This window comes from Poromitra crassiceps (genome assembly GCF_964638095.1).
Source record: "Poromitra crassiceps genome assembly, chromosome: 5".
Lineage (NCBI taxonomy): Eukaryota > Metazoa > Chordata > Actinopteri > Beryciformes > Melamphaidae > Poromitra > Poromitra crassiceps.
The window spans coordinates 37186533-37253621 of NC_139642.1; the positions used below are offsets into that span (position 1 = coordinate 37186533).

General features: G+C 43.7%; 2 protein-coding genes across 2 annotated transcripts; one reads left to right on the forward strand and one right to left on the reverse strand.

Moving 5' to 3' along the window:
- Positions 1-3138: 3138 nt before the first annotated feature.
- zc3h4 (zinc finger CCCH-type containing 4) lies at positions 3139-27051 on the reverse strand. The gene is made up of 14 exons (XM_083636646.1): positions 26878-27051; positions 19682-20033; positions 18986-19093; positions 16348-16447; positions 15466-15617; positions 13834-13954; positions 13426-13553; positions 13030-13134; positions 12620-12731; positions 11804-11913; positions 10903-11378; positions 10197-10453; positions 9500-9748; positions 3139-7502 (listed from the first exon to the last, which is right to left on the reverse strand). The coding sequence occupies exons 1-14, from the start codon at positions 26955-26957 to the stop codon at positions 5839-5841; spliced, it is 4014 nt and encodes a 1337-aa protein (XP_083492772.1). The 5' UTR covers positions 26958-27051; the 3' UTR covers positions 3139-5838.
- Positions 27052-30965: 3914 nt separating this feature from the next.
- sae1 (SUMO1 activating enzyme subunit 1) lies at positions 30966-60528 on the forward strand. Its single transcript, XM_083637476.1, has 9 exons — positions 30966-31148; positions 32717-32828; positions 34113-34286; positions 43224-43369; positions 45322-45421; positions 47260-47365; positions 52878-53022; positions 54284-54353; positions 60194-60528. The coding sequence occupies exons 1-9, from the start codon at positions 31048-31050 to the stop codon at positions 60284-60286; spliced, it is 1047 nt and encodes a 348-aa protein (XP_083493602.1). The 5' UTR covers positions 30966-31047; the 3' UTR covers positions 60287-60528.
- The last annotated feature ends 6561 nt before the right edge of the window (positions 60529-67089 follow it).

Below are 67089 nucleotides of genomic sequence, written 5' to 3' on the forward strand. Positions count from 1 at the left end.
TAGCTGCACCTCACATTGTTGGCCCACATGGCTATAGTGAACATTTCAGCTACAAACAGGATGTCAATTATATCTTTTGAAGACAACTTTGCCTCTCAGGGCTTGGGGAGACTTGGATTACGTCAGTTGCGCAGTATGGAAGCTTTTCTTTTATTCGTTTCTTTTAACATTTGAAAGCTGGTCACCATCACTTCAACTAGAAATATTGCATGCTTCTTTCTAGCATCCCTTGCTCGCCTGCTGTGCGTGCTCACCCGCTCAACTGGCAGCGGTCATTTTCTACCATGCCTCATTGGTTTGCCCTCGAGCTCTCGCCCGCTTCGCAGGCTCACAGACACAGCTAGCATGTTCTCACAAACACAGCTGCAACACAAATGTTTTGTGGATTGAACAATGACTGAACTTTCGTTTTTGGGTGAACTTATCCTTTAAACACCACAAAGACCAAAGAGATTATTGTGGAATTTAGGACTACCAGGAAGATCACACACACAGTCCTGTCCACATCAACACAGAGACTGTCCACATCAACACAGAGACTGTCCACATCAACACAGAGACTGTCCACATCAACACAGAGACTGTCCACATCAACACAGAGACTGTCCACATCAACACAGAGACTGTCCACATCAACACAGAGACTGTGGAGAGAGTTCCCAGCCGGTTCCTGGGAAATAATCATATTTCTGGTGGGAATTTTGATGCTGAGTCGTGTGTCAGAGCATCAACTCGTGAAATTGAGCTAACACTTAGTCACCTGTGGCGGCCGCCTACACACACCTGTGGCGCCTACACACAGCCAATGGTTACACAGCTCTGTAAGTTATTCATGAGTAAGAAGGGTGTGTGTGTGTGTGTGTGTGTGTGTGTGTGTGTGTGTGTGTGTGTGTGCGTGTGCGTGTGTGTGTGTGTGTGTGTGTGTGTGTGTGTGTGTGTGTGTGTGTGTGTGCACGTGTGTGTGTGTGTGTGGGGGGGGGGGGTGATAGGAAACCATTGAGGTCCTGGATGAATGGCTGGTTTCCCTGGAGCCAGTGTGGGCGCGGAGCAGGAAGTGAATCACAGAGGGATCATAGTGAAACAGGAAACGGGCTGTGTGTGTGTGTGGACACGGGAGTCTTCATCCTTCATCCCAACCCGCCAAGAGTTGCGTCACAAACACTGAAGACCTGAACAGCTTAGAGACAGCATAGTACAATGATTCTTAACCTTTTTCATATCAACGACCTACAGTATGTAGTCCTCATTAGAGCCACGGACCCCCATTTGATGAGATTTTAGTTTTCTGTCCCAAATCTAAAAATATGTGTATTATCACTTATCAGATATGATTGTGTCCAGAATCCCATGATTCTCTGTATTGTAGGTAGAGAGATAAACGCTAAACTTTAACACTTCATGAATTTGCCTGGGGACCCCCTGGAACCCCCTTGATAACCCCTGGTGGTCCGCATACCCCACATTGAGAAACACTGGCATAGTTCATTATGTAGTAATCCCATAGTGGTAACACTTTACAATAAGGGTTAAATAATGTGTCGAGTAATCATTTGCTAATGGTGTTCATGTCAACTAAGTAAAAAATTACATTATTTAATTGTTAGGGTTAGGTTAAGTACTGCAACATTGCCCTACTCAGGAGCCACATTGACCCCAAAACAAACGTTGCAAGAGCCGCAGGCGAGGCCATGCAGCAGCCGAGCTGCGGGCAAGACCGCGCAGTGGCCGAGCTGCGCATGCAAGCCCGCGTGGTGGGCGAGGCCACGCAGCGGGTGAGCCTAGGAATCGGGCACGCGTAGCGCGCGAGATTTCTAGTGTTATAAATGTTTGGTTATGTGTATAATAGGCTTCATTTTTATTACAAATTATTGTACTGCTCCAATTCCAATGCCTAACAAAGCAATAAAATGTAATTGATTGCAAAACAACAACAGCAACAGCCTGCTTCTGAGGAATTAAGGATTTTCACTGTCCAACCTCTTATATTTAATGATTGTAGGTCAGATTTGAGTCAAACAGAATTGGAAGTAATTTTTAGTCCTACATGCATTAGCAGGTGGGCGGGACTTGCCTCATACAGCAATATAATGACGGGCAGAAAACTTAAATAGTCACAGGAAGGTACTGTACTTGAAAGTGGGTTCAGTAAGCATTCCTGTGATTGACGTGCTGAACTCCACCCGGCTGCTTCTCCCTCACAGTCCAGGAAGTGTTTTTAACCTTGCTTTAAATACACACAGAGGGGCGGGGCTAGGCAGGAAAACACACACAGCAGATTCCCATCCAAACTTAGATCATCGGTGAACCAGATCTAAATGTGTTTTTCTTAGTCTGTCATGATGAAAGACGTCCACTTTTACATTCTGCCATGTGTTGTGTTTTGGTGTTGAATATGACGTAAAACATTATTCTTCACAATGAAACATAAACTATGTGAATTCTATGTGAATCTAACTGCGTCTAAAACTACATAAAATGTGCAGTTAATTCGTATCAGCAGTGGAAAACACTTTTTGTTTTTCATACTTGAAACAGCACCTTTAAACAACTTTCATATTATGCTCACTTAATATGTGAACTTTGCTTTGAGCCATGTTTACACCTTAAGTGCATAGACCAAGAACATTCAACTTAAAGTAACATCTTCCAAATCTCATAGAAATCACTGACAAAATAACTTACTAACGTCTGGTAGAAGGTGCTCACTGCTCACGTCTTATTACACTAACACATCTCCTTTAAGTGCTCCAACTACAATTATCATTGATTGTTCATTCTTGTTCATATGACCAACATAATCGATTATATTTGTCTGTATGAACAATCATGAATATTCAACACTATTAAACTCTGTAATCATAGATTTTAAGTTATTGGCTCTCACCATGCAAATTAAATAACCTGTCAAACTGCCACTCTCTCATCCAGAGTTTTATTACAGTCTCACATGGTTTTATATAAAATTCCCCAATAAAATGGCAACTTTTCACCCTGAAAGGACTGGAGAAACACACCAGAGGGTCCAGAACTTTCTACCTGAGGTTTACTTGCATTCATGGTTGACCAATTGGTCACATGAATAACCATAACTAATTTGAGTTAATAAAAGAACAGAAGACAAGAGTTTTAACCGGTTGATCATGTATCGCCTTTATTTAAATACTTTCACAACCTCACCTACAGTGTACACTGTTAGAAAACGCCACCCCTCCAAAGACAGGATACAGGTCGAATTTACAAAGCAGGAAGAAAACCATAAAACAAATTTACAAAAACAACAAAACCATAAAACAAAGGAAAGAACAAACGATACATTTCACTCTTGAATATATCAGAGACTCGCCGCCTTTCTCCTGGCCTATAGTGGATCTAGTTAGTTTGAAGTTGAACCTTTATACACGAAACCAAATAAAAAAATACACCTCTTTCTCCTCTCTCTGCACCGTCACAGGCTGCCAGCGGTAATAACAACATATTCCTGTCATATAAAACCATTCAGTTCAAAATAGGTCAAAGTGAGGAGGTATAATTTCTTAGCCAAGTATAAAAAAATAAATTAAAATGATCAACATTTTCACAGGAGACGGACAGAGAAAACGACGACGGATCCTAACAGTTTGCTTGTGTCTCAGTTGTACAATCTTAACCTCTGTGATGCGCCGGAGACCAACACAAAGCCCCAGCGCTCCCATAAAGAACGTTACAGAACGATTTTCAAACAAAGCTTCGCAAAGCAAATCGCCGGCTGATAAGGCAAAAACAAACGAGCGCAGCTCTTCATCCTCGGCACGATTCGCTTGCTGCAATTTGGATCCACACTTTGATATTTGGACTTGGGCTGGTGGAGGGAGTCACACTTTTCACACGGATTTGTTGTCAGAAAAGCTTAGAAATTGGGAAAACTTTTAAAGGCTTTAAACTCAACATCCTGACTGGTGGTGATCCATCCCAAACTCCTTCTAACTCCTCCTCCTAAAGTGTGCGTACGTTCAACTTAACACGCAAGACAGAGAACCTTGTACGTCCATTTTGCAATTTCTTAACAGCCAAACTAACAGCCAAACTATTTGCAATCGTAAAACGAGTCCAAGCGATCTAGAATACGAGTGTTGCATATCACCTGATGGTACATAACCTCTACTTTCTTCTTTACATAATGAGATTTGAAAGCATTGCTCATCTGAATATTTGATATGTGAATATTTGGGAATTATCCGGTTGTTTTCAGACAAGATGGAACTTCAGAGGGAGATTCATGGAGGGTCATTAATGGTCTGTGTTTATGATTGTCAAACCCGGAGTGGGATGCCACAACATCCACTAGCCAAACTTAATATTACATTTAAGCCGCGGTGTGCAACTTTTTCCCTCTGACAGATCTCCTGTAGGTTGCTTCCATTCAAACAAAAAACAACAACAAAAATGCATTTGTCTAATAAAATAGTAAAAGTGTGCCATGAATTCTGAAGCTCATCAGTCACTGTGGTCAGTAGAACACAATCTTGTTGTGAATTTGATGAAGGAATCAGCAGCCGCCTGTCACTGCAAACATCAGCCAGCTCATAAGCTGCAACACGGCCATGTGGGTGCTATAAGTCTGATCACAGAGTAAGTGCGCAGTTCTCTCTTCTATAGAAACTTAGTTCCACCTGTTCCACATTCGCTAAAGAAGCCGTTGTTGAACGGTGGATGTTCAACATCTTCAGACTGATAAAACATGAAGTTCGCTTACGATCTCCGCTCAAACGTTCACTTGCTGTACGTGCCTTTCCTCCCATTCAAACGGTTGAGAGCACATTCAAGGGTGAGGGAGGGGGTGAACTGGGAGATATGAACGGGGGGAAAGGGGGGGGGGGGGTAGTGGTTAGAGAGGCAGTCCCACAACCGAGAGGTCACGGGCCAAATACATGAACAAAGATACAGTATGAACAGCTGGAGGCAGCACAGATGCTAAAACGTGAATTAAACCAGATATAGTCCTCACAGGACACAGACTGATGGTGCAAAGTAAAAAGTAGAAAAAAATAAAAAATAAATCAAGCGCAACAGAAATTGTACTTTTAACGATATTTGTAATTGTTGCTTCTACAGGCAGTGAGCGCATATGAGTATATGTATGCAGCAGGACAAAAGCGTAAAATGTTGATTCAGGGATTAAATGGGACAATGAATGCAAAGGTAGTGATACAGAGGGCAATTTGTGGGCAACAGTGTCAATTCTGCCAAAAAGTTGCATTGATGTTGTTGCTTTAATCGCAAAAAGAAACCAGAGCTGTGCACAGTTTGTGAACAGTTTCCCAGGAAATATCAGGATAAATCTTGGAATTTGTGTCCTACTTTTTCGCCTGTTGAGTGTTGCCTGTTTTCATTGCCCAAATATATTGACAAGTATATCAAAGGAGATGGAGTACAGGAAGTGATGAAACTGAGGAACTAATGAGATGACAAAAAGAGAAGCTAAAATGTTCACTCCATATAAATGCATTTCTGCCGATGTCTGTATAATTATTTTCATCAAGCGTGGACATGAAGAGGATACATTTATTTATATATCATTGTTTACTTTAAAATAGAGATTTAACTTCCAACCCACCCCAAAACCCAAGAGTCTCTTATAGAATCTGATCTGCAACACTGCGGTAAGGTGTGTGTGTGTGTGAGGCATGAGTGACGTCATCAAAACGTCCGCAAAGGTCTGTCTTAACCAGTCTTACAGACAGTTGCCTCAGTGCGCTCCTCACTCTCCTCTTCTTCACTGATCTGCTCAGTGTTCAAACATTTTAAAACAACGAGCCAGTGGCCGACAACCATGGACGGGGTTAAGGGTGAGAGTCAGGGTCACTGGCAGAAGGGCGAGGCTGTGGGGTCGAAGCCTTTGAAAACCTCCTTCAGCGAGGCATTGTCCTGCTCCGTGGCGTCCTGCTGCTCCGTCTGGGCCGGGCTGTTCCCTCCAAACGGGCTGCCCGTGCCGCTGGGCTTGGCCGCCTGCTTCACCATACTGAACAGAGATGACACTGGCAGGTTGTGGACGCCTGCGGGTGCCTGGTCAGCGGCTGCTCCGGCGGGACCCTGGCCTCCGGGGGCGGCAGCGGGCCCTCCCTGGGCCGTGGTGTTAGGCGAGGGTGCGGGTTTGGGCCGCGGCCGGTTGTAGGCATTGTATCGATCGGTCGCCGGCTCCCCGCTCTTCTCTGGCTCCGGTTGGTCCAGCGCCGACTTCCGGACAAAGAGGGGCTCCTTGGACTTGGGTTTACCCGCCGTGGGCTCACTGGGCTTGGGCTCTGTGCTGGCTGAACTGGGGGAGCCAGAGCCGTTACTGGTACCAGGGCTGGCTGGTTTGCTAGTCCGAGGGTCATACAGACTGATACCGCTCAGCACGCTGGCGCCCCCTGGTGCTCCTGCCCCCACACCGCGGCCCGCACCGCCTGAGGAGAGCAGCCGGGGGTCGTAGGGGGCGATGGTGGGGGAGGAGGAGCCGGGAGAAGGAGCCGGGGGGGCAGAGGGGGCCGGGGGAGGCACCGGATCTGACGGCTGCTTCAGGGAAGACTTCTGAGGCTGCAGACGGGGGTCGGCGAGAGCCTTGCGGGCCGTCCGGGGGTCAATTGGCTTCTCTACGGGGACGGGTGGTATGATGGGAGGAGGAGGACCTAGTAACGACACGGGAGCAGGGGGGGTGGGCAGCAGAGGAGGGGAGGGGGTCTGGGACGGGCTGGAGTTGACCGTCTTCAGGATGCGAGAGAGCAGCTCGAAGTCCGGCATGGAGGAGGACGAGGAGGGAGCCGGGGCCGGGGTGTCCAGGGAAGGCGGGGGCAGGGAGGGGGGAGGCTGGGCGTGAGGGAGCGCTGTGTGGAGCTGCTGCTGGGCGCGGGACAGCCGGGGGTCCAGGGAGGAGACGGGGGGGATGCCCGGTGGCAGGGGCAGCAGGTCCTGCTTGGGAAGGGGGAGCGGGAGCAGGTCCTCTGGCGACCAGGCCACCATTTTCGCAAAGGGCGGGACGTGGAGCACAATGTCCTTTTTGATGTGGCTGAACTGCTGCAGCTGGGAGCGTGGGTCCCTCAGGGCCATGCCCATCAGCGGGTCTAGAGGGATGGGCACCGGCTTGTCCCTGAGAACGCGCTCCGGCTCCTCCTCCTCCACCGCGGGGGTTGTGAGCGGTGGCGGCTTGTAGACCAGGGGAGCATCTTGTTTAGGTGCAGGGGCAGAAGCGGCAGAAGCGGCTGAGGCGGCGACCATTCGGGCGAGCCGGGGGTCCGCCGGGGGCCCGGAGGAAGACTGGGCGGGGGCGGAGTCCAATTCTGCGCGGGACAGGCGCGGGTCCCGGGCCAGGCGGGGGTCGGCAGGCCGGGGGGGAGGGTGGGAGGGGGGAGCCTTCTGGAGGCGAGGGTCGTGCGACGGGCCGTCGGGTTTGGGAGGAGCCTGGGTCTGCTGGCGGAGCGTCTTCAGAATGGAGGTCACACTGCCACCGCCGTCCTCGTCCTCACTGGAGTACCAGTTCCCTGAGTCACCTGGAGAGAGAGAGAGAGAGAGAGAGAGACGACAACATGTTAGTTCAGCTCAAGAGGTCACAACTTTGGTCAAAGAACGAACCCCAAATAGAGAAACCACAGACCGCCATCGAGATGCAACGACGATTAGTTGATTAATCGATAGCCGATCGACAGAAAATTAATCTGCAACTATTTTATGATCGATTAATGTTTAGACACATTTTTAATACAAATAAAAATTAAATTATCTTGTTCCAGTTTTTTTATGTGAATATTTTCTGGTTTCTTTAGTCTTCAATGACCGTAAACTGATTATCTTTGGGTTGTGGACTGTTCGTCAGGACAAAAGATAAGGGTTTGAGGATGTCATCTTGTGCTTTGGGGAAAAAGTGATCACATTCTTCGCCTCTATGTCATATACTATCCCTTAAGCCCTTAACAATTGTTCTGATAGGACCTATCAGAACGGTCTTTAAACTAAAACATAATTATAAATATGCACCCAGGGTTGAAACACATTTTCAGTTTCAACATTTCCTACTTTTTGCAGATCTCAAATTATTGATATTGAACACTGGGGTCAGTATGTTGATCAGTCAATATAATGTACGACGAATGACAGGTCTTTGGACAATATGACTGTCGACTAGGCCATATAATTCTTAACTGAGGATTATTATTCACAGCATGTCACATGACACTAAGTTTAGAACTACATACGTGTATGGACATGCATGAATGGGATGCATAAGGACAAGAGTATTTTTCATAACTTTCCCATACTTTTTGTTTTCAAGGCTTGGAAAGGCTCGACTTAACTTTGCATACTTTCCAAGACTTCCCAGACCTGCGTGGGAACACATCAAGTACATTCATGTTTGTGGACATTTACGACAAACAAGCCGAACTAGAAATAAAACTACAAACGTTGTTGGGGCTGCTCGTTCCTCTGTGTTCCTTCTCTTCCTGCTCAGCTGTAAACTCTTTGGTGATTTGTTAGGAACCAGCTCTGTGATGTCTGGAGTTACACAACCACAAGATGTTTACACTGAGCCAGTTCAGAGCCGGGGTCGCAACCCCGTTACAGACACATTTCCTGCTGCCAAAGCGTATGTATGACATTTAAAGTAGAACTGCATGCTCTACACACTGCTTATAGGGGTGGGGGAAAAAATCGATTCACCTAAGTATCGCGATTTTTAATGTCACGATTTTTTGGATCGATCTTTTATTCCAGAATCGATAATCGCAAATTAAAAAAAAAAAAAAAAAAAAAAAATTTTTTTTTTTTTTTTTTTTTTTTTTTTGGGTGCTTGCAGTCAGGCCACTCACTGAACAGCAGGCCAGGCGCCGCCTACTGGTTTACTAGTGGTTTTATTACTTTATTAGTTAGTCTGAAGTAATAATTACACTTCAGGGTTAAAGTGGGTGCATCTCATTGTAAAATTGGACCCAAATCTGGCTTCAAATGGCCCAAATTTCACGCGCGTTGGCCCATATCGGCCTGGCCTGCTTGGTATCTAATGCCCGGCCTGAATTATGATCCCAGTCCGCCCCTGTTTTTAACTATATCGCCCAGCCCTACTCATGATATATAATATACAGTCTCTAGTGTATGATTCAACTTTTCCCATGTTCTAATCTAGTGTAAAAAAGCAAACAAACTGAAAAAATAAAAGAAAAAAATAAACAAAAATCGCAATAAATCGTAATATCGAATCGCAATAATCGTAGAATCGCAATAATCGTGAATCGCAATATATATCGAATCGGCACCAAAGTATCGTGATAGTATCGAATCGGGAGATAAGTGAATCGGCACAGCCCTAACTGCTTATATTCTGTCAATGACTCATTGCTTTAACCATTTCAGTCACGAAAAAGATACAGATGAAGAGGGAGAGACACTGATTTTTAAACCGGGAGATAAATGAGACTTAGATTATGTAAAGAGGGGGCTCAACTCACTTGAAAAGCAATATCAGTATTTGTGTGCAGGTATGTTTTCTCTGTACCTTCAGCATCTCTGCTCTTCTCCGCTCCTCCCTCGGCCAGTCGGCGTGCCCTCTCCTCCTCCTCCTGCTGTTTCTGCTGGATCCTCATGAACAGGACGCGCTGGGCCGGAGGCAGGAAGTCAGGCACTGACCTCCCTCCCTGATTGGCCGACGGTCCGTTGGCAGAGCCGTCTTGGCCAGCTGATCGGTCATCAAATTTCCCTCCTCCTCCTCTCTCCTCCATCCCACCAAAGCCCTGGTAGTTGTCACCTGGGAGGGAGTGCAGAGTGTTTCGCCTCAGTGAAACATGTGACTTTGCAATCACCACTTCAAAAATATTCTTTTCACAGCTACTTACTGTAAAAGACTATCATTAGTAACTGGTTTACCCCTGATGTTCGCATGAAAACTATGGATGCATAGAAATGTATTACATGATTTACATCTAATAATTCTGACATGATTCTATCTTCTAGGCAATAGCATAGAAATAGAACATCTGTGATCTGTAACTACCTGCTGTACCCCCCAGCCCCTCCCTTCTCCTATTGTAACAGTGCAGTTGTATGTTTTGTACTGCAGACTGATTTTTGTGAAATGTTGGTCACAAAACATAAATATTCAGTTCAATTTAGCTCTACAAGAGAAGTTGCCCAATACAAGACTTTTTCTTTCATTCATTCCTTGTTCAGTTTCATCAATTGAGAGGCGCCCTCACCTTCTTCCACCACTCCTTCCATCTTCATTCCCTCCTGATTGAAGAAGTTGTCGAAAAAGTTTCCTGCACCTTGCGGAGCTCCAGGCGGCACGTCACCGGACCCAAAGCCTCCGGGGCCCATGTTAGGAGGCATGCCCATGTTCTGCATGTCGGGGGGCATCATGTCGGGGCCGGGAAAGCGAGGTGGAGGGCCACCGGGGGCCCCTTGGGGTGCGGGCGCTCCAGTCTGGCCCTGGGTCCCGCTGGGAGTCTGACTCCTTGATATTAGGAGGGAGAATGGAGGTTAGGTTTTAATGAGTCTGGGTCCCTCCCAGGTAGGGCTGGAAGATACCGACACAAAATATAATTGCAATGCAATTATCTGTACAAAATACTGCAATTTAAAGTTTTTTCTTGTCATACATTTTTTAGAACTTTAAAATGTTACTGTTTTTATAATATAATTAAAAAATAAATACAATCCATCATTCTTGAGAGGCAATTAATCATCACACAAGACAAGTGTGCAATAGAAAATTAAGACACTTTCGAGCATTACACTTGTTTACAGTGTAAATAACTATATCTGGGGAGCCCTGCACTTTATTAATTTGTTATGCTGGTGATTATTTTAATGTAGAAATTGAAGTTTGCTCTATTGTTGCGCACACTGGGTCAGTACAACCAAATACAGAAACATTTTTGTTATATATGTGTGTATTTTCACCTGACGGCCAGTTTCTGAGCCAGCTGTCCTGTCGGCTGAACTTTAATCTCAAACAGCGAGGGGATCTTCTTCCCCCCGCCGCCTCCCCCTCCGCCACAGGGAGGTGGGGGGCCCATGGGGGGAGAGGGAGCACTGGGGTTTGGGGGGCCTGCTTGGTAGGGCCCCATTTCAGGGCAAGGGGGAGGGGGACCGGCACAGGGGATCGCCCCCGGAATAGGCACCAGTACCGGCGGGCCTTTGTTGGCCATCGGCCCCTGGTTGGGACCCGAGGGACCCCCAAAATCCCCAAAGTCACCGCCCATAGGTCCGCTGAAGTCCACTGGGCCGGGGGTGGCGTCTGGGGGGCAGAGTCGAGGAGGGGTGGGGAGGAGGCCGACTCCGGGAGGGGGTTTAGGGAGGGGGTTGATCCCCTGCTTCTTCAGCTCCTCCACCTCCTTCTCATCCTCTGCTCCTGCCTCTGCATCCTCCGCCAACATCTGGATGAACAGGGAGAGGGGAGAGACGAGAGGTCAGAGGGGGAGGGAGTCCTGTAACTGACATGCTGAACAGAGGCTTTCTGTCAGTCTCAGCAAGTCACATTTAAGACTTTCTTAGATCTATTTACTGCCGGTTGGAATATAAAGACCAACCTCGCCACAAAAAGCAACACGAAAAGTGAAAACACAGCACTGGAATACAGGTTGCCAAGAACGGGATGATGTAGTTCATTGAGAAAATGATTTTGTTTTTAGTGCTGAAGCTGTTTTCAAGATTTAAAAAGCAATATTTCACTGCTCTGAAGGCCTGTAATATTCTCAATTCTCAACTCAATTGAAGACATTTATAGACCTTTGAAGGAGCTGCAGAGTTCAAGGGCAAACAGAGGAGTTGAAGAAGGGTGTGTGTGCTGAGAGGATGCTACCTTGTTGAGCAGCTCCTGTGTGTCGTCAGTGAGGCTATCATGGGAGAACATGCACTCGTCTCCATTGACGCAGTTCCCTGTGGTGTGGAACAGCTTACAGGGGAAGTCACGTGACACAGGGGGCGGGGTCAAGGAGCAACACTCACAACAAACTGGCTGCAAAGCTGAAAGTCATCCTGAGTTTGTTGAACAGAACTGATTTTCAGTCATGTGAATAACATTACACTATATTACCAGGTAAGGGATCTAGAGCTGCATCCACCCCCCCCCACCAAGGTGCACTAGTATTACTTACCAATATTGGCCTATTACAGATTACTGTGGGACCAATTTTGTCAGTCACTTCTGATTAGTTTTACATTTACAATCCAACTTGGAAAATTAATTAATTGTGCCTTTCTAGGTACTCAAAGTGCTTCAGATATCAGTGGGGTGGGAGGGGGGGGACTCAACTCATCCACCATTGATGTGTAGCACCCACCTGGGTGATGCATGGCAGACAGTTTGCGCCAGAACGCTCACCACACATCAGCTATCACGGTGGAGAGTAAAGGACTGAATGTGCCAATTAAGTAACAAGGGATGATTAGAAAATTATATATATATATAGAACAAATACAACGATTCAATACAAGATTCTACATTCATAAACATATTTCTGAGTGCTACTTCGGTCTTCAGTGTGTTCTGCCTTATTAATGACCTATCTCTGTAAGGTAATTATGACCATTTTCATTCATCTGAATCGACAGGTAATCCATCTCAGTGGCCTGACGAAGGCTCTACACTGGGTGAGTGGACTGCAGTAAAGGATATCATGCATGTAGGGGCAGTGCTCGGCCCGGGCACAGAAGCCGGTGATGTAGAACTTGCACAGCTCCTTCTTCTTGGGAAGCTCGATGTCATGGCTGAAGTTGCAGTGATCCCCCTGGTGGTCAGAGAAGGTAGTGACAGAAATGAGAACGAAGCCTCGGACTAATTGGAGACAACTGCCATTCAACCCTTATTTTAGTGAGGAATTCTACCACCAAGTGTGGTCTGTCCTAGAAAAACAGATTATAAAGGCTTCAGAACCAGATCTGAAGAATGGAACAAGTGTCAACATCACACAACTTCCAGTGTCACACAGTCCTAACTGTGACTGCGGTCAGTGGACACCCGTCCCTACACCATGGTCTATCCTCAAGGTTCAAAGCAGATAATGGTTCTGAGCTGTGCTGTCTCACCCAGGTGCATCTTCCCTCGATGTAGTACTTGCAGATGGCCTTTCCTTTCTTATCGTGGGGCTTCTGATTCCTCCCAGGTCCTGGTCGCTCATCTCCACCTCCATCCTAAAACACACAGACAGAGAGGGGAAGAGCAAAAGTGTTGAGCGATGTAGGAAAGAGTGAATAGTTTAGGACAGTGTAAGTCCGTTTTGGTTCAGTTTATGTCCGTTTTGGTTCAGTTTATGTCCGTGCGGGACACACCGTAAATACTAGAGCGACAGACGCCCAGACATGGCTGACGGCCGACTATTGGCTTGGTGTGTCTGGAGCTTTAGGACAGATAGTGTCAGTTGCTTGTCATTAACTTCCCAATAATCTACTATGATTACATGCAAATATGACCCTAGTCCTCACCCCGTTGTCCATGTCTCCGTTGTCATCGTCGTTCCCATGGTCTCCTCTTCCTCTCCCTCGGTTGCGACCCCTCCCTCGGCTCATGCCCCGCCCTCTACCTCGGCCACGCCCCCGGCCACCTTTACCACCTGATGGGAAGATAAAGACAGAAAGACGGGAGATAGGAGGAGGAAGAGGATGAGAGAGAGTGAGATTTTGGGCAGAGTAAACAAATGACACTCAGCCACTCAAGTTAAGACATGGGGTCAAAAGTCAATTCAAATCTGTTCTGGTTATAAGATACTCATTCAATAAACGAATAAATAAATATGTGATTAAAGTAACAATACTGAGGCAACTCCTCAGCTGCTGTTGCCCATCAAAATTGTCTAAAAATGGAGAATGCAACGCTCTCAGGTCCAGACTCACCTCTGCCCCTGTCCTTGGACTTCCTGTACTGGTTGTAGTCGTCGTAGTCGTCATCCCCCATGTTGTCGTAGTCATCATCACCTCCACCTCCTCCTCCACCTCCACCACCACCACCACCGTACTGTGAAGACAGAGTTAACGAGATGCAGTGTCACTTCCTGCTTCAACACAATGTTCGACACGTGAGCACCAGACTGCAGGAAATACTGCAGTGAAACGTAAATGCATCTTATTTACCTGTCAGCATATGATGCGGAAATAGTCAAATATCTCCACATTTGTTTGGCAGGTCTAAATATTTCTAAGTGTTGTGGCTACAGAGAATTTAGTTGCTGATTAGTGTTGTAAAGGGTTGTTTGCTTTACTTTACAGGGACAGTGCACATCAATCAACATACATCAATCTGTATTATGTGTCGGATTTAGCTTACTAGCCAGTTTTCATCTGTAGTACCAGGGGCATGAAATGTTAAAAGCACATGGAAAGGGCGTTTTCACACCTGGTTTGTTTACAGCAATTATTTCAAACCCTGGAGCGGTTTTTGGTTTGTTTGAGCATTGGAGGACAAAGAAACCTCCCTGGGGTGCGGACCAAGACAAGCTGACCATTTTTTACTCTTGGTACATTTCTAAATGAGCCCTGGAGCCTTTTGTATGGAGAACATGAGAACGTGATCCGGCAGTGATCTAACCCAAATACAGTACTATGATAGAAACAAACGGTTCATGGTTCAAAATGCTAAACTGCTACAAACATTTATTTGTGCCAGTAGCCATTAAAGCCTTGATGGATGTCTGCATCAGTTTGTTTGGTTTGTTATGTAACCTGTCTGTCTACCTCTGTTAGAGCCTGTTTTGATGTTTCACTCAGTCCAAGACAAATCCGCCCTCAAGGGACAATAACGTTTTATCCTATCGTGTTTAATAAGAAAATAGAAGTATCATGCCAAGAATCCACACATTGCTCACCACCAACAACATTGGAAGTCATTGGGAAAATATATTTGCAATTGTCCATGTTCTTCAAAATGTAAAGTGCAGAGTGCTCAAGTGACCAGTGACGTATAAAGTCTGCATCAAATGTTTCAGTCGCATCTTTGTCAGTGACACAATCTAATGTGGAAAGTAGAAAATGCTCACAGCAGAATCCTGTTTCTAAAAGCTGTGCAAAAACGGAGACATTAAGTACAAAGGTACCAATAACTTAGTGAGAATATCATTGTATAAACAACAGGATAATCCTTTGTTAAACACGAGGGCGACAACAGGCTCCATTCCCAGGGTTTGACAGAAAAGGCGATAAATCACAAATGTCTGTCTGCCCCAAAATAAACTCCTTTCTCGCACCAAATTCCTGACCAATGAAGGACATGGCTGATCCCATGTGGCTTTTGTTGGATAAATCTTCGTGCATTTGATATTTTGCTTTGTGAAACGTAACCGAACCGACGTGAATATACAACAGTAGGAACTAATCCTCTGATTTGGACCAGGACAAATGGACTACCAGAACTTTGGTTCCAGGATTCCAGAATCGACCTTTATGTCTCAGTTTAGAAGAAAACACAAAATGTGGAACGGACGGCCCACTTTCGCTTTGGAGGAAAAACAAAAAATGAAGTGTCCCACTAACCTCCATGTCTTCTCCTCCGTAGCCGTCTCCATCGTCGTCTCCTCCCATCTTTCCACCTCCACCTCGACCCCCTCTTCCTCTCCCTCCTCTTCCTCTCCTCCCTCCCCTCATCCCTCCACGGCCTCTCTGGTTCTTCATGCGACCTTTGCCCCCTACAGAGACAGAGGGAGAAAGAGGAGTAACAGTCAGTAATTCATCTATGGAAAATGGTATTGACCAGGATTCCCTGACTATCAACCTACAACTGTTGCGCAGGAAGGATTGGTGCACTGTAGCATATCATAGTGAGCTGCACATAGGTGAAACTGCTACCAATCTTTTTCTAAGTAATGGTGCCTTCAATAAACAGCTTATTTGCCAAAAAGTCTTCTTCAATACAGCATGATCTTCATTTAGTCAATTATGGTCCCATTTAGAGTCAAATAGACGATAAAACAAGACTATGCTTTTATGGCGTGATTGACAGGTCGCCTGTCCGGTGATCGCCGATCACAGAGCAATAGCAGGCGGCGCTGCGGCTCTGTCTGAGTCAAAAACAACAACAAGATGGCGATATAAAACGGTGGCTACGTCACATGTTTTTATACAGTCTATGGTGCAGAACTGTATCGCACAACAAGGCCATTTCCAACGTCAAGGCCCGTCAGCCAGCCTGTCCTGTCCTGCACCCACCTCGGCCGCGGCCCCCAGGCCCGCCTCCTCCCTCCTTGGCCTTGCGGTACTGGTTGAGCTCCTTGGCGAAGTCGTCCCCGTAATCTTCGTCCCCCATCTCCTCCTCCTCCTCGGCCTCGAAGTTCTCCTCTTCTCCTCCTCCTCCTCCTCCTCCTCCTCCTCCTCCTCCTCCTCCTCCTCCTCCACCTCCTCCTCCTCCTCCTCCTCCTCCTCCTCCTCCTCCTCCTCCGTAGTCATCATAGCCTCCGTAGCTCTGCTTGTCCATCTTCATGTAGCTGCCCTTCTTCGAGCCTCCGTAGCCCCCGTGAGACTACAGACAGACAGAGAGAGAGAGGGAGCGCGGAGGAATGGAGCAAACATTAGGGTTGTACAATCAGAATCAGAAAGACTTTTATTGCCACAGTATGCAAGTTACATACGAGGAATTTCTCTTAGTGTCTGTATGCAGCGTAGCGGTCACATCAATATACAGAGATAAGAAGTAGGAAGATAACTAAAGACAATCACAAAGTTGTAAGTGCAATCAAATCGAGTAAATATATACAATATGTACATGAGTGGTGAAGTGTTCTGTGGATAATAAATATGAATTTACGTTGAATTTACATGAGATTTACAGACTTAGTTAAATAGTTAAAGTCCCTGGAAACCAAAATCCACAAAAACGTTCTAACTATGTTATTTAGGGTCTTATGTTAGTAATTTTGTGCCTCCGAAATTATTATACATTACTTTCAACCCAAAGCCTTAAAATCGCCACTTTTCTACAAGATTCTAAAAAGTACTTCCTCATTGAAGACAGCAGTGCGCGAGGTGCTAAAACGCAGGAGCTTATGACGTCATAAGCTCTATATAACCTTTGTACACGCGCGCAATCCGCACCCACCTATGGCAAGTCCGTTCTTTGCCCCCAGTGACAGCGCTCCCTCGCTGCCCGTCTCCTCTGTGTGCGGTCTGCCAAGCACTATGCTTGTGAGATTAGCAAGGTGTCGGGTTTCAGGCCATTCTCTCTCTCTCTCTCTCTCTCTCTCTCTCTCTCTCTCTCTCTCTCTATAGAGAGAGAGAGAGAGAGAGAGCCGCGGAGCAACGCGCGAACACACACACACACACACACACACACGCACACACCGACACTCATCTCTCTTTCTTTCTTTCTCCGTTTCCCTCCCCCCCTCTCTCTCGCGCTCTCCGAGAGACAGAAATTTCCCTGCTGTAGACTGGACACGCCCACACAGTCCGCGGGAGAAAGTACACTCTAAAAAATAATGAAATCTCATGAGTTTTGCCATGGCTGTCAAACCTAAATTTATATACTTTGCGACGTTCATCATCGTTCAAATTCGGCTGGTGGCTTATTAACATAGGATCCTGTGATGTGATGAACTCAAAATGCTAAATAATAAAGAAATATTTCTGGTTTCCAGGGACTTTAACACATTGAGTGCCACAGCGCTTCAGTAAAATTGTCTGGAGCCTGTGCCAGATTCACTTCCATTCAGTTGAAAACAGCTATAGAATTTTTTCTATTATGGCTATATTAACGGGGCTGGACTTTAATGAAACATTGAACACTCCTGCTTCTTCCAAAGAAGAAATTTTGTTTCTAGACAGTTCCATTATGAAATTACAGCCTCTCAAAAAAGTGCACTTTCAAGGGTTTTCTGTCGTTTTTTTTTACTTTCCAAGATATAGTCCCTTTTATGAATACCTTTTGCACTCTAATTTCGAGCACATTCACTGACTCTGGCTGGTGTTTTCTGATGTGGTGGCGTGTGGTGTGGTTTCTGTGCAGCCACACACCCCTCTCCCCCCCCCCCCCCCTCTCCACCTCTGAGCTGCGGGCTCCTCCCACACGCACAGAGTTTGCTTTCTCGACTCCGTTTTTGCCCCGGACAGATCCCAGCGCCCATCAAGGAAATGATGCGCGCTGGCAAACGCGACTGAACGAAAAGGCTTGGCCCGTTCGGCTTCGGATGCTGGCTTTCTAGGAAATCGTGTGGAGATAGATAGAAGCATAAGAGCTCAGTTGTGAGCGCGGATGCAGCCGAGCCCACTCTCGCTGTAGACAGAGCAATATATACAGCTCTGGCAGAAAGCATGCATCGGTTTCCACTTTCATCACGGCTTTCTCCGCTGTCTCCTGTACAAAGTAAAGGATCTGAGGTGGGTGGAGCAGCTCCTGTGACGATGTTTAAGGTGGCGCCGTGTGATCCCTTGAAGGGATTCATGCTCACTGGCTAGGTACGACCTTAAACAGCAGAATTATGGAATAATATGAATTATGATTTTAGGACGTCCACAGACGTCCTTGGCACTCCTCGTTACTTTTTTTTAGGACGTCCACAGACGTCCTTGGCACTCAATGTGTTAAATAGGCGTTAAATAGGGAGTGGATTTACATGATCAATCAATCAATCATTAGCAGTATAATAATTAGTTTACACAATTAAAGGTTTGGTAAGTGGTATTAAAATAAAATTGAAATAAAATAAAGAATAAAGTGTTAATAGCTCTACCTTCTGACAGCATAGAGTGTTTGGTCAGTAACATGGGTCCTCCACTTTGCAGTATACAGAAAATGCATTTTCTGGGATCCTATCAGGAAGATCCAATCAGGAGAGAGGATTCCACAAATGTATTTTCCGTTTACTGCAGAGGACTGTGAGACCCACGTTACTGACCAAACACTCTATAACAGTGATGGCTGTCAAATTGTAGAGCTACTTATTTGAACAAAAACATACTTACAGCACCAACAACTTACAGCACCTTTTAATAATGGAACTATTGGTATAATACTGATTTGCTGTACATTCAGATGTGCTGTATATTTTGCTGTGACACTTACAGTAGGGGGATATGGAGGAGTGTACTCTCTGTACTTCCTCTTCTCACTGGGACTGTAGTCTGAGTCATCGCTGTAGTCCGAGTGGTCGTCATCAGAGGACGGATGTCGCTGTGAGAGAGAGAGACACAGAGAAAAAGAGGTAGAGATAGAAAGAAAGAGGCAGAGGGAGAGACACAGAGAAAAAGAGGTAGAGATAGAAAGAACGAGGCAGAGGGAGAGACACAGAGAAAAAGAGGTAGAGATAGAAAGAAAGAGGCAGAGGGAGAGACACAGAGAAAAAGAGGTAGAGATAGAAAGAAAGAGGCAGAGGGAGAGACACAGAGAAAAAGAGGTAGAGATAGAAAGAAAGAGGCAGAGGGAGAGACACAGCAGAGGTTTATATCTTTTTGGGTGGAGACGGATAACATGGACAGACAGGCAGACACAATGTCGACCCCCACGAGTAAATTTGGGTTTCATCAGCAGCACAAAGTAACATTTTCATCTACTTTTCTTTACTATATATTTTTTATTTACAAAAGTCTAATTTTCCATAAAAATATTACGGTAATATAAAATTCACTAAGCACTAAAATCAACACATATTAGAGCTATGTTACATCAACAGCTACAGAAAATAAAGTTGACGCTATGTTACATTACATGGAAGGCTATCAACAGAAGATTACAGTAACAAAACCCTTTAACAATGCTTACTTTATGTTTGGATTTGCGTCTCTTCTTGGACCTCCTCTTCTCCTTCTCTCGCTCCCTCTCTTTCTTCCTCTTCCTCTTGCGGCGGTGGGCCCTCTCGTCGTCGGAGCCCGTGCTGGCGTGGCGCTCTCTGCTTCGCGTGGGCCGCTCCGCGGGCGCCACTTCCCCCCCTGCCTCTCCCCCTCCCCCTCCCCCTCCCGCTCCCGCTGCGCCCACTCCACCACCACCTCCTTCTGCAGCCTCTGCTCCCTCAGCACCTCCTGCTGTCACGGCTGCAGCTCCGCCCGCCTCCTCCTCTTCGACCTCCCCCCCGTCATCCTCCAGCTCGCCCTCCTCCAGTTCTCCATCCTCTCGCCTGTAGGTGGAGAGAACACATGGTTACATATCGCCTGCTCTCGCTCTGCCAACTGACTCAAAGGTTTTTGGTGAATAGAAGACTAAATCTAAATCCTTATTATTATTATTATATTATCATTATTATTTACAAGAAGTTAAGACAGTTGAAGAATGTAGAAGAATGACTGTTTTGATCAAAGTTTCACTGGTTACTCTCCACCTACAATACAGATGGTCATGGAATTCTGACAAAATATCTCAAACAATAAAAATATTCTCAGATTTGCATCTGAAATACAAAATTTGATCAAATTGGGGGTCTGTGGACTAAATTAGGAGTCATTCATATGAAAAAGGTTGAGAATCACTCTCCTAGACATCACTTTGACCCAGACTTCTTTTTACAAAATTTAGTTAGCATGACTAAGAGAGACAAGGCTTGTCAGCACTATTACATTACAATTACTATAGTAACAGTCATTTTGAAAAATTATAAACATAATTTGTATAACACATTTCAAAATAAAGTTGCATAACAAACAATGAAATAATAGATATAAAAAAAATAAAAGAGAAAAATAAAAATGTACTTTTAGCAGTTCATTTTCAGTGTTTGGTGTTGAACCGTTCAGGAAAACAGTACAGAGGCTTGATGTGATTCGCTAAAATTTGACATAATCTAGAGATGAGAATGCATTAACAATTTACGCAGGGGTAATACTGTCACATGCAATCAACTGTCTAAATCAATGCTCGTTTTTATGTAATTTTTTTTATCTTAATGACATGTGGACAAAGATTACAGAGCCATCATTCAAGTTGCTCGTAGCAGTTTTTAACATTTTCCGGCCTATCTATCTATATACAAGGGAGCTAGGGCTCTGTCTGTTTGTTTGTCTGTCTGTCCAACTGATGACATCATCAGTGATGTCATAAATTCACTCACACACACGAGACAGACACGCACACACACAAAGTCCCAGTGATGATGTCATCAGTGATGTCATAAATTGTGACATCATCAGTGATGTCAGAGGTATTGTGACATCATCAGTGATGTCATAAAAGTCCCACTAATGATGTCATCAGTGATGTCATAAGAGCAAGGAGTGTAGTAATAAAAGAAAGAAGACTCGGACCATCATGAAGGCTCCTTAGAGCTGAAACCCAAGGTCAGTTTAATTATTCCAATTACCAATATGAAATGAAAGCTATCAGCTTGTGTGCCTTGGTTCAGACCCTATTTGATGTTTAGTTTAGCTTTGTGCCACCGACAGCACTCCTACTCTTTGTTTTTTGTATTACTAGTGGACCTGTGGGAGTTAGCTCACTCACAGAAACTTCTCATTCTTATTATATTATAGGATAAAACATTGGCACTCTGTTGGAAGGACAACAGTTAGTTTCATTCTTTAAGAGACATGTACTCAGTCATGTGCTCAGTGATTCCATCTCAGGAGAGCAGAAAAATGGGAGCTTGTGTGTGAATCTGTCAGCTGTGTTTGCACAATGCCCCTGCTTTTTCCACAGATGTGCCCCTGTTTAAGCCACTGGTCAAAAATGTACAACAGATCCTACTACTTCACATAATGCATCCCCTTTCACAACACAAACATGTGAAGATATTCTCTACTTTAAAATGAGGAATCATCCAAACCTGTGACTCACGAGTCACCACATAATCCAGGCCTAAACTACAGATTTGGATTAAGTTGCCATGTGCAGTCACAAATAAAGGGCAAATCATCAAACCATCACATTGCCCAGTGCTTTGTTACTTCAGCTTTTGAGGGGCGGACAGCAAGACGGGGAATTACTAACGCGTTATTAACTGAGGTCGAGTAGCGGGGCAGAGGACTCACATGAGGCGACATGAGCCAAACCATACCATGCACATGCAGGCCGAGCCCTGCACCGCAGCAGCATGGGGGGGGGGGGCGCGGGGGGCCTGGCGGTGTTTTTACAGACACACAGCAAGGGGGGGAGGGGGAGCAGGGGCACATAGGAGAGAGAGGCCAACAGTTTAAAAAGAAGCATGACAGTACTGAAACATGCTCAATTTAGACCTGGAAAAGATAGCATATAGCAAAACTATAAAACATAAGACATGTTGGGGTTTATTCCATATTATATATAGTGTGTATCAATTTTGGAAAAAGGCTGCTACCTGTCATCAGGCAAAATTCCCTGTTCCCATACAGATGATTCTACCGTCAAAAGCATAACTATTTTATAAGAGGCCTTAAGATGAGTCATAAAGTTGAATAGTAACTCATCATGTGCTTTACTTTCATGCCAGGCATGATTTTGGGTGAATGGGTGCCAGCTTTGGCTTGGCCAAGGCCAACAGCCAAAGCAGGCTTACAGGTTCTGTCTGCAAAAGGCCAAGAGTGAGGCATGAGGACAGGGATAAGAGCAACTGACACTTGATTTATGATCAGCATTCCTTTCGTTGGCTGGCATATCTATAACCGGACAATATCAGATTATTCAAAAACACACTGGCTTTATATTCTGAGCTGGAGCGCACACGGAACTGCAGCCAATGTACACAAGCCCTCTCCTTGGCTGGCCTGTGGGGTGACACAAAATGTCAGCTGTGTGTTGTTCACTCCACAGCACAGCCTCAGCATACCAACTTCCACTGGGAGCTGAATAATCAGGTTCATCTGTTCTATAAACTATCTCTGTCATAGAGCAAATCAGCATCTGCAGAGCAAAGAGACAGAGACAACTCGTTCTTACAAATAAAACTCATGTTGTACAATATTGATTCTAGAGCTGCAACGACTAGTCGATTAATCGATCTGAAGAAACTTAATCGCCAAACGATTTTTATGGATGATTAATCCATAATTTTAGACTCATTTTTACATTTTTTTTTAATTAAAATTCTCTCGTTCCAGCTTCTTAATGTGAACAATTTTGTTTCTTTAGTCTTCAATGACAGCAAACTAATTATCTACTTATCAAATGTCTTCTTTTGTCCAACAGTGTGTGGACTGTTGGTCAGGACAAAAGAAGACATTTGATGATGTCATCTTGGGCTTTGGGGAAAAAGTGATCAACATTTTTCACCATTTTATAGACCAAACAACGGGGAAAAAATCTACAGTTTAATCGATAATGAAAATAATCAGTAATCACTGTTAAATATCTGCCAATACAGAATTGGTGTTTCTGTATATATTTTTTCCTCTTTACACAAGTGAACATTGCTCAAAGAATTGATTATATCCCCATGCTTTAGTAAAGTCCAATCAATATGTGAACATCTGAAAGCACAACTGAGACTCAACTTCAGGTATAGGGTCTGGAGTTGCTCCATTAGACAATGAGCCGAAGAATAATCTTTTGTGCCTTCACAGTTTGAGTTGAACACCCAACTAGGTTTTACCCTGTAGTAGTGGTTCATTCTGGATAAGAAAGTGTAGTCTTATTGCCAGAAAATCTCATTCAACTTCATGTTTCCTGGGTCATTCTGGAATACCTTCAGATATACAAGTATGATCCAGTGTTACAGGACAAAATTGGACCAATACCAATGCTCAGGATCAGATCGGAGCATCCCTAGTGCACTCACTATAGGGCTGCAACTAATGATTGTTATTTTCTCAACTCATCGATTAGACATTTGGTCAATAAAATGTCACAAAATTGTGAAAGATTAGATCACTTTTTCCCCCAAAGCCCAAGAAGACATCAAATGTATTTTGATGTCATCAGTGACCAACACACCACAAACCCAAAGATAGTCAGTTTACTGTCACAAAAGACTAAAGAAACCAGAAAATATTCACATTTAAGAAGCTGGAACGATGCCCCCTTAAAAATGAGCCTAAACGATTAGTCGGTTATAAACAAGGGAAACTTTGGCCCAGGACCACGTGTCATGTAGCAACCAGGCTACCTCATGCAACAAGCCCATTCGAGTAAACTACATTTGGCACTGAGCGACATCACTGATGACATCATCACTGATGGCACCATTTCAACAGCCCAAGTTTGGCACTTATGACATCACTGATGACATCATCACTGATGACATCATCACCGTTATCCATTCCTGACTGACTGAATGCCTGACTCTCCTCAAAACGCCTTCTCTTGACCACTCTTGTGCAGGCAGTGCACGTGGTAAATATAGCTGGCGATTAATTTTCTGACGATCGACTAATCATTGCAGCACTGGTAGCCTACACTAGTCCCGAAAGAAACTTAATGTTGGCTGTCTTCACCACCCCGCACACACACTTTACTAAACTTTAACTTGTTCTTGGGTTCGACCATTGGTTCGACCTTACCCTCAGGCTCTTTCTATGTTCGTCTCAGGACTGCACGGTAGTAAGAGCCCTCTCATGGACCATGCTTTTTTCGTTAGACAATCTGTGTTGGGCATTAAACGCACCTTATTTCTGTACTATTTCGGTAGGGCAAACTAATTATATCGGAAGCCTAGTTGCGGGAAAAAGTGAGCGGTGGTGGTCTGTCTAAATGCATTGCAGAATGTATGTATAAGACAAAATGATGCCAGTGCGCATGCGCCTGGACTCTGTTTCCAGGCAACTCTGTGATTCTTGTCAAACTTTGTCTTTAAAAAAAGAACCGCTCACTTTTTCCCGCAAGTTGCCGCAACTAGGCTTCCGATATAATTAGTTTGCGCCACCCGACCCTACCTGTGACTTCAAAGTGCAGAAATAAGGGGAGTTTAATGCCCAACACAGATTGTCTAACGAAAAAAGCATGGTCCATGAGAGGGCTCTTACTACCGTGAAGTCCTGAGACGAACATAGAAAGAGCCTGAGGGTAAGGTTCGACCCACTATCAGCCGTCAAACCAAACGACAAAGTAAAGATTATCACCTCAACGGCCAAGTCACTCCACTAACTCAATGTTAGCGCATATGGCCTGTTAATCAAGACCTGTCAAGGCAAGGGCACACACACACTGGCCTGTCCTTCACTAGAAACAAGGAATTCTCTGTTGATAAGGATGAGAGCGGTATATCCCAGCTCTGTGGTGAATGGGGGGTGGGACTCGCTATGGACACAAGCTGCTGGCCAAGCCACACACATCACACACATAACCTATGGACTTGCAATATGCCAATTATGTGAAAAACTGACCATGTATAAACTCAGGTCAGTATACACTTGGCAAAGAAATGGCATCAATTCAGATTAGGTGGAAGGGCTCACAATGCTACCATCCCAAACAGGCCTATGAAGAGGAAAAATTGTTATTCGCTTCAGAAGTTACTTAGGGGGCCAACCCAACAACTATAGATGCACTGCTAACAGCTGAATGCTGAAAAAGCCTGTGAGATATTTGAAATCATCCATGTAAAAATATGCCAAACAAGTTTTCCATTTAGATCCATAAACATTATCCCAAAGCGATGGTAAATTCTCTACATTCCTGAACACACCCTACTATAGCAGTCAGCTTTCAACGCTTCGAAGGCTCAAAAGAATAAAGATCACTCTCCCCTATTATCCAGTACCAATATTTACCATGCATTATTGTATGGAAATATGGAAGAGTCCATATTTAGTTAACCTTTAAGCAAATGGGCCACGATTAAAATGATGGGGAATACTTACTGTGAGAGGTTTTCTTCATATTTTGCACTGAAAACATTTGACAAAGGTATTTTCCTTACGTTTTAGGGACATTGATGGGGTTTGGGGGGATTTGACAGTGGGCTGTTACAGGGGGGTAACAATTTGCCAACTGGGGACTGTGGAAAGGGAAACTTTGTGTTTGATATTAAACAACACTTCTGGGATGCTTTGCAAACGTTTTACACATTTTGGGGACGTTGGTGTGTGTTTGGGACTAGTCGAGTGTGGGCACGACTGTGAACAAAAACAAAATGTTAGACATAGCCATGGCCAACAAACAGCACAAAGTCCTTTCGAAAGCTAGCTAGGTTAGCTACTAAAAGTGACTGATTAGTCAATACTTTTCAATATTCCGACAATTATCCGTTAGAATTAGATTGCAAAAAAATCTCAATCATTACGGGGGTTGGTGGAGTTAAAAGCAAACTATTTTCTGTTAGGTCAGAATGGCGACGGCAAAATGTAAATTCTTGGTGCGTATTTAGTGGGGGCTAGGAGAGATGCTAGCTTCGGCAATGTTTAGCTAACGTTAAACTATCGTTAACTATTATAATTTGGTATTGTTTTTCGATTTAATAAATCGTATCGATAAAATAACACTACCCGAGCTTCTCTGACGATGATTACACTTAATTGAGAATTTTGAAATGTGTTCCACGAATATTGGCGAATAACTATTAGCCATTAGCCTAGCTTTTCTCTTGCCAGCTGGAGTTGTTTGGTAGCCAACAAGCTAAGCTTGCTAAGTTAGCTAGAAAATAGGCCCACAGTTAGCAAAATACAATCACTGCGATTTCACAGGTGTGGTATTAGCTTAATTGTCACCACTCACACAATTCGTTAAATTTGTTAGCTAATTAGTTAGCTACTCGTACAAACGGACAAGCAATTAACGATGGCTTTATAGTCGTTGTATTGGCTAACGTTAAATGTGAAAGTTTGCTTGATCAGTTTCGACCTCGTCCATTTCCTTCATCAGACAAGTTCGCCTGGGTCGATTGATCGTTGATTGTGGTAACGTTAATAAAATAACGTTACAGGGAATATCACAGGCTCTATTTGACTTCCCAGTTGGCGTTGTTGTGTCAACATGGCGTTCGTTACCTCTGTACTTGTTTTCCAGAAAAGGCGAGTTTAATCCCTTTGAAAGAAAAAATGAAAAATAAACCCCGGGCTTTTGTCTAAAAGCACAGGACAAATCAATAATTTCATTTAAATATGATTGTAGAATTACTCGACCTTTCGTCAGTCAGGAGACTGTTGTGTTCGTGGTTGGTAGTTGGGGAGTTTGGATGGACAGTCATGCTTTCCACAGCCATTTCCTCTAGCTACATTGAGGTGCAAAAAATTACAACTCGACACTGCACTGGATTCTACTGGCTTATGCGTCACTTCACTTAGGTTTTGGCTTTAGGAAGCGTTTCAGTTCATAGTAGGCAATTCTCCATTAACAGTTGTAAGAGAAATATGATGAAATTTGGTCCTGACGTTCTCCGTCCTACAGTAGCGATGTGAAATGACGACTCATTAACTTAAAATGGCTGATCGTCTTCCCCAAAGAGAAAAGGCGGACTTCCCCGACAGTGACGTCATGACGCATTACGTTCTTGCACGCCTCTCACGGAAATTACCGAATGGGGCTTAGCAATAGGGTAACTTCTGCCCTCGGAATTGACTCGCAGGTGCACTGACACGGGCCAGTTAAAGCTGCAGTTTGTGCAGCTAAAACACTTTTTATAAGGATTTTACTCAACGTCAATGGAAAAATGGATGGCTGCTGGCTCAGCTCGCTTTCCATCATAATGGCGCTCCCGCTGGGAATTGTGTTACCTCAGAGTTATAATCGAATGCAGCTCTCCATTCGATTATAACTCGAACACAAATTCCCACTTGCTACTAGTGTAGATAAAATCAAATAAAACGAAAACTGCATGTCAACTCGGAGTTATACTGTAGTCACAAACTTGTTCAGGTATAATTTCTCCACGCTTAGTTGCACCCAGCTCGTCATTGATGTCATTTCAGCATGGCCACCCACATCGTATATAGTGGGGGGAATAAGAATAAGAAAAAAATAAGATAGGTTAGAAATGTTAATGATGGTAAATAGACAGTTTGTGTTGTACTCTGAAAGGGTTTCCCCCCCTTGAATCAAATTGTACATTATCAGCTTTATTTTAGCATGCAAAAGTAGTGGGGGCACGGTGGCTCAGTGGTAGAGCTGTCGCCTCGCAGACCTTCGTAAGGGCCTTTCTGTCTGTGTGGAGTTTGCATGTTCTCCCCGTGCTCCCCCAGGGGGGTTCCTCCGTATATAACCCCCCCCCCACTAAAAACATGCAGAAGATCAGATCGTCATCGTCATCCGACCAGTGACGACAACATCCGAAGTCGGTCCCCGGGCGCTGTACGAGAAAGCGACCACTGCTCCTGGCCTGCCCCAGGAGGAAAGGACAAAGCCAGGATGGGTTAAATGCAGAGGACAAATTTCACGGCCACCGTCAGCATGTGTGTGTTGTGGCCCTCCGTGCATGTGTTGTAGTGTGTTGTGTGACAATAAAGACGGGCTGCCGTCTGAAATCGTTTTTCGTTTAATCGTTTAGTGCGAGACCCATTCCTGGCTGTTCATTGGCTAACGAGTCTCCTCCGCTGACGCCACTCTCTCTCTAGAGGACACTAGTTAAACCCATAGGCCCCAATTCAATCTGAATGTTATTAGCTGTTATCTGTCTAATAGCTGATGCTATTAGCATCCATGGTTTTGCGACTTGAAGCTTGAACGCACGTAGGTCGGAGATGACGCATTCCCACTTGCCACTTCCCGCACCTCCAACCATAAACAAATGCAATGTAAGTCAATATGTAGCCTAACTTGCTAGGCCCTATCTGGATAATGGTTGGATGTTTAAGATCTGAACACAATGTGAGCGCCAGACTACCTCCAGATGTGGTCAGGCAGATCACAATGCATTTACACCTTGCTTGCAGTGGTGCCGGTGTATTTTGGCTCGGCTACAAGTTTGGCTTGGGCATGCATTGTGATTGGCTGTACGTCAGACACAGACAGCTAGCTAACAAGCTAGCAAACAAGATTAGCTAACAAGATATGCTGATGTTATCAGACATGATAGACATTGAAATATGAATCAGGCCAGGGTTAGGGTTAGAGTTTAACTTCATCTGTAGTTAGTTGTGGACCCCGAGCCAAGCACATCCGGTAGGCTATAGACCTTATTCGATTGACGTCACTCACGTACAGGCACGCCCACTGCCGCCATGTTGTTGACATAGCGCAGCAGTTTTAAGTGACAGCCTATGTAAGAGCAACCCCACCCCTTTCCCCTGAGGACGCGGAAGTCTTTATTTAAGATGTAATTCCTCAAATGGCCACTTGAGGCAGGGCTCAGTAGTCCCGTTTTTATTGCTGTCATCACTATCGCTATTTTGTAATGGAACAGAAACGACAATAAGGCCGTTACTATAGTTGTCAGCTGCAGGACGGTATGTCAACAATATGGCGCTGTCCGGGGTTAGCGAATAAGGTCTATAGGGCGAGCCAAATCTGTAGGCCGATTAGATCCTATGGTACCACCTACACCGGCAGGACCCTATTTCACTATGCACAAGCACCCTGTTTGAAACATCTGAACCAGGCTACTAGGCAGGCAGAGTGCTGTTAAACTACTCGTGCGTTCCTTTATCGCAAAATAACTGGGATGTGGAGGCAAATGACGTCACATCCGTTTTGTTAGCATTCCATTTGCAGAAAAGTTGAGCTGGGAAGTTCACTGTTCACTGGTCAGATCCACTCGCTAGCCAGGCTAGCCATTGTTAGCAATAACAGTTGATAACAAGGCATTTCGTGGCATTTTGCGCATACAAACACTGCAGCCTCATGTCCACACAGATAGAAGTAGGCCGTGCTGTGTGTACAGCTGGTTTAACGAGACACAAACAAGACAGAAGTGCTAAATTAGCATTTATACGATTATAACTACTGTTGTTGCGCGGATCAGCCATCTTGGATTTTTGAGGTTGGGGCTGCTGATCGTGCATTCCTTTATAACTGGGAACTGGTAATCTTACCGGTTCAAAGTTCATGAGCTGGGACGTGACGTCACTAGAGCTGGTATTTCCCATTCCAAACTCGTAGGAGTCTCAGCAGCCCCGACCTAAAAAAATCCAAGATGGCTGCTCCGCGCAACAACAGTAGTTATAATCATATAAATGCTATTTAGCACTTCTGTCTTGTTTGTGTCTCGTTAAATCAACTGTACACACAGCACGGCCTACTTCTATCTGTGTGGACATGAGGCTGCAGTGTTTGTATGCGCAAAATGCCACTAAATGTTATATCAACTGTTATTGCTAACAATGGCTAGCCTGGCTAGCGAGTGGATCTGACCAGTGAACAGTGAACTTCCCAGCTCAACTTTTCTGCAAATGGAACGCTAACAAAACGGATGTGACGTCATTTAGCCTCCACCTCCCAGTTCTTTTGCGATAAAGGAACGCACGATGAGGCTCCTACGAGTTTGGAATGGGAAATACCAGCTCTAGTGATGTCACGTCCCAGCTCATGAACTTTGAACCGGTAAGATTACCAGTTCCCAGTTATAAAGGAATGCACGACAAAACCCTGCGTGCAGCTAAAGTGTCTGGCAGTGGTGCTGCGACAGTGCAGGAATGGTTGCATCAACATGTGTTTTTCCTTATCCAGATAGATAATTTATCCAGATACAGATCTAATTGTAATGCCAGGTGTAAATGGGGTGTGACTGAAAGGCTTTCCATGCATTCCTACAAGTCGATACTCAGGGCAGTGTACCCACATGCAGTGTCTCAAATTAAAACACTGAGATTACAAATTACATTAGGCAATACAATCAGAGGGGTTAGAAAGTTACACTATCTGAAGGTCGATGTGTAAAGTATTAATGCCATGTTGAATATTACGTTTTTCTTAGTTTTGTTTTAAAGACAAATGCAGTTAATTCAGAAACATGAAAATCAAGGTCAGGGCAAAGAGAAGGAGACTGGAGTAATCAATTAATTCCTTAAACAAAAATGCACAGCATTATAAAAAATATAAACCAAAAATAAAATAAAATAAAATATAATACTGTACTTCAATAAAACGAACACAATAATAAAATAACGAAACAAATTGTGAGGGGAAAATAAAAGTTTGTAGCTATTTATTTATTGTTTTACTTGGAGATTTTGAATAAATAAATGAATAAATAAATAAATAAATAATTCGCCCCCCCCCACACCCCCCCCACCGGTCACGTCATCATTCCGCGCCTGTGCACAGCGGGACTGTCGCGGCGTTTTGAAACGACTGACACCCCCATAGCTGCATAAAACTGCTACATTGCACCCCGAATCCCGTCCGTGAAGTCGACTGAGATGATCGATATGATCGAGAAGGAGGACCCGATCATCAGCGAGGAGGAGGCGGCGCAGTACGACCGGCAGATCCGGCTGTGGGGGCTGGATGCGCAGAAGAGGTGGGCTAGCCAGCACGCTAAGCTAATTAGCATAGCAACAAGAGGCTGGCTGCATTGTCTGCTTCTGCATGCACAGTGATTCAGATAATCTGTTGCATGCACGTATCCGTCTCTCACTCTCACATAACTTCTGTGATGAATGTACAGGGTGATGTACAGACTATAATGATGAACTGTTATCTTGATAAAGTAAATGCATTAGTCCTCCATAATATTAAATTGCTGCTTGTACTATTATGCGCATTATCATTAGTGATTATTTTATTTATTTATTTAACCTTTATTTAACCAGGAAGTCACATTGAGGTTGAAACCTCTTTTACAAGTGAGACCTAGCCAAGACAGGGTCAGCAACGTGAAAAAACGTAACATGACAACATCAAGTTACAGACACACAGCAACATAGATGGGACTAAAACAAAACATTAACACAGGAGTTTGTTTTGGTGACATTACTAAGTGAGTGACGACTAACGAGGACATTGGGACCTCACATACAGCACTAAGAGGCATTACAAAGCTATGAAAAGTAAACTGTACATGTCACCCTGCTAGGGCTGCCCTAGTCTCTCCCCAGACTCAAATATTACGTTGAATCGCTGCGCTCCGCATACTACATAAGAGATACCCAGAGAGAGATCTGCAGCATGCAGTAACGTAGTCTATCAAGAACTCTCATGGGTCTGGCGTGCTGCCCTAGCCGTGACACACAACTAAATTAACTTTATAGTTGTGTGTCACGGCTAGGCTGCCCTAGACCAAAGATGTTCTTAGTCGACTAATATACCCCCCTTGTTTTCGGCGATCATATTGCAATCTGATAGTGCTTGACCACATGAAAGTACAGGTGTAACTGCACCCAAGACGCATTGAGGGCGCATTGGGATCCGATTGGCCAAACCACCTTTGGAGCTGGTCAGGGACGCATTGTGACCACATGAACACAACGTGTAAATGGAAAGTGTTCTCAATCCACATAGAACAGCACCGCAGTCACCGCTGTTTTTCTGCTGCTCTACTACGCTATGGAGCTTGCCTGATGCGATCGCAATCGGATCTCAATGTGGACACTGGAGACACATATTAATTCCATGTGTAAATGGAATCAGGTTAATGTGGTCAAGCACTATCAGATTGCAATCTGATCACCCAAAAAACATTTTAATGCCAAGTGTAAATGGGGTCATTAGTTCAAGCGATTAATCTATTAGTTGATTAGTCACCACATGTCCTTGGTTCCCCAGCAATACACCCGCCAACTGTGAAGTAGATCGGACAAACGGTTTTCAAATTGTACACACACACACACACACACACACACACACACACACACACACACACACACACACACACACACACATAGATCTTGCTTTATAGTTTGATGTATCAAAATCTCACTCCTGCCAGCAGGTACCCACAATTGGTAACCCTGGTCTAATAACTTTTTAACAGCAAGAACAAGGCACACCTTCCAAATGGAGTTTGAGTGTTTTTTCTTCTTCTTCCTGCTACTAACCGACTAATGAAAACTTGGTTGACGAAGACTCTTCTTGCTTGTTTGGGTCCAGGTTACGAGGCTCCCGAGTGCTGCTGGTGGGGTTAGGGGGTCTGGGGGCTGAAGTGGCCAAGAACCTGATCCTGGCTGGAGTCAAGGGACTCACTCTGCTGGATCATGAACAGGTACACAAACATACAACACATGCACATGCAAAAACAATCAACAGCACTTGGGTGTTAGCTTTCATAATGACACAGCAAACTCATTGTAGACCAAAGGCTTACCTACAGAGACAGTTTGAAAGGTAGAACTTCAGAATACTGCGCCATATTCAAACAATTCAGTGGACGGTAATTTACATAGCCCTTTTTATACCAAGCATGATGTAACTCAAGGTTCATTGATTCATTAAACAAATCCCTTGGATAGAAAATTAGGCATTACAGAAAAAAGAAAAACAGCATAAGAACAGAAACACATAAATACACTAATAAAAAATAATACTTTCTTGAGCATTCTCTTTTTGTTTGTGCTTGAATTTCAAGCTGTAAGGGTTTGTTTTAAGCTATTTACTAAAAATGACCTGAATCCCCAGACTGTGCAATCTGATATCTCCAGTAGATTGCCTTCGGTGAATATCAGTCTTTTTTTATTATTTTTTTTAAACAAAAAACAACAACATAACAATCACAAAAAGGGACAACAATATGACAATCACAAAAAGGGACAATCACAATGAAATACAAATATCACACACACACACACACACACACACACACACACACACACACACACACACACACACACACACACACACACACAGCCACCACACAGACACACGTTATGCTGAGCAATACAAAAACAAAATAAACACATGCATAATCACAACATATTACCAGCCTTCTGTTTCAATAAAGCAGTCTCATCTTTCAAGATATTCTTTGAACATTAGCCTTTGCAGCACTAGCTGTGGCCACTTGATGGTGACGTTGTCCAAGTAACTAGTCTACTGCTTCAGTGTTTTGCTCTACACTGAGAGGGAACAGTACAGCTATTTTGCATTCATTTTACTGTGGTTGGGCTGCAATAACGGCATCATTTAAGCTTCAGATCATTTTGCAACCAAATGTAATCTGGAGAGGTGGCAGGCAGCTTGGATAGAAATGTGCTGCCAGCAAATGATCATGGTCAGGATACTCTTGGATTGTGGAACAAGCATGACGAGCCGTTCAGTCAGTGTCAGTTTAAAAATATGTAAACTGAAAAACTCGTATCTTGGCTCTACCCAGTTCTTCCAACTCCACTGTAGTTCAATTTGTGTTCTACACATTTTATTTTATGTTGTGTGTGTCTATGCTTTGTGTGGAATGGAATCCAGCACTGACTGTATGTTTAATGTGCTCTTCTACTGTATTCATCTGCAAATCAATAACCCCCCGGCCCCTGCCTGTCCCGTGTCTCTCCAGGTGACGGAGGAGTCATGTCGAGCCCAGTTCCTGGTGCCGGTGACGGCTCAGGGTCAGAACCGAGCCCAGGCCTCTCTGGAGCGGGCGCAGCACCTCAACCCCATGGTGGAGGTTCGCGCCGTCACCAAGCGCATCGAGGACCAGACAGATGACTTCTTCCTGCAGTTCGACGCGGTGAGTTATGGGGATGGGCAATGAATTTTGAAATTTCAAATAATAGTTTTTATTTACAAGATATTGAAAGTTGAAAATCGTTTGACAATCTTGTCTTAAAAAGTAGTTTTCCATTGTTTTTACCGGCGCCTGTCTCTTTAAGAGCAACATGTTTGTTCGTGTGATGTCGCCGTAGCTGCTGCGCAGTGCGCACTCACTCATGTATGGAGCAGAACGGCTCAGCCTGTTAGTGTAGCGACAGACAGTAGCACCCAGCAGCTCCTTGGTAGAAACGTAGTAGAACTAGAAATGGTGTTAAACTGTCTATATTACAGCAACACTTAACCACAAGGAAAAGGTTTCAAGGCCCGTTACTGCATGAAGAAAAGCTCATCTTCTGTCTACTGTTCCCTGGGCCATCTCGGCTCCATTTGGGAAGCTACGCTAACAATGCTAACGTGTCTAACTGGCTGCCTAATGTCAATAGAGTGCCAAAGTCACTCCCTCTCCATGAGATTTCATCCGCCATTCATTTTTCAATAGACCTTGCGTAAAATGCCTATAAAAATGGTTTTACTTGGTTAAACCAAGTGATTAATTTATTTTATTTTTTTAGGGGTGGGCGACTTTGGCGCAGCGAATTTCGAATAGTGTTTTTGCTAGAAATGCCCATCCCTAGTGACCTTGGAGTTTATTCGGGACTAGGGTTTGGTACAGAAACCCGGTACCACTATGGCACCAGTTCTGAATTGCAACGTGCATGGCCTTAATAATCATGCGTAAAAAAAAGAAAATGCTGGCGTTAAAAGGAATTTGCGTTAATGCGTTATTACCTGTCAGGGCCTTAAAACTCTTTCAAAAGCTTGAGTTCAGGCTCTGATGACGACATTGCCCTCATTTCGCCCTCTACACTGGAAATGAGAAGTCCCGGTAGAGTTCCAGTTTCCACTTGAACACACTAATAAAGACACTAATGAACTTGCTGATGATAGCGAAGTGAATCAGAGCTCTGGCAAAGAACTTTGTGGAGTGGTGTGACATCAACCATCTCCAGCTCAACATCAAGGGGGGGGGGGGTACCACCAGCATGAGGGACACTGGCAAACTGAACAAGCTGGTGAAGAAAGCCAGCTCTGTAGTTGGAGCCGAACTGAGCAGTCTGGAGGCAGTCTGGAGGCGGTCGCAGAGGCGAGGACAAGGAGGAAACTGCTCGCCATGCTGGACAACCTCTCCCATCCCCTCCATGATACGCTAATGGCGATGAGGAGTACTTTTAGCCACAGACTCATTCCCCCCCGACACTCCACTAATGGCACTTTTCCACCATATATAACAGCACAGTACGGCTCTACTCTTACTGGCCTTACTCGTCTCGACCCGATAGACTGTTTTGCTTCCACCACAAGTTTACTCACCTCCACCCACAACTGGTCGTCATAGCGACCGCACATCTATACTATAACGTATAACGTTAAAATAAAATCCATACATAGAACTTTTAAAGTGGTTATGAAATACTGGTGCCTCTATATGACCTACATGGGCAAATGAGAGCATCGGCCAGGAGGAATGCATGAATGATATGAATGGATATACATTTGTTGTTATTTACATGCATGCGCTGCGCGGGGGACGGGGGTTACGCTACGGGCAGAAGAGAAGCCACCAGCCCGGCGGCCAGTCACCAGGAAATGCCGCGGCTCCGCTAAACCCCGCCTCCGGCCTAGCGGAGCCGACGTAACACACAACTACAAGGGCTTTCCCGAGCAGCGGTGTTTTCTCTCTCAAAACATTTGAAAACCACCGTCATGTTAAGGCTGAGCAAGGAGATCCATTTTATTTCACCAGAGCCGAAGGCACCAACACAAAAGACTGGTGGAAATAACAGAAGATAAGGTACGTCGTCCCATTAAACTGGTATCCAGCGGCAGCATTGACAGTATCCAGACACAGTAAACACGATTCTGCCTGCCCAATCAATCTGCAGTGTTTTCACGTCACTGTATGTTATCGGGTCCACAGCCCTGGAACCCCGACAGAGCAGGGACTAAAACTAGCATGACTCAACCCCGACTCAACCCGGGCTGTCCAGGTTTTTTGACCGGTGGAATGGGACAAAAAAGCGAGTCGAGCTGGGCGGGGCTGCTCTAATACCCGCGGTGGAAATGGGCCATAAGCGCTTTGGCCAGTCCTTTGTGCCAGTGGCCATAAGGTTCCACAATAAGAACTGAGGACCTGTAGTCACTTTATGCATTTTTGCACATGGCCCTGCACTTTAGAAATCACGGACTTTGCACATGGACTCATTTTAAATTTGTATTGCTTTTATCTCTTTTATTATCTTTTACTGTCTTCTGTCTATTCTGTACTTTTAACCTCTGCTGCTGTTGCTGTTTTTTAGACACCTGAATCTCCCCACGGGGATAAATAAAGGTTTCAATCAATCAGAGGGCTGTGCTCAGCATGATGTATTGAATCCTGCACCATTCTGTTTGAGGTTCATCAGTCTGGAAATATCAGGAGAGGGACCGCTCTTAAATTCTCTGCTCCTTATAAGTTGGGAATAAAGGAAGGGAAGTGAAGGGAACGTGCGTGAGGATTATGCCTGCTTGGTCAGTAAACATTGTTCCCTCTATAAGGCTTGAAGCCTCTTCAGCCCTAGTCTCGCAGTGCCAGCCGTAGATGTTATCTACAGCTTGATGATGTCGACGCTGGGTCTGACTACGTGAGACTACTTCAGACCAGTCTGAAAAGCAGGTCTTGTGCTCCTCCATCTAACCACTAGATGGCGTCTGTGGCCTGTTGTGTGAAAAACCTCCATGTTTTTCCAAAACGCCTCCTTTAAGTTGATTTTGACTAAGTGTTTAGGCTGCATTAACGGCATAAATTGGAGTTACTATGCATATTTTACATATTTTGCATGCATTTAGCGCTTATTTTTCATAAATCTTCTTACCATTGACACAAACCTGATTTTTCTGCCATATTCAGAAGGTTAACTCGAGTTCCATAATTTTCTTAGACCTAGACGTTACGAATTCATCATCTGACTGAAAATTCATATGACATAATTGCCAAGTAGTCATTTTTCTAATACATATACAATGGCATGTGTATGGAGGGTTAGACTGAATTTACTACTACTAGAAGCAGGCATATCATTTATTATGATTGTAGTATTAGTATTATTAACCCAACAGATGTATTTAGCTGGAGCAGAAATGAAATAAAATCTACATTTCCTAATTGTATTATTCGATGAAAGTTGCTCCAGCATCCCTGTGGTTTTTAATTTCCATAAGCAGCCAGACACACTGCCTGGATCCTAGTCTGATGTTATTCATGCTGAAGGCGAGGATGTGCTTGAACACCATTAGAAGTAAAATCAAGACACTGTTGTTTTTTCTCATTCTTTTATTCTGTCTGGAGCACGCCGGCATGCCTCTCCGCCTCCCTGTGGGGCCGCCAGGGGACGGTCAGGAGGAGGGAGGGGAAGTGTGTGTGGAGGGGTGGGGGGGGGGGGGGGGGTGCTGGGAAGACGGAGGGAGCGATAGAGGACAGAGGGAGGGAGGCTGGGAGCGTTTAAAAGGAGAACAGAGGGGGCGCTCTTCTGTGGACCACTCCCCACTTTTATCTATTTCCATGGATGTATGCGTGTGTGCTGTGTGGCTCAGCAGGACATGGGATGATGAGAGAGGACTGGTTGGAGTACAGTGGTGTTTTTCACACACGAGAAGCCTCATTACTGAGGGAGGAATACAATAGACGCGCACACACTCCATCTGGGTACTTGTGGCGCACAGCTGACCTGCCACAGATACTCCCAGACAGTCTGTTTATTATGCCTGTTTGTTTACAGTACAAAGTTGCTAGCACATATTCAAATATACTCTCTTCTAATATTTAATGACAGGCAAATGAAAATGCAATGTTTTTGGTTTCCTAGGCACACATCTATCAGTTTCTTTTTAACACCTTAAGTGCCATAGCCGAAATAATTCGTCTTACATAATCCAACGCTTAAGTGCCAGAGCCGAGTTTACTCGTCTTACATAAACATTTTTTTTTTTTTGACGGTGGGACATCAATCAACAACTTTTACATCTTCGAGATCACTATTGGAGCAAGATAATGTGTATAATCTATTTTACCGACCCACTAAGTGTTGACAGTGCTCCCCCAGACGACCGAAATCAAAGAAAAAACTGCCGCGGGACCAAGCCGTTCAAGGAAATGCCGTGGCGATTTTACAGTAAAATCCATTCCAGACTTGTCTTGCCTGAGAGCGGCCGCGCACCGGCAGCAGCACACAGAGAGCGGAGAGCGATTTGCAAAATAGATCATAGGTGAAACACACTTTGAAACACCTCAGAAAGGCCAGAATCAACATCTGCCCATCGCCCACGCATTCCCCGGCCCATCTTGACTCGCACAAGGAGCGTCTGCACGCAGGCAAGCAGGCAGGCAGGCACACAGGCAGGCAGCAGCAAAAGCGCTTCTGACACGCCCGCTGTACAGCCAGGAGGAAGGAGGAGAAGACACACGGAGGGAGGAGTTTGAATGAGAGGGGTGTCTCCTGTTGTTATGGAGGAAATTACTGTTCAAAACTATTGTTTAGAATGTCTGACGGTCTTACTGATGCCAAAAATGAATGGTTAAAGTGACTGTTTCACAAAAAGCCATTTATCTCTGAATAAATTTCCAGACGCTGAAACCATGCTGTACTCAACGGCTAATATCTACATAACTACTAACTCTGCAAACTAACTCTTTTAGACAGAGAAAGCACACATTCTATTAGTTATTTTTAGATGATTGGTGTTCATGAATTCTTAACAGAAAAGAATCCTCGGCTGTTTCTAAAATGAGCCAGAATCGTCAAAAACACCCCTGGCACAACTTACCTACAGGAATGAAAACATGGCTGGCATTCAATGTGTTAAAGGAAAATCCAGTTGTCCTGTTTTCCACCCATTACTTCCTTGTTTTTTTTACAGTTTGGATTTTCCCGTCACAATTCGTAGCATTTGTTTGAACCTACACGAGGCCCAGATGGGATGGGGTTTAATCTGTGATTGAAAAAAACATGGCGGGACTCACTGAAGGATTGGGAGCATTCATGGACTGAATTGGAATGCATGGCCAATTCCAGTTCACTTTCTGGAGTTGGAATTTGAATTAGAGTGTGAATGTGAAATGACGGGAAACTAAATTTAAATTCCACTTCTGAGTGTTTGTCTCGACTCGCTAAACATTATAAATCAAACACCAACCAAATAAATGACAGTTCAACAAATCAAACGCTGCAGTTACATTACATGTTATGCATTAAGTACTACCTAAAAGGTCACTTTAATATTTTATGATTTTAGTGTTGATAATATACAACACTAGCGTAACTGTGTCCTGCAACGGACACCTGGACGCCTGTTTCGTCACGTCCGGGTCAGAGGTCTCTCGACGTGATTTCCGGTACTTTAGCAGGCATTTCAGATGCTGGATCGCCGCTTTGTGAAAGTGGAACTAATTTATACATCTATATGTGTCAATATGTGGAATTTCATATGAATATGTGCATGGTAACATGTCAAATTACTTTAGGAAAGTGACTTTGATGACAGAAAGCCATAAGACGTGCTTGGGCGACGAGAGTTACTGATCTTTAAAGTTGCTAGCTTGCTAGCTAGCTAACGCTAGCTTTGTCTAAAACACAACAAGGCCAGCTAGGTGGCAATAATGCAGCAAAATGGGACTCAGCGACCACTACAAGCCACTCGCTTTGTTGACTATTACTGTCTTGCTAACCACTGGCTTGCTAACCAGCAGAGCCGCAGTGAGCTGTCCGTAACAGGACAAGAGCAGCTTTCAGTTAAGACGCCAGCGGTAGCGTCCGTTCCCCGACTCTGGTAAATCAAAGACACAACTAAAAGAAATTATTTCAACGGTATGTTGCTAGAAAGAAGTTCGACTTAACGTTTTCGCCGTTAAACTACACGGAAACATGACATGATCATTGTAGCAGTGTTTGAAGCACAATTTTAACAGGAGTTTTGTAAAAATATTGTCCGTTGCAGGACTCGCTTCCGTTACATGTAATCTATGTGGTAAGAAAAAACATGGAATGTGTGTGTGTGTGTGTGTGTGTGTGAGTGTGAGAGAGAGAAAACGCGTTGATGGCAGCCTTCCAGTCCTGCCAGAGATGAAGCATCAGTCTTATCAGTGTGCTGACTTAGTGTGCTGTGGGTGTGCTGGGCTGGTCAGCAGGATAAGGTGGACCGGCCCTAGTCCGCTCTGTTGTTTACAAGCAGCCAGCACATCTGAGAGCATGGTCTGTCCACACCCTGTTCAGACACATGGTAAACAGCATGGTAAACGGCTCAGTTGGGTTTGGTCTCGTCTGGTGTGGGTTGTTTACATAATCAGCAAATGAAAGCTACCGGTGAATTCGTAGATTTACGCTGCCCATTTTCAGCCGTCAAATATCTCTTTCTCTACCTTTTCGGAGGGTAAAAGGACGGATACGATGATGGCAGTTTAGTCATGTAGGCAGGGGCATCAGGAGGCTCAGTCAGTGGTCAATTAGTCAAGAGGCATCAGGAGGCTCAGTCAGTGGTCATGTAGTCAAGAGGCTCAGTCAGTGGTCATGTAGTCAAGATGCATCAGGAGGCTCAGTCAGTGGTCATGTAGTCAAGGCATCAGCAGGCTCAGTCAGTGGTCATGTAGTCAAGAGGCACCAGGAGGCTCAGTCAGTGGTCATGTAGTCAAGAGGCACCAGGAGGCTCAGTCAGTGGTCATGTAGTCAATGCATTAGGAGGCTCAGTCAGTGGTCATTTAGTCAAGAGGCACCAGGAGGCTCAGTCAGTGGTCATGTAGTCAAGAGCCATCAGGAGGCTCAGTCAGTGGTCATTTAGTCAAGAGGCATCAGGAGGCTCAGTCAGTGGTCATGTAGTCAAGATGCATCAGGAGGCTCAGTCAGTGGTCATGTAGTGAATGGGCGTCAGCAGGCTTAAGCCTGGATTATGCTTGACGCTTTGGCCGGCCGCACGGAAATGAGAGACACGGAATCCGACGAGGAAACGTGTGGAGCTTGTATACTCTGTGTGGGTTTCTGCAGGCGGAATTGAGCGCGAGTCTTGAAAACTCCACTTTGTCCGCCCGTCCGCATCCGCGTAGTTACAAAATTTGGCGTGCGCACGGCCGGTTGAAAACCGTCCGCATGGAGCCTTGCGGAGGGGCGTGTCTGCTGAATTGACGTCACTTTTCCGCGCGGACACTCGCGTTCCTCGCTGATGCGGAAAGCATAATGAGACCTTTAGTCAGTGTGGTCATGTAAATGCGACATCCTGGGTTTGAATCCGGGCCGGGACCTTTACGACATGTTGTCCCGCGCTCTGTTCCAGGCTTTCACGTCTGTCTCTCTCTACTGTCTGCTTTCAAATAAAGGCAAAATTCCCCAAAAACCTAGTTTTGAGCAGGTTGGTATACATACAGTATACAACCAGGTACATTTCAATTTTCAACACAATTTTCACCATTTAGGCCCTGTACATCACCACAATGGACTTGAAATGAAACAATCAAGATGTGCTTTAAGTGGCTTTCAGCTTTAATTTGAGTGTATTTACATCCAAATCAAGTGAACAGTGTAGGAATTGGAACACTTTTTATATGTGGCCCCCTTTTTAAGGGACCAAAAGTAATTGGACAAACCAACAGAATCATAAATCACATTGTCACTTTTAATACTTGGTTGCAAATCCTTTGCAGTCAATGACAGCCTGAAGTCTGGAACCCATAGACATCACCAGACGCTGGGTTTCCTCCCTGGTGATGCCGGTGATGCTCTGCCAGGCCTCCAGTCCACTGCAACTGTCTTCAGTTCCTGCTTGTTCTTGGGGTGTTTTCCCTTCAGTTTTGTCTTCAGCAAGTGAATTGCATGCTCAATTGGATTCAGATCAGGTGATTGACCTGATGACCTGGCCATACATTGCAGAACATTCCACTTCTTTCGTTCTTTGCCTTAAAAAAACCTCTGGTTGGTTTCGCAGGTTATGCTTCAGCCTTCAGGTCATTGTCCATCTGCACTGTGAAGCACCGTCCAATGAGTTCTGCAGCATTTGGCTGAATATGAGCAGATAATATTGCCCCAAACACTTCAGAATGCCTCATGTTGTTTTTGTCAGCAGTCACATCATCAATAAATAGAAGGGAACCAGTTCCATTGGCAGCCATACATGCCCATGCCCCATGCCATAACACTACCACCACCATGCGTCACTGATGAGATTCACCAGATTAGAGTTTGCCAGAAAGCATCTAAAAAGCCTGTAGAATTTTGGAACAACATGCTATGGATAGATGAGACAAAGATCAACGTGTACCAGAATGATGGGAAGAGAAGAGTATGGAGAAGGGGAGGAACTACTCATGATCCAAACCATACCAGATACCAGCTCATCAGTTAAGCATGGGGGTGAAAAGTGTGTCAATGTCCCAATATATATGGACCACCTAACTGTACTGTACATGGGTTTGCTGCTGTTGCTCAGAAACATGTCACTTTTTGCAGGGCGTAGGTGCTGTGTTGCTGGGTGAGTGGTGGTGGTGGTGTAATTTAATGTTTTTCAATAAAGACATAATGCAATTTCACATCATTTTGGACCATTATTATTACCATATCTGTGTACAAATGTTTGCAAAAGTCAGAGCAGATAATGAATAAACACCCCAAAAGCTTAAAGACAAAACTTGCTAAAGTACAGTAGTCCACTCGGGACCGACATTGATATTACATTCATTCAGCTTAGGTGGTGCCAAAAATGGCTTGGGTGCTGCGCCTAAGTCTTATAATGGTAGGGAAAACTCTGCTGTCAGTACTGGGAATTGAACCATCAACCCTTGGACTAGCCTGCGGCCTCCCTGACTAGCCCTCCGCCCTGTGTGTTCCTATGCCCTCAGGTGTGTCTTACAGGCTGCGCCAGAGACGTGATGGTGCGGGTGGACCAGCTCTGCTCCCAGCGCAACATCAAGGTCTTCTGCGGCGATGTCTACGGTTACTATGGTTACATGTTCTGCAACCTCGGCAAGGAGCACAACTATGTCGAGTAAGTCTCGGACCGCTTTTCCAAACGTGTGTCTGTGTGTTTTAATCTCTGACTCAAGGGACCCAAGTTTTTTTTAAGCTGTTATTATTATTATTTTAATCTGTATTGTCGGCTCTATACTGTAAGTGAAATAGCTTCATATTTGGCTAGTCGAAACCGCTTTATCAACCAGTTTAGGTGAACTGGGATTCAGTTCAAGACAAGACTGTTGACTGTTTGAGTCTGTTTCTATGTTTTCAGCGGTTTGACCAAGGGCTGGGCAAAATGGACAAAATCAAATATCACAATATTTGTGACCAATACAAATACCTCAATATCGATATTGCGACAATATTGATGATTTCTCAGAATATCTACACAGATGTTTTTGATCAATAATCATTAGTGATGTGGAGGACTGTACTTTACATTTATTGTGGTTGTCTTTCTGTGCTGTTGTCGTCTTCTGTTGTTGATGTGACCGCTACGCTGCATACTTGCACTAAGTCAAAGTCCTTGTATGTTATCTTACTTACCGTGGCTATTAAAGTGAATCTGAATCTGATAGGAGTAAGTGGGTAAAGGCAAATAATAGAACAGCTGGGTCAATTCAGAAAATTACATCACTTTACTGTAATGCAGCCTTTAAAACCAGGAAAATACAACACTGCCATATCACCATATTACTTTATCCTAAATCTAAGACGATATCTAGTCTCATCATAATATCGATATTTTTGAGATATTGCCCAGCCCTGGCTTGACCCTGGCTGCTGCAGTCCAGATTCATTCTTTAGTGTTCTCTATCAGTAGAGGACGTTTGCTTTCACAGTCTGTAGTGTAAACACAATCAAACACTCAAAACAGTATAAACATTCCCTGCCTACCAACACGAGGGTCACAGGTTTGAGCCCCCATGTTACCTCCGGCTCGGTCGGGCCTCCACACATGCACAATTGACCATGTCTGCGGGTGGGAAGTCAGAGTCCTGGTTGCTGCACTAGTGCCCTCTCTGGTCGGTCGGGTCGGGGCGCCTGTTCCGGGGGAGGGGAGCTGGGGAGATAGTGTGATCCTCCCACGCGTTACATCCTGCCGCTGAAACCCCTCGCTGTCAGGTGAAAAGAAGCAGCACGTGTCGGATGAAACATTGTGCGAGTCTACAACTCTCCCCCGATCAACAGAGGGGGTGGAGCCACGACCGGGACACTCTTAACAGAGAATTGGCCAAGCACAATTGGGGAAAAATGGGGGTGGGGCGTATCTGAGAAAACAAGTCTGTTACAGTGTGTGCCCAGGCTATTTAAGGCTAGCAGACTTGCACAAAAAACATGGACAAACTTTAGACAAAAACTTGACATGACGCAGACTTGACAGACGAGAGTACAGACTGTGTTGTCGCAGCAGTCAGACCCAGACTGTCTCTGTCACTACAACAACCCCTCTTCTTCTTCTTCCGACGATTCCAATCCACATGCCATCTGCACAAACATGTTCTGGAGGCGAACTTGAAACAGATTTTCATCTGGCAGAAACAAATTTGGTGAAAAAATCAAACGTTTCTAACATTCGCTTTTAAAAGCGGTCATTCACAACAGTATTGAAGTAGCATTTGAGGTTCAGTCATCGTGACAGCGCTATATCAGGGTATTTTGACAATTGCGATTTAATTGCCGTTGGAATTGTTTGAGGCGGGCTGAACAACAAGAGCAGCAGGTGAGGAGTATTTTTAGAATTGACGTATTTCTAGATAACGGGCGCCAACGCAGCTGATATCAATGGAACGGATGGATTGTGTATGCAATGTCAATCTTTTTGTGTGAGGGGGGGAAAAAATATTTAAATGAACTTTTCCAAGTAATTCCTGACAACTGTTTGCTGATAATAGTTTTTCTTTTCTTTTGTCTTTGTCTGTCTGTCTCTCTGCCCCCCCACTCTCTCACACTCTGTCACTCTGTCTTCCTCTCTCTCTCCAGGGAGAAACCTAAGATGGTGAAACCGCCCAAAGATTCCGACGACGGGCCCGAAGCCAAGAAAGCCAAAGTCGACCCCAACGAAACCACCATGGTCAAAAAGGTAGGCAGGAGGAGCCGAGGAGGAAATGAACCAGGGAAATGTCGTGATGCGTTAACTGTATCTCACCCTACAGCAGGGGTGTCCAAACTTTTTTGAATGGGGGCCAGATGAGATAATGTGAAATTACCGGGGGGCCATGCAGCCAGCTGCTTCTCGCATCATATGGGTTATGAAAATAAATAAATAAATCACATACAATTAGGGGTGTCACAATATATCGTCCCACGAAATTTCGCGATAGTAAAACGTCACGATATGTATCGTTGAGATGAAATCTCATATCGCTTTTTTTTTTTTTTTTTTTTTCAAAAATAGACAAAGAAACGTCTTTGTTTGTTGAAGTTCAATGTGTGGAAAGTAGTTCAGTTGAACAAGTCTCTGAAGAGACACATGAGAAGTTATACAGGAGAGAAACCATTCAATTGAGTTTCTGGCAAAACTGTTTACTTGACAGGAAAAACTGAAGATGCATAAAAAATAGACTAAGAAAAGTCTTGTTGTTTGAGTTTGAAGAAAAACTGAAGATGCATAATGAGAATTTATACTGCTGAGAAACCTTTTAGTTCAAAGTAAATCTAAGTGACGGTGTAACTCATTCTATTTCAAGATAAGCCTTATCTCCAATCTCATGTTTTTTCTAGTTGTTATTGTAATAACAATTTCCCACAACAGCATGTTTTGTATTTGTGCATTTCAAATAAAATACTACTTTTCCAGTCATATATTGTCATTATTCAAGTTTAAAAAAATATTGTTAAAATCGTGTCGTATCGTATCGTTATCGTGAACCCAGTATCATGATACGTATCGTATCGTGAACTGAGTGTATCGTGACACCCCTACATACAATACAATTGTACTCCAAGGATTTTGTTTACCATCTGAAAACATTAGTTCTGCCTGTGTTGATTCTACTTGGTGCTTGTCTACAAACTGTATGTTAGTGCTGTCATCATTAGGTGAACGGGAAAAATGTGAATTGAACTTGCTTGATGAACCAATACTGTGTGGAGGGCAAGATATTGTATATAGTGTAGTGATAGTGTATTTTGAGAGACAAGGCAAGGGCCACTTAAGATCGGTCAAAGGGCCGCATCTGGCCCCCGGGCCAGACTTTGGACATTCCTGCCCTACAGCCTCTCTGCTGCAAATGCCTCTACTGTCCTGGACCATTCCCATCTGTTTGGCTGGTGCAATAGTCAAAGTTGGTGGAGATAAAGCAGACACTGAATAAATAAAATGATTTCCTTTAGCTATAATGGAAGCTGGAGCCGCTCGACCGAATAAAACACTTACGTGGTGGAAAATATGCAGAAGATTGCATGCAATGAAGGGGGGAAAACACTCTAAAACCAGTTTTAAATACACAATAGCAAACATCAAGAATTATTTGCGAATACGTGTTGACTGAGGTCTGCTGTCTCACCTTATCTGACTCGTCAAACCTTATTTATTGCTCTCTGTAGTTTCCAGTCCATGAGCTGTTTCTCAAATGGCCTGCCCAGAAGAATAAACATTAGTAAATATGAAGGATTCAATTTTTCAGTTTTTATATTCAGCTTTGCATATATATTTTTTACTCATACTTTATTACTTTATTACTCATTTATCGCATCTGGGAGGTTACCACATTACTGCATTTTTGTTTTTGTTTGGTCTCCTGATCACAATCCATTAAATTAAATCACTCTTTCCCAAATCAAATGATGAACCAGATCATTTTAATTTGTTCCAACAGATGAGCAAGGAAGCAAAAACTAATCTTAATTACTGCAGTATGCCCTTGATTCATTCTCCGCTAACATTATATTTTGTCATCTCTATCTCCAACCAATCAGACGGCCAGTTTCTGCCTGCTGAAGGAGGGACTGGAGGTGGACTGGACGAGCGAGAAGGCCAAAGCCGGACTGAAGAAAACCCCGGTGGACTACTTCCTGCTCCACGGTACTGCAGATCCACATGTAGTCAGCTGGTCATCGTTACCAGGGAAGGTTTAACACACAAGTGTGGACATGTCTTGGAAAAGTGTCGATACATTCCAAGTCTTGAAAAGTTTTTAAAAGTTCAGAAAAATAGTGTTCTTCAGTCCTAATTACAGTCCTGATATGAATTTCTGAAAGCTCATACTGATATTTTTGGATTGAAATTCTACCATTTTCACACTAGAAGTTAAAGAAGCCTGAGCCTGACCACCTCCACCAGTAACCAAAATCGTCGCCTGCTATTGGTCCGTGATCGGCGACCTCTCAATCATGCCCCAAAACATACTATTTTTTATCGACTATTAAAATGAATCTTGAATACCGGTAACCTCTTCCTAATGACATGAAAAGCAGAAGTCAAGGTAAAGGACAAGTGATGGTAAAAGACAATCGGTGATGTACGAAAGGCCGAGTTGTACCTTCCTGTTTTTCAAGTTATTTACAGTCTGATGACCTTTCTGAAGACTGTCACCTGTAGCACAGTGGCATACGTCAGTTTCCATCACAGGTCGTCTACGAGCAGTCATGTGCGCTGACCCCAGAACAGCACAGCTCCACACCTACTGTACACCACACCACAGCTCTAGAAACACTGCCATATAACAGCAGGAAATTACTAATAATGAAATATGTTGAAGTGTGGGTGGCAGCCAAATGGAAACATGTTTGTTTTTGTGCCAGTGTGCCACCTTTACTTTGAGTTATTTTCACATACTAGGAGTTTCACTTGGTGAGGTTGTTGCCGTGCAATGACTTTATTTCTAGAGAACTTTTCAAAATAAGATTATAAAGTGTTTATTTTCGCTAAACAGTCAAATTAATTAAAAGCAATTCTGAAAAAGTTAGTTTTTAAGAGTTTATGTTACAATGGCTACGGGTGAGCATGAGTGCAGGAAGCGCGTCATATTTCTAGTAAATACTGTATATTCTCAGTCAGGGTGAAAAGCCTGTGAAACAGCATTGAGCCCATCATGAGACACTAAAACTCAACTTAAACCCAGAGCGATGAAATCCTCTTCAGGCAGCTTGTTAACTAACACATGGCATTAACTAACACATGTGGACATGCTCTCTGTTATAAGGATGGAGAGGCTCAGATCCCTGAGAAGCAACTCACTTAATAAAAAGTTTCTATCTATTTGGGACTCGTTTCTAGCCTACCTCAACGAGGTTGAAGGCAATGTGTGACTTGCTCAGCTGGCTCCTATTAAACGCCTCGCGTGGGACCCCACGCACAGCATCTCTTACAAGCACATAAGCACCCTATATGGACGGTAGCACCACAACAATTATTGATATCATAATGTATGTTTTTATTTGTTTTCCTTTCCCGTGTCTGAGCTTCACTGTTTGTTTAGTTAATTTCTTGATAAAATTGAAAATAAAAGATATATATATTTAAAAAAAACAAGGCCAGGTCGAAACCTGGCATAGGGACGGTGTGCTCAGTAAAGTGCAGAACTCTGCCAAGGTGTAGAGTCATTTGTGTTCAGTCTAAAATTTTGGCCCCTTGAAACCAGATTAGAGGACCATTTACATTAAGATTAGACTGTTTTTCAGTCTTAACCATCAATTAGCTGAGTGAGTGGCACTGCTCTTGCCCAGATGTAGCCATATAGGTAAAACACTAATATTTTCTGACTCACCTCCACCACCACCTGCTGATGTCTATATTATTTAACCATCTCATTCTAGTGATGTCACGGTACCAATAATTCAGTAGTCGGTACCGGTACTAGTGAATTTCCACGGTACTCGGTACCAATTTCGGTACCACGGTAAAAAAAACAGACTGATATTTCTTGAACATATTCTCCTTTATTAAAGTATGCAACCATTTTCAATGAACAAATGGCATGTAGCCTTCAACTTTAAAACAAAACAATGTGCTTCTGCTTACTTCTTCTTACATTCAACTCTGTATGGCAGTGAGTACAGACAGTGCAACACCAGTGGCATGTAGCCCTCAAGTATTTAATTTTATTATTATATTAAATATTATAATTTAATTTATTTCACAGAATTGCTGGAATCCTTTTTTTTCAACGGTGTATATTGGTATTTGATCGATGCATAGGAATTCTGCCAATGCCCTATCACACTTTCTTGCTTCATGTGAGTCATATTTCCTCTGCTTTTCAAAAACATCAGGAATTGTCTGCTGGGTGGTCTTTTGGGCTCCGCGACTTGTGCCTTCCTCTTCATCTTCATCTCTCGCATACTGTTAAATGGAAAGTAACGTCAGTGAGATTTACTAAAATAAAGAGATGATAAAGACAACTGCACATACACACATGTAGAGTGCAAGCAATTTTATGTAGCTACCGGTAGTTTTAATTCACGGACATGTTTCACCCGAAAGAAGCTTGTATTTATTTTGATGCCATGTTGAACTATGGCTAAGTTCGGCTATTAGCCGTGTCCCATAATGTTTCCATTACAAACATTGCATGCACACGTGTTACACTATGCTAGCTAACGCTGTACCAGGTATTAGCCGGGTCCCATAATGATTCCATTACAAAACACGTTAACGTTAGCGCAAACGTTTTTTGGTTACACAATGCATTGCCAGGTATCTCAAAAACGAATGTGACAGGATAAGGTCTGTTTGATATGTTGTTAAACGTGTTATTTTACACCGTTTGAAAGAAGTAACCCACCTTGAATTATTTGAACAGGTCTGGGTGCCTGTCTTTCAGCTGCTTGGCGAGATTGGATGTGTTACCCTGTTTGGTTTGGAACTCCCTTTCACACTTTTTGCAGATGGGACTTTGGGGACTGATATTTCCAAATGCGACTCTTTGCATTCTTCTTCTCAACAAGTTGAGTTGTTGGAATAGGACAGGAGCAGCCGCACCCGAATGCTGTCACATTCACAGCTGCTTTACATTAGGACAAAAAAGACGATACATGTCAACTCCTCAAAAATCGAATCAATAAATTCCTAGTCGGATCGAGAGAGGCACCAGACGGTAAATGTCCGACGACCGGCTCTTGTGGAACTCTCTGAACGAGCTAGCCACAATATTAGCCAGAGGTGCATTACCGCCACCTACCAGACTGGAAAGCGGAAAGACATTACATCGCCTGAATCCTCCGTGAATCCGTGCTAAAATGGTCTGGGCGACAGAGTGGAATGTAAGGGCCCTGCTGTGCATTCTGCACAACGGCCCCAAAAACTAACACATGTCAACTAACAGGTTAATGAACATGGCATTTTCATTTACATAAAAATCTGTTTTTGACATTTGTCGACTCACCTGTTATTTGCAGGTAGGTAGAGCCGGGCGATAATTCAGTACTGTCATGTTCTTTCAGTGTGATCATATTGTGGTGATGTGGTGATTTTTCGGATATCATGACACAGTTCTGTTTGAACTGATGATAATGAGCACATTTTATTGAAAAACTGACAAAATTATGTGAAACATTTTAAGGAACTAGCAACTAGGCATCTCGCGCACTACGCGCGTTCGATTCCTAGGCTCTCCCGCTCTACGGGCTCGCTAGCTCGGCCGCTACATGGCCTCGCCCTGATGATGTCACAAACGGATGTCACAACTTCACATCACTGATGACATCACAATTGCTCTTACTGTATGATGTCACAATGCCTATGACATCATCAGTGATGTCACAATGCACAATTGCTCAAGTGACATCACTGATGATGACATCCCTTCCGGGACTAAATTGAAACAGAACATTGCCACATGCTCCCTTTTATAATATAAATAAGATAATACATACTTATTGTTTGACATCACACCTAACATTCATTCCATTATTTACCATGAGATTTTGCATAGTGAGGATCGGATCAAGATTCATTCTATCATGAGTCAAATTCACATTGTGACATTAAGTTAGAAAAAAATCATTATGATTATCGTTATATTGATTTCTGCCATATTGTCCAATGTCCAGCCATATTTGCAGACCCTATTTTATGCTAAATATCTGGACTGGTAAATGGCAAAAGTAGCTGGTTATTTTGGGGTTTCTACTCACCACTGTGTCCTGGAGTCAGATCCCCCCCCCCCTCACTGTACAGTGGATGGAAACAGCGCCTAGTTGTTTATTTCTCGTTTTATTATTGGAGCAGTGTGTTTCTATAATTGGCACTCGCCGTTGTTGTTTAGGGTGACCGATGAGGAAGTGGTTCTTCCTCTGTTACAACTGCTTCCTGTCTGACTAGGAACTGTCAGGTGAGATGATCTGAGGAGGGGAGAGGTGAATGGATGAGACGTTTTATTTGATTATGTTTATTTATTTTTTATTTTTTGGTAACTGTTATAGGCAAACAGCATTTATAGCAACGGTGTGGAAGAGAGAAGAGGGAGTATTACACACTCTCGCGCACACACACACACACACCCTACAGGTTTTGTCTCATCATGTGGAAGCATATGGACAGAAATACGTTTTCCCTCCCTGTCATATGACTTTGATGTGTAGCTGCAGGCGCAGGAGGCCATCTCAGATGTTTGATCTGTCTTATTAGACCGTACACTACGCCTGAAGACTGTGTGTAGGTTTACAGATATCATCATTGTTCCATATACGCATTATTGCATTCTGTTATGAAATGCTGTTAGATTTCCTGCCTGCCTGGCACAGAGCCAAACATGATGCCATTTGTGCCGGTCTTTAACTTTTTAAGACCAGCAAAGATTCACTGATAATGGGTGGAGGCGAGGAGAGTGTGTGTGTGTGTGTGTGTGTGTGTGTACGCACGTGATTCATCGCCACTACTCGTGTGTGTGTGTGTGTGTGTGTGGGGGGGGGGGTGATATGTACGCATGTGCCAGGCTAGTGGAAATGGCTGTGGGAGGACTAGACTTCCTGATGTGCTTTGGGTTAATGGACGAACTACAACAGGAAATATGGGGGGGGGGGGGGGGGTGTGTGATGGAGTGAGAAGTCAGTACTCTGCTGCTGCTCTGGTCCAAATAAAGTGTTTGTATCTGATTTTTTGTTTTATTTTTCCTCAACCGGCAGCACAGCCGTCTATCAGTCTATTAGAGACAGGAAAGAGTTTTCATGACTGTAACGTGCGCGCGCGCCCTCTTTATTTGGTGTGGGGAAACCTCGAACCAATCAGACAGAAGGGGCCGATGGTGCAACCACACACTGATCTTATCCTGTTTTCGATGGCTGCAACAGTCAAGATCAGATGACTTCTTTTCCACAAGCTGATAATTCACCTGAATGGAAGTCGCCTGAATGGTTTCGTGATGAAATTATAAAAGGCAATAGATGATGTAGAACACAATGCCTTGGAAAAAAACACACGTTTCAACATGTTTCTCTGGTTTGATTTGAGGCTGTTTCCACCTTCTCAACTGACGTTTCTTCCTCTATCTCCATTTTCCCTCTATTTGCTGCTCTCTCTCACCTCAAGTGCTCTCTTCAAGTCTCAAGCAATTAAAACTGTGATCTCTCTCTCTCCCCTTCTCTCTCCCACATAGTTCTGTTGAAGTTCCGTACCGACAAAGGCCGTGACCCCGACCCACAGTCCTTTGCAGAGGACAGCCAGCTCCTAAAGCAGATCCGTGACGACGTGCTGGAGGCCTTGGCAGTGAATGGAGACCTGCTGAGCGATGACTTCATCAGGTACAAACTGTCTTCACCCACCATGATTCCGCTAAGTGAGAACAACCAGCAAGAAACAACAGCCAGAAAGAGGGGGCTTCTGGGTAGTGTGTAGAGGTAAAAGCCTACCACCTTGGAGACCCGGGTTTCAATTCCCGGTAGCGGCACTTCCAGCTTGGACGTTCCTACAGACACAATTGGACATGTCTGTGGGTGGGAAGCCGGTGGGGTATGTGTCCTGGTCGCTGTACTAGCGCCTCCTCTGGTCGCCTCCTCAGGGGGCAGGGGAACTGGGGGGAATAGCGTGATCCTCACACGCGCTACCTCCAGGGGGTGGAGAAACGACCGGGACAGCAGGGGGAATTTGCCAAGTACAATAGAGAGGCAAAGTGACCGCCTACTTCCTGCTTCAGCACTACCAGAGATTTTCATCCACCATTCGAGTCAAATGTTCTATGGTCTCTCCCGATTATAGCGTTAGCTGAACCGTTTGGTTCAACGAAGTACAACTATTTTATAAGCATTTTACGAAATGTCTATGGGAAAATGAATGGCGGATGAAAATCTCTGGTACAGTGCTAAAGCAGGAAGTGACATTCCACTTTGCCTCTCTATAGGGAAGAAAATGGGAGGAAAACGGGGGAGGGCCAGAAAGAGAGAATAACCAGCCAGAGCTTTCAGAAAAGAATCGGAGGGTAGTTTTAAGTTCACAGCAAACAGTTCAGCTGGATAAAGATATACACTACAGCAGATTACAGCAGGTTTAGGTTATAGGTGATTCACAGGATGTAGGAGTTCAGGTTCCTTGTGAAATAATGGAAGATAAATCAGGTTGAAGATATGTCAGCTAGGTTTCAGATGTTTTAGAGTGCAGAATACATGAAAGATATTCCAATGGAACCAGCTCAAATATAACCTTGTGCCAGCCTGTGACAAAAGAGCCTCATGATTAATCCATTGTAAAAAATATATATTTTCTAGCAGCACAAGTATATAATGTATATAATAAAATATATAATGTTATATAAGCTTTTGCTAGCTACGGTGGCTGTCAGTTTGACTTGTTTTGTTAGGGAAGTGCGTCAGTTCATACTTACAGTATGTCACCATGTGAGTTGTCGAGGTGTCTCTGTGCCAATGACACAAACTCCTGTACATTTATTATATTCTAATTGATGCAGATTCTAAATTTGTGTGTGTGGGGGGGGTTTGAATGGAGTGGTTTGTTTATGTGTCTGGTTTGAATGGAGCCTTCATCTTTCCTTGTATTGTTTGTCACCAGCTACTGCTTCTCTGAGATGGCTCCAGTGTGTGCTGTGGTGGGCGGAGTCCTGGGACAGGAAGTTGTCAAGGTCAGAGAGACACACACACACACACACACACACACACACACACACACACACACACGAAGATGATAAGTTCAAAGGAAACTTCCACCCTCAGATCCTCTTACACTGGTGGACATCATCAGTCTGTGATGTTTGGTGCATTCCAGCAGTTATTTTGTGATTAAATGTTAGAATTTATCCAATTTCCCTCAACCTGCCTTGTGATTTCCTACATTTCCCAGAATGCCTTTTGACATCTCCTAGAGAATATGTGAGAGCTTATCATATCGTGTGTTCATGCGCTTCTCGGATGGTTCGATTTCCCAAGTTGGCCAGTCATTCTGCCGACGTGCAGGTGTTCATGTGCTTGTAGTGTCGGAATGATCGGAATATGGAAACCATAGCAACCAGCGCCAAAACATGAACGCTACGAAGATGTGTGGTGTGTTAATACTCAGTGTTTAAAGAGAGCGTTGACAGCGGTTTCCAGTATTTGCGTGACAATGAAGAGCAAAGAGAAATGATTCATTTCAAAACATCCACTCTTGTCTGCCATGTTTCTGCATATGTGACGTCAAGTCAGCAACTCTTGTACCACGATTTTCACAGAGTTGCCGACTGCCGTTGCTTGAGCGGCCGTTCACATGAATTTTCTCGTTTTTCCAATGACTCCGACACCACATAAACGCACTATTATTTCATTCAGCTGTAAGTGTAGGTGACGAAAGCTTTCAGCTATGTCTCAAGTGTCCATCAAATGGCATCTGTTATGATAAGGCAGTGATGCACAAGGCAACTTTTTTGGCAAATCATATGGGAAGTAGCACTGAAAAAGTTGCCTCAGCATTAACCATATGAGCAGGAGACATTCAGAATCTATATATTTTTTTATTTTATTTCAAATTGTTTTTATTCGTTTTTAAACAATACAAACAAGAAAAAACAAACCCCGTAGAAGACAGACAATACAAAATAGGTGCAAGGTTGCATGATGTCATACATGTATACAATCTCCTGAATAATTGTGATGCAATGACAACCAAGTGTAAAAAACAAACAAACAAACACAAACCAACAAACAAACAAACAAACAAACAAACAAACAAACAAAAAAAATAAAATAATAAAGACCAGGAAAGGACAAGAGGGGGGTGGGAAGAGGGTAGGGTAGAGCTGTTAGGGGCTACTAATCTAAAGTTCTTGCGTCAAATTCCTTATGGTAATAATCTAAGAAGGGGTGCCAAGTCATTTCAAACTTTTCCAGAGAACCCTGGACTGTGCATCTGACTTTTTCTATCTTAAGAAATGACATTACCTCACGAATCCAGCGTGAGTGTGATGGAGGTGTGGGCGATTTCCAGCTAAAAAGAATAAGCCGGCGAGCTAGTAGAATCTATATATTTTTTAACCCTTTTTCTCACTTTGTTGCAAGTTGCCGGGACTGTTGCCGATCTACTTTGCCCCAAAACCTGCTTAGTTCACCACCACCCTTAATGTCATCCACTCAAAGCGTCTCCGATACTCAGTGTGCCTCTGCTAGATGATTAAGATGCCAGTTGGCTGTTCTGCTGTGTCACAGTCAGCCGGCAGCCGGTCGCTCCCCCGGCTCCTGGGTGAGCTCCAGAGGAACAGAAGCGTCTCTGGTCGCTGTGGAAATGATTTTCAGTGTGACCGCAGAGCGACGCAGTGTGGCGCTCTGGCAACAGCTTCGCAACTGAGAAGCCTTTTAGACTGACCTGGGCTGAACCAGATCAACTGAGAAGCCTTTTAGACTGACCTGGGCTGAACCAGATCAACTGAGAAGCCTTTTAGACTGACCTGGGCTGAACCAGATCATAAACCATTTGAGGTTGCAACATAAAGGAACATACCGTAGTTGGTTCATGAATCTGATTGGAAAGTGGAAAGTGTGACTATTTACACCAGCAGTTTGTACAGGTTTTCCCACAGCATAGGCTCATAGCCAGAAAGTGTTAGAGGCCCTATCGGAAAAGTGAATGTAAACTTAACCCATTGATACCTGATGCAGCATTTGCGTGTATATCCCTCATTTGTGTGTGTATCCCTTTAAGACCGCGAACCGCGTTCACGCGGTTCGCGGTCTTAAAGGGATACACACACAAATGCTGCATCAGGTATCAATGGGTTAAACAACAAATTGACCACTTGGCACCAAATGTTCCAGCTACAGTGTTTGTCATAGTAATCTGTCTTTATTCTGCAGCCTTAGTGGGCTTTCACACCAGAAGCGACAATGCACATATTTTGCGCAAGGTAGGGCACACGGTCGCGCGCTGGAATCTGGGTAGGCTACAGAAACACATTTACACCTTTCCAGATGCACTAGCAGAGTCACCAGCAGTTTAAATAATTTCAACAGCCTATGGGTTCATTCATTTTATGTAAATAGTACATTTGAAATGGTGTAGATAGATTTACTAATGACAAACAATGTGCTAAGTTAATGCTTCATACAAAGCAGCCAATATAATTCAACAATGATACTATCTCGGCTTCATTTGAATATGTAAATAACGCAATATTTTCTAACCTGCTATCCACATCATTTTGGAATATTATCTGCTTACGGCTTTTTTTGGCCAGGTTCCAATATGTTTTTAATGTACAGTTATAACGCCTCGGTACTCGGGCGCCTACAAAACTTCCACCTCCTGTAAATGTTGGAGTGCCATTGAACGGGCCTCGTAGAGGCTCGGCGTACTTGGAGGTTAAATTTTCAATATAGTTGCACAAAACCTGGTGAAATAATCATGGTGGTGTGCATTGCTTTCAGCTGTGTTGCTGTTGAGGAGAGCCCTGCTGTGTCCTTCATTGAAAACAATGGCTTTGCTCTGCACAATGCTGCGACTGCACGTTTGGTGTGGTCGTTGGTTATGCTCTACTTTTTACCAAGTTGGTAAACCTGAGCAAGTAGAGCATAACCAACGACCACCAACAGTAACCAGCCAACTGCTTGGACTCCAATTAATGATTGGCTCTTCCAGTCACATTGATAAATAACAATTATTTTCTGGTTTTTGTTCCCATTCTAAAATTGCTGGCTTCTTGCACTCGTTGGCTGGTAAAATAGTGAAAGCAGCAAGTAAACGATGTTGCCAGTTGAGAAACTCAAAGTTCACACAGTACATGCCTTGAACATCCTGAAAAGGTTGTGGATTTGAGGAAAATAACGTTTTTAAAATGACATCCAAAAATCCACACATCCTGACCATTTCTGTTGATATTGATGATCAAATTCTGACAAATGTCATGTCTGACCCCAAGACTTTGTGAGTCTTGTTTGTTGTTTCACCAAACAAGACCTTAAAAGCCTTTGAAAAGCATTTTTTATTTGATTTTCACGTTCGAATGAGAACTCTGAAGTTAGTCACAGTCAGATTAGGTCACTAAATTCATTAAAAATAATAATACCAACAGTATTGACCAACATGCAGACCCCCCCCCCCCCCCAGCACCCCTCCCCAGTCTCTGAATATATGACCTAAAATAACATTTTCACTTCAAACACCGAGTAGATCACAAACAATCATCTGAGCTGTGTGTCGACAGCAGTGCTGAGGTAAACACAGGAGGTCAAGTCAGGATAAGTGTGTGCGTGGGGGTGGGGGTGGGGGTGGGGGGAGTGGTCAGTTTCTACTGGCACAAGGCCAACCTGCCGTCTCCAAGGCGATGATGAAACCCACCGCAACTGGCCGGGTGACGTCCCACTGGCCGATTGATTTCACTCACACACAGAAAATGTAACTCGTCTGAACTTGTGTGTGTGTGTTGGGTTTGCTGTATGAAGACAGATAACTAGTGTGAAACAAGTTTTTCTGGTCTCATTCCAGCATTTGCCAAGTCAGTTTCACTGTTTTAGCTGTCAAAATATTTGGTGGTATCTAACAAAAACAAACGTCCCAAGTGATGGCTGGTTACCTTACCTACCTGTCCAGGTGACTGGTGAAGCATAGCCTAGGTAAACCCAGCCACCACGTGACCTGCTCTCTCAGTTCCCAGTCACTATCACATAGTGACTGAGAACAGGTCTGAGAGCAGGTCACGTGGGGGATGGGTTTACCCAGGCTAGGTGAAGCACACAAGCTGCTTTCTGTCTGCTGCCTGTTAGTTCAGTTTAGTTGACGTCCAGACAACATTGTGTACATGGTGGCATGCAGCAGGAAGCCAAGTTCAGTTTCACCCAGATTTTTTTTCTAGTTAAATTAGTATTTTTTGCACATATAAATGATAGCATACAGAAGGGGGGGGGGGGAATAAACAAATCTGAGAGACTAAATGGGACAACAGAAACAAAACCTCAGCAAGGGAAAAACATGGTCTATTTATATTTCCCATGCAGGAAATAACGTAAGGGGAAAGCATCTTCAAACAACATTTACACAGAAAGATTCTATCATAGAGGAAGTGAGTGTCGCCTTAACTGTACATAAAAGGAATCACTGTGGTCATTCTGCCAAACATCTTGACCTGGGTGAGAACACACATTTCTCAGGAAGGAGTGGGATACGGCTGCACGATTTTGACAAAATATCTAATTGCGATTATTTTTGACTGATCTTGCAATTGTGATATGATTTGCGATATCAGAGGAAATTATCATTTTTACATCATTATAATGTTTTCTGAAGTCTGTAGAATATGATGGGAAGGCCAGGACATCTCTGCAGCACGACAATAAAAAAGATAAAATGGTATTTGACAGACATTACTCCTTTAACAAATATTGCGCCTAAAAAAAATGCAGTAGACCATATTTATTGCAATTTCCGAGTAATTGTACAGCCTTAGAGTGGGATTTGCCTTCAGTGTACGGTGTCTGGACTTCAAACAAAGACGTGAATGAAGGAGGTTGAAAAACCCAGCTTCACCAAGATGAGCAGAGAATCTTTTAGAATACTAGGCATCTCGCGCGCAATGCGCACTCGATTCCTAGGCTCGCCCGCCCTGCAGCTCGCATACGCAGCTCGCACAATTGCTCAACTTTGCATCACTGAAGACGTCACAATGATGTCACAATGTCTATGACATCATTGGTGATGACACAATTGCTCGAGTGTAACCAAAAACGCTGCACGGACTCGCCCCCGCCCTGCAGCTCGACCACTGTGAGGGCTCACTTGCATCACTGATGATGTCACAACTTCGCATCACTGATGATGTCACAATTACTCTTATGACATCACTGATGATGTCACAATGCCTATGACATCATCAGTGATGTCACAATGCGTTAATGACATCACTTCCGGGCCAAAAATCGCAGAGATTGCTCACTTGTTCCCTTTTATTTGCTCTTATGACATCACATCACTGATGACATTGTCAGTCTTATGACATCACTGTTGACATCATCAGTGATGTCACAATGGCTATGGCATCATCAGCGGGACAAAAAATGAAACAGAGAACAGACAGACAGAGATTGCCCAGTTGCTCCCTTTTATATAAAGAAGATGACATCATGACACAGCAGAGGTTTGACCAAAGTCAACTCTGCTTGAGTCCACAAGTCTCAAGGCTAAATGTAGAACAGCAAGACAAATCGGGCAACAAATCAAGGGTCCAGTATCAATTTAATATCTTAAAGAAAACTAAATATCTAGGACTTTTCAATGCAATATGGTTTTAATAGGATAAAAACTTGCTAAGAGCATCATCAACTTCAGTAAATTCAATCATTCCATACAAATTCAGAAAAGACTTCACTTTCAATCTAGTCATACACAAACACACCATCATCCCGAATCACCAGAACCCAAGTCAAGTCTCAAGCAATTAAAACCATGACTCTCTCTATCTCCCCCTCTCTCTGTCCGTCTCTCTCTCTCTCTCCATCCCTTCAGGCTCTCTCCCAGCGAGATGCTCCACACAGGAACTTCTTCTTCTTTGATGGTCGTAAAGGCAACGGCATGGTCGACTACTTTGGACCCAACTAAACCAACACACGCATGCGCAGGACAGTTACACACACACACACACACACACACACACACACACACACACACACACACACACACAAAGGACCAGCAAGATTTTGTCTTCCCTTTAGTTTCTTCTGTCAGATTATTTATATCACAGTCAAAAAGTTCATGTTTTGTTCCAGTTATGTCGTTTGATCTCCTCTCCTCCCCTCCTCTCACTCTCTGTTTGAACACAGCCTGTCAGTTCTCAAGCACACAATGGGATTTTTACATTTTGTAATAAAATAAAAACTTTGATAAAAGGAGTCTGCCTGGGATGTGTTGATTTATTACCTCTACCAACGAAGAAGGTTCCCGTCTGCCTGTCTGACTGTCTTTTAGCCAGGTATCACAAAAACTTACAAATGTAACGGATCTTTGGACAAACAATCAGGTGATTCAATTTAGGTGATGATCGATGATCGATTGTCGTTTTCTTTTTTTAATCAGAACTGTTGTCCTGCGTCAATGTGCTGGTGGTAACATCCGATGTGCAACAGTGTTGGGTCATTGTGGTATTTTGTTGCAAAATCAAACCCAGACAGCAGACAAACCATAAAATTACTATAAGATCAGATAAGTTACGCTGGAGGCTGCAGCTTTAGAAAATAGAGAATTGTTGGAGGAGGCTTTGCGCTCTGCTGAGTTCAATATGTAAATTAGTTGGATTTGTGGGTGACTTGTGTCAGTCATGTGAATCTGAATGGGGAAGGCAGTTGTTGGTCAGAGAAGGCCAAGAAGAGCTGAGGACTATATTTGGAAATGGTGCGTCTCTCACCCACACATGACCTCTCTCTCTCGGCTGGCCGTGTGACTCATCAAGCCAAACATGGCCGCTGTGATGCCACAGCCAGACGGGTGGTGCAGGCATGCAAATGAACCCTGGAGGCATGTGGAAAACAGATTGTCTCCCAAGTAAGGCAGCAACAGCAGAGCATTATGGGGGAAAACACATTCCTTCTGCACTCCTGTCTATAGAACATCCTCAGCTGCTGGGAGGGGCGGGTGGTTGAACCTGTAGAACCTGTCACACCTGTGCTACTTCAACTGGGATGATGAATCTTGAATGGAAAAGGTGACGCATTTCTAGACAGGGATAGTTCGAGGTCTTAAATGTTTACAGAGCAAAAGCAGATAAAACAGGATTAGTGAGAGTTGTACGTAGGTATTACAGTTACTAATTACCTCATCAAAATTGTAATCCATAGCAACAATCTAAGGGATTAGCCACACTATATCATATTTGAAATACTTTGACATTTGTGTGGTATAAGTGAAAAATTAGAGTTATGTTTATATCACCTTATCACAACCATGTCTCAAAGGGCTTTACATCACAGTCGTGATGTGTTGTGCCGACTTGTTTTAGTGAGATAATTCAGATTCTTGAAACTTGATGCACATCACCAGTTCTAATTCAAGATAAGTCTGCCTTTTTATTTCATTGGCTTTTTAGCCCTAGTTGCACTTTTGTTGCACTTTCTTTTTGTTTATTTTATGTTTTAACAGTGCATGAAGTCATTGTGTATTACTGCAAAAAAAATTGTGAAATACATTTGAGTGGTATAAGAACAAAATCTGAAATTCATGACTTAAAAACTAAGGAAAAATGTGGGTCCTGAGGCTAGAGTTGAGAACCACTGTTCTAGACTGTTAGAGGAAATCCATGCAAACATGGGGAGAACATGCAAACTCCACACAGAAAGAACCAGGGTGGAGATTTGAACCCACAGCCTTCCTGCTATGAGATGACAGTGCTACTAACCACAGTGCCACCATGCAGCCCGTGCCTGCAGTGCTGTGCCTGCCCTGAAAGCTTTTAGCATACAAGCACATTGTTAGACCAAATAGATTCACTATTTAATGAATACATGTTTAGGTAAGGTAATGGAATGCAATTAGATTTTTGCACAGGAAGTGCAAAGAGGGCAGGAGAGGACATCAGGTGTACATGATGTCCTCTCCTGTTGTTCTGCACATAGATATACAGTATATAGTACGGTAGATACTAAACACATAGATACTAAAACTTGTACTTTTATTGCCTGACTTGCACCAGCCCTGCAGCCAAATGCTGATGCCATTATCTCAGAAACAAAACACTGGTGTGAAATAATTATGACTTCAATAGAACTGGTTCCTAAACACTTTGTTTTCTACCAACACTGACAATTAGAGGTCTTTGCGTATGCCCGAATACCCGGGGACCCGGCCGGGTCTCGGGTCCATTCAAAGGAAGTGACTTCGTGTCCGGGCCGGGTCTGGGTCCGACATGTATGGGATCTGTCCGGGTCTGGGTCTCAGCTTTCTAATAATAGAAATACAAATACAGATTTCCCGGGTTAGGTTCCATCCGGGTCTATCATTTTGGACCTGTGAAGATCTCTACTGCCAATAACGGCCTCCAGTAAAGTGATAGCTACTGTATATTGTAAGGTGCTTTCCATCAGAGCAGTGCAGCCTGTAGCCGTGTGGAGGAGCGCAGCACAAAGCCACTGCTCTTTTCCTGTAGGATTAGGAAAGCAGATTAATTATGGCACATCGCTTTAAAGCCCATTCTGCCCTTTAATTAAACCTAAACCCTTATCTGCCAACACACACACACACACACACACACACATTCTTTCTCCACACACACTATATGCTGCTGACTATCTCTTTTTTCCCCTCCTTCCTTCTCGCTCTCAAAATTCTCATTCTCATGCAAAACTGTACACACACACACACACACACACACACACACACACACACACACAGAGAGCTGTGTGGTCACTCTCTGTGATGGCCTCCACTTAGCAGTAAACACCAGCGCCAGTTCCCCGCAGCCAATCAAATCCCTGATTCCGCCGAGGGGCTGCCTGATTGGCTCGTTCTGGCAGACGAGCGCAAGTGAGGATATCTGGTCCAGATGCTGCCTGTTGACTCAGTAACAGAGGTGTGTGTGTGTGTGTGTGTGTGTGTGTGTGTGTGTGTGTGTGTGTGTGTGTGTGTGTGTGTGTGTGTGTGTGTGTGTGTGTGTGTGTGTGTGTGTGTGTGTGTGTGTGTGTGTGTGTGTGTGTGTGCGCGCGCTTTCTTCCTTATAAGTTGGTCAGTTCTTCACATTGTTTATACAGTATGTGAAGATGACTCACTCTGGGTCAGTGCTTAGATCTAAAAGAGCAACCAAAACAACAACACTATCCCTGAATATGAGATGAGCTTTTGATAGAAATTATATTATGGTTATCATTAATGGTTTTGCTCCCATTTTTCACGAGTTGAAATAGAAGATTATTTCTATGCACACAAAAGGCTTATTTCATTTATTGTGCACTGATTGAACTATGGATCTCACATGATTAGGGCTACAGATATGTATTTGTTGAAGACCAGTCAGTATCTGGTGATAAAACTGCACATTTTATTGTGAGCAGCCCAACGCACACCAAGTTTAATCAGCATTTTGATAGGCCACACCTCACCTGTCAGGTGGATGGATTATTTTGACAAAGAAGTGTTCACTGACACAGATTTAGTCAAACAATGAGAGATAAGCTTTTTGTGTGGACAGGAAAAGTCTTAGATCTTTTACTTCACCTTGTGAAAAATGGGAGCAAAAACAAGTGCTGCGTTTAGATTGCTGTTTGTTAGGCTATATGGGTTATTTGAGGTCTCTTTCATAACAGGAAAACATGCATTTGAAGCAACTCTCTTGCTAGACTATCTTACATCAATTATAAACACTTGATGGTCCTCCATGCATGTCTGTGACTCTGAGTGTGTATGTGTGTGTGTGTGTGTGTGTGTGTGTGTGTGTGTGTGTGTGTGTGTGTGTGTGTGTGTGTGTGTAGTGTGTGTGTGTGTGTGTGTGTGTGTGTGTGTGTGTGTGTGTGTGTGTGTGTGTGTGTGTGTGTGTGTGTGTGTGTGTGTGTGTGTGTGTGTGTGTGTGTGTGTGTGTGTGTGTGTGTGTGTGTGTGTAAGCAAGCCTGGGTCTTGACCTCCTGTCTGCTAATCCTTGGTCGTCTGCAGATGTGATGGGATGACAGTGGAGTCTGTCCGTCCGCTGTCACGCGTGACCGCACGCCCCGCTCTGCTGCTTAATCTTGTTTTTATTCCTTGGCTTTATGAGGGGTTTGTGTAAACCTCATTGGAAACTCTTTTAGGTTAAGTGCTGCACATTGGACAAAAGGGACATTACTACTCAAAATGATTGATAAATGTGATTATTATGGAGCTTTTCAGACAAAGCAGCTGCATGAAGTGACTTCAGCTAAACTGCAGAATGAAATGTCAATGCTTTTACAAACTGAATCATTTGAACTTTGATCCATTGTAAATATGTGATGAGGAGCAGACAGGATTGAGGGAACAGAGGATATACCTGTACTGTGTAGGCAGGAGGCTTTACCCTGTATGATTCCATCTGTGAACCCAGATGAGAATCTGTGCTTCTCATCTGCCTTAGGCAGTGAGATCTGAACTAAATATTTTATTATATTTTTTATGAAAGAACTTTGCATTGCATTTTGCTAGTTCTTTTACATGAATTTTCTTTTTCACTTTGTCTCCATGCTTTGAATGTTTTATGTAAAGCACTTGGAATTGCCTCGTTGCTGAAAGTGCTATACAAGTAAACTTGCCTTGCCTTTGAATTTTTTTAGATATTAAATGGTCAACCAGCAAAAGATTTTTCTCTCCCCTAAACTGTATATATGGAGTTTAAATAATCATACATACATGACTGAGAGGTCTTACAGGAGGCAGGATTATCCAGTTAGCCAAACAGTAAAAAACAAGTTTATTTTTGACACATGCCTTGCAGTCATGTCAACCAACTGTCTCTCCTTCTGAACAACAGTTTAGTGATTGTGGTTTAAAGAAAACCTGTTTATATTCATCCATCCATCCATAATTTACATACATACATACATAGTACATACATACGCGCGTACATACATACCACACCTGTAAACATAAAAGTATGAAAGACCAGACAAGTGAATACAGTTCTTATGTTTATTGTATAAAAAAAGAAGAATGTACAAAATTCATGTAGAAAGTTCACAATAGAAAAAAAAAGTTGAAAAACAGCAAATGTACACTGCATGAGACTGTGATTAAAGAGTGGATGGTGGGAGGCAGGAGCCTGTAGCTCCCACACCCCCCCCCCCCCAACCAGGAAGTGCACCGCCACGAGGAACAACCACAGGAAGTCACAAGAATCGCCACAGGAACTAGACGTGGCGATCGCCCACAGGTTGAATGGTTGAACAGATACTCTCCAGCTAGTTGCAGAGTATCTAACTAGCTAGCCATGCTAACGGCGAACAGTCTTTCTTGTTAGCATTACAATCTGATGAAAGCCAAATATAACAGTCAACATGGCTGAAAGCACCGCTAGCAAAAATACAAAATGGATGCCAACATTTGGTTCACAACTGATCTAAAAATGTACAAGCGGTGAACAAGCGCTAACCCCGCTAGCATATAGCTTAGCCCTGCGTCTACATCTGTATCCGTCAACTTACAGTGATTTCGTTATGATTTTACACAACACACGATGTTAAAAACCAGGTCCTGTACTGTACTGGGGAACATACTCAACAGCACAGCTAAGGCCTGGTGAAACTGGTGTGTGCCTGGTGAGAGTGAGGTGTGATGTGTGTCTGGCAACGCAACACATAGTACAGAAAACACGTTAGCCAGATCCTTTCAGCTCTGGGGGCAGCAGGGGTGAAGTGGATCAACAAAGACTGGCGCTTCAATTGAATGCTTTCTGAAATAAACCTTTGAAATATTCCAGTTTGTGGGCATTTCAAACCAAAGCCCCTTACAGTACCGTTACATTGAGAGTGTCTGCTGATGGGCAGCAGCACTATGGAAAGTCCCGATGACTTAACGTGTCAATGAAATGGATTTCAGTTCAGTCATGTTAAACATATTCAGTGGTTTTCAGTATTGCTGCTAACACAGCTCAGTCTGCGATGCTGGATTTCTTCAGGTCTTTGTGCTTTACAGAGTAGAGGCCAAACAAGGATTTAGGTCTTTTTCAATCTCAGCTGTTTATACACGATGAAAGTCAATGCATCACCTTCATTTTTGTAATGCTGGGAAAACTTGGAATATCAAGTCAGGTTGTTGGCTAATTACACACCATTGCTTAAAAAACAGCACCGAATCAGTTTTTAAATATTGAGCAATGGACAAGAGGCAACAATTTGCAAAGTTGATAATGTAGCATTTAGTAACGAAACCCTTCAATATTTGCTTTGTTTTATTTGGTGATGCAGCAATTTCATCGCGTACAACGTCTTATTTCCCAGGTTATTCAATCCTTATTTTAGCAATTGTTTTATCAGTTACAACTCAACAGGATCAGACTTTAAGTACAGATTAATTCATAGTTTTAATCAGGAATGTTGTGGAAAAAATAAATTAAGCATAGGCTAATACAAAAATGAAAAGAAATATTTCAAAAAACAAGCTACAGAAAGGCTACTTTCCAAAATAAATTATGCTCTTAATATGAGCAAGATATTCATGTTTTCTCCCAAACTACAATGAAAGTAAAAAAAAAAACTCTGGGTCATTTTTTACCATTGTCATCGAATACTTTTCAACAATCAAAAGATCCAAATCATATATTCTTTTTCTTAAACTCATGGAATACCATCTTAAATCCACTGGATTCAAATTCAAACTCGCTTTACTGCTGCCAACGGCTGGTCGGGTCCAAAATACAAAATAACTGCCTTCACAGCAGATCTCCCAACACACAAACAGTGAATTCTCGCTTCGAT

Coding starts and splice junctions, on each gene's coding strand:
- zc3h4 (XM_083636646.1), bottom strand. CDS start 26,957: ATGGCTGTGGAAAGCATGACTGTCCATCCAAACTCCCCAACTACCAAC. Junction 11,379..11,803: donor CACAGGAGCTGCTCAACAAG/GTAGCATCCTCT, acceptor CTGTTCATCCAG/ATGTTGGCGGAGGATGCAGA. Junction 7,503..9,499: donor GAAGAGCAGAGATGCTGAAG/GTACAGAGAAAA, acceptor CTCTCTCTCCAG/GTGACTCAGGGAACTGGTAC.
- sae1 (XM_083637476.1), top strand. CDS start 31,048: ATGATCGATATGATCGAGAAGGAGGACCCGATCATCAGCGAGGAGGAG. Junction 32,829..34,112: donor CTCTGCTGGATCATGAACAG/GTACACAAACAT, acceptor GTGTCTCTCCAG/GTGACGGAGGAGTCATGTCG. Junction 43,370..45,321: donor AAGGAGCACAACTATGTCGA/GTAAGTCTCGGA, acceptor CTCTCTCTCCAG/GGAGAAACCTAAGATGGTGA.